At 45.1% G+C, this 72,089-nt stretch overlaps 1 protein-coding gene across 2 annotated transcripts; it reads right to left on the reverse strand.

Annotated features, from left to right (window-relative positions):
- Positions 1-9,392: 9,392 nt before the first annotated feature.
- LOC140387811 (histone-lysine N-methyltransferase SUV39H2-like) lies at positions 9,393-52,893 on the reverse strand. 2 transcript variants are annotated; one of them, XM_072470953.1, is made up of 7 exons: positions 52,774-52,893; positions 42,884-43,029; positions 37,329-37,997; positions 14,828-14,974; positions 13,224-13,353; positions 11,963-12,076; positions 11,606-11,720 (listed from the first exon to the last, which is right to left on the reverse strand). In XM_072470953.1, exons 1-6 carry the CDS (start codon positions 52,790-52,792, stop codon positions 11,997-11,999), a joined length of 1,191 nt encoding a protein of 396 aa, XP_072327054.1. In that variant the 5' UTR covers positions 52,793-52,893; the 3' UTR covers positions 11,606-11,720; positions 11,963-11,996. The 2 variants fall into 2 exon arrangements, with proteins under 2 accessions (XP_072327053.1, XP_072327054.1); XM_072470952.1 differs by lacking the exon at positions 11,963-12,076 and having other exon boundaries at positions 9,393-11,720.
- Between the last annotated feature and the right edge of the window lie 19,196 nt (positions 52,894-72,089).

Here is a 72,089-nt window from a genome sequence, read left to right on the forward strand (position 1 = left end):
TTTTAAAACATACAGTGAACATCTTAGCAACCATCAATTCAAATACAACTCCCAAAGAATACAACACTAAGTAATCCTTTAAGCATTTCTTTTATTATCCATACGACTGAAAAACAAAACCTTTAACAGAAGTACATCCGGTTAAAGTCACTGCTGAAAACATTTATAATTCTGAATTCACCAAATGATCAAGAGATAGTCTTTTCATGGCAGAGAGAACAACAGTACAGCTGCTGTGTCTGGCTTCAGCTCCAACACTGAAAACGAAACTAAAACACACCCTGCAGCAAACAGCCTAAAACGAAAATAAAAAGCTGACAGACAGCCCAGCTCCACCCACGCTCTGACATCACTGATAAACACCCATTTCTTAAAGGTACTCTCACATGACAATATCTTAAAACCTGTTTAAATGTAAAGTAAAAAGTGAGATTAACCGTCCATAAAATATGTGAAGACTTTGATAGTCTGAAGCAGTGTTTTTCAAACTTATTTTCCTAGGACATACTTTTACCAACCAGCTGGCCTCTCAACCCATGCCAGCCAACCTCTGGACAATGCCATGTTCGCTTAAACCTTTAATGTGAAAGGGGAGCTTGCTTGGTCCTCACGATCTCACTCCAATCAGATTCACACGAGGAGAGGGTAATGTGCATATCAGGTGCAGAATTCAGTCGGTTCCTTTGTGCCGTCTTCATCTTCGTGAGGACGGAAAATCCAACCTCTCACATGTAGGTCGTCGTGAAGAACAATAGCAACAAAATGCTTGTTTTCCTCAGCGGAATTCTGCTACTCCAGAATGCTGACAGCCTCATTGACTTGTGGCGTGTTTTTAATGTGCTGTCGCAGGTGAGGCGCAGAAGTTCAGTCTCCTCATTTCGAGTCAGATGTAAATAAATAATTGACTCTGGGTTGCAAACTCAAGAGATTTTTCTTTCAAAATCTGAAACTTCTCTGGGAAGTAGTGACAAAAACTGTTGATCAGCGCAGCCAGATGTGACTGAATAAGGCTTGCTAGACTTGCTAGTCCTTCACTAACATTAGGCAGGATTCTCCGTTTGGGAATCTATGTTCTCCCACCGGAGCTGAATTACATCTGATTTGCGCACTCCGTTCCTGAGCCATACAAATTTATGCACGGCAAGGATTGCGAGGGATTCCAGAGGGAATCCCACAATCGGGCCACCTGATAATGAGGTCCTGAGACTGGGCAGCCCCTCCCCACATCGCAATTCTGCACCCCCACCCCCTTGGATTTTCTGGGTCTCCTAAGTAAGGAGACCCCCCCCCCCCACAGCCTAAATAAAGTGAACCCCCTCTGCTGACCCCACAGAATAGAGATCCCTGTCTGGAAGCTAGAGAGCAGTCCAGACACAGGCAGTGAAAAAGAATCACTGCTTTAACACTCACCTGGGCAATATACCTGCTGGCTCAGGCAGAGGAAGCAGCACCTGTCAATTCCTGGAAAGAAAACCAGCCAGATAGGTTTACACCCCCTCACCTATTTGATCTACAAGCCTTTCATTCACTTCTCTGATGTTGATTTTACTGGCAGTGATTGACACCCAGCCCGCAGCATTGCTCCTTTCATCTCCCTTCACGGTGAGTAACTTAAGTGGTCAGCTGTGAAACTAACCACAATGTTTATAAATATCAAGCTTTTATCGAAAGCTCCTGGACCATTGTGTATTTTATGTTTGCCCTATTATGTATTTTCTTTTCATGTACGTAATGATCTGTTGAGCTGCTCGCAGAAAAATACTTTTCACTGTACCTCGGTACACGTGACAATAAACCAATCCAATCCGAACTGAGTTAAGTGCTGTTAGTTGCTAGCCGACTACTTCAAAGTCACTCAACCATGAATGGAGATGATTGGAAAGCAGTTAGTTCTGTTTGAGGCAGGGAATTCAGGCCACTGTTTTCTCCGATGTGTCGGAGCAGCGTGGGGGGATGTGTAGCAGTTTTATCTTTGTACTCACACTTGCCGTACATTCAATTACTTTTGGAAAGCATCTTTTCCTTCACTGTGCCGAAAACAATCATCATCCTTTCCTTGCAATTGGAGGGTCAGTTCATTTAGAATTGAAAATATGTCCGCAAGGTAAGACATGGTTAGCATCTAAGTTTTATTAGCAAACAAATCAGCCAGGGGGGACCATTTCTCAAGCACCAGGCCCCTTGACAGCCAACGTACCTGTGAAACAATAAATGTGTGTGCCCGGCCCCCATATTGGAACACCGAGCCTCAAAAGCCTGGTATTGATTGTGCTGCATTTAATGAAATTCACAACTTTCACAATTCCTTTGAGCATCACTTCAAGATCGGATGGAATTCCTTTCGAAACCAGTGCCTCACGGTGAATAAAACAACAATTCTAAACAATGTCCTGACCAGCTGCCTCCTCAATCCTTATCATAACTCCACTTTTTTTTCCCAATGTTGTTGGCTGCCCCATCGCTTGTGATTCCTCTGTAATGAACCCAGCTGAGCCCTCACTTTCCAACCACGTATGCTGCATATATCTATGCGACAGTCGTGCTGGTTGGTAGTGTCAGACAGCTCAACAAATTCATTTCTCGAGTGTAACAACCCATCAGCAATCGCTTTTTGGGGGGAGATGAAAGATGTTTTAATTGCTTTTCTAACCAGATTGTCAAGGGTTATTAGTGTGCTCTGAGGTGATTCAACTAAGTTTGGCTGATAGTAAAAACGGGGAATAAATTAGGTCATACAAATATATATTTTTTCAAATTTAGAGTGCCCAATTCATTTTTTCCAATTAAGGAGCAATTTAGCATGGCCAATGCACTTAACCTGCACATCTTTAGGTTGTGGGGCGAAACCTATGCAAACACAGGGACAGTGACCCAGAGCCAGGATTGAACCTGGGACCTCGGTGCCATGAGGCAGCAGTGTTAACCACACTGCAACTGCCCAGGTCATAAAAATATTTAAATATTGGGATGGCATTAAGTTATTTACCCATAGCCCTGTCCCCCCTGCTCTTCGCACTGGCGATTGAACCCCTGGCTATGGCACAGAGAGTCGAGGAACTGGAGGGGGTTGGTGCGGGGTGGGCAGGAGCATAGGGTGTCGCTTTATGCGGACGACCTGCTGCTGTATGTGGCGGACCCGTTGGGAGGAATGCCAGAGGTAATGAGGATCCTTAGGGAATTTGGGGACTTTTCGGGTTACAAGCTCAATATGGGGAAGAGCGAGCTGTTCGTAGTTCAGCTAGGGGACCAGGAGAGGGGGATTGGCGAGCTCCCACTAAAAAGGGCGGAGAGGAGCTTCAGATATTTGGGGGTCCAGGTGGCCAGGAGCTGGGGGGGCCCTGCATCGGCTTAACTTTACAAGGCTGGTGGAGCAAATGGAGGAGGAGTTCAAGAGGTGGGGCGCGTTGCCGCTGTCCTTGGCGGGTAGGTTGCAGTCAATGAAAATGATGGTGCTCCCAAGGTTTTTGTTCCTGTTCCAGTGCCTCCCCGTGTTTATCCCGAAGGCTTGTTTCAGGTGGGTTAACAGGAGTATAATGGGGTTTGTGTGGGCGCGGGGGACTCAGAGGGTGAGAAGGGTGTTCCTGGAGCGGAGTAGAGATAGATGGGGGCTGGCGCTGCCCAACCTCTGTGGGTACTACTAGGCCGCCAATGCGACAATGGTGCGCAAGTGGGTGATGGAGGGGGAGGGGCTGCATGGAAGAGGCTGGAGACGGCGTCCTGTGTGGGTACGGGTCTGGGGGCGCTGGCAACTGTGCCGCTGCCGCTCCCTCCAAGGAGGTACACCACGAGCCCGGTGGTGGTGGCGGCCCTCAAAATTTGGGGGCAGTGGAGGCGGCATAGGGGGGAAGTTAGGGCCTTGGCGTGGATCCCATTACGGGGGAACCCCAGGTTTTCGGGGTGGCACAGGGCAGGAATACGAAAGTTGGGGGACCTGTTTGTGGACGGGAAGTTCGCGAGCTTGGGTGAGCTGGAGGAGAAGTACGTGCTGCCCCCGGGGAACACCTTCAGGTACTTACAGGTAAGGGCGTTTGCCAGACGGCAGGTGGTGGAATTCCCACGGATACTGCCACACACAGTACAGGACAGGGTGCTCTCGGGGGGGGGGGGGGGGGGGGGTAGTGGGGAAGATCTCGGAAACTTACCAGGTGATGGAGGAGGAGGCCTCGGTGGTGGAGTTGAAAGGTAAGTGGGAGGAGGAGATCGAAGAGGGGACGTGGGCAGATGACCTAGGGAGGGTGAACTCTTCCTCTTCGTGCGCGAGGCTCAGCCTCATACAGTTTAAGGTGCTGCACAGGGCACACATGACCGGGACAAGGATGAGCATGTTCTTTGGGGGTGAGGTCAGGTGTGTTAGGTGCTCAGGGAGCCCAGCAAATCACACCCATATGTTCTGGGCATGCCCAGCGCTGGTGGAATTTTGGAAGGGTGTAGCGAGTACAGTGTCGAGGGTGGTAGGATCCAGGGTCAAACCGGGCTGGGGGCTCGCAATATTTGGGGTGGCAGAGGAGCCGGGAGTGCAGGAGGCGAAAGAGGCCGGAATTCTGGCCTTTGCATCCCTGGTAGCCCGGTGAAGGATTCTCCTTCAGTGGAAAGATGCGAGGGCCCCAAGCGTGGAATCCTGGATCAGCGATATTGGAGAGGGTGAAATTCGCCTTGAGAGGGTCGGTACAAGGGTTCTTTAGGCGGTGGCAACCGTTCTTAGACTTTCTGGCAGAACGATAGACATTGGTCAATGGCAGCAGCAGCTCCGGGGGGGGGGGGGGGGGGGGGGCTACTTTATTTTTGTTCATGTTATTTACACTGGAAGGGTCTGAGGGGGTGTATACACCTGTTGTCTTAAGTCGGGGTGTTAATGTTAATTTATTATTTAGGTACGGGGGGGGGTTTGGGGGGTTGCTTTTTTAGATTGTGTTTTGTACTTAACCCTGTTGGGTTCTTTTTTCTTTCTCATTTTGTTATTGATATTTTATGAAAACCTTTAATAAAAATTAGTTTTTAAAAAAAAAAGTTATTTACCCATAGTTGTAATTTATCTGTCAAATTTTCTCCAAATCATCAACCCAAGGTATTTTTCCCATGTTCCAGGTTCAATATGTTTAATGTTTTCTTGCAAAATTTTTCTAATATGTTCAAATTTCTTTGCATACCGATAAAGCAATCACTTAAGAGGACAATATCATCAGCAAAAGCCAAGGAAGTAACAAAACAGTTTACCATCATAAAACCATCCATACATCATCCAAAGAGCAAATCCAATACATCCCAAGGCTGCACAGAGGTTAGCACGGGTTCAATTCCGGCCATGGATGTCTGGAGTTTGACGTTCCTCCTCTCGTCAGCGTTAGTTTTTGCCGGGTGCTCCGGTTTCCTCCCACAGCACAAAGACGAGCAGGTTAGGTGGATTGGCCATGATAAAATTGCCCCCGAGTGCTCAAAAGATTAGGTGGTGTTACGGGGATAGGGTAGGGGCATGGGCCTAGGGAGGATCCTCTTGCAGACGGTCGGTGCAGACCTGATGGGTCGAATGGCCTTCTGCATTGTAGGGATTTTATAACATTCTATAATAATATCACCTTGTTTAACTCTATTAATTGGTATGGGATTAGTAGATATTTTACTAATTTCCACCTCCGTAGAGGTATCCACATATACATTCTCAACCCGCTGGAAACTTTTAATAAGCTTGTGACCAATTGCATCAAATGCTTTAGCTAAGTCTATAAACACAATTGTCAAATTCTTCCTATGCAATTTTGCAACTAACAATTTTTCAAAATCACAATATTAATAATAATCTTTACTATTGTCACAAGTAGGCTTACATTAACAGTACAATGAAGTTACTGTGAAAATCCCCTAGTCGCCACATTCTGGCACCTGCTTGGGTACACGGAGGGAGAATTCAGAATGTCCGATTCACCTAACAGTAAGTCTTTCAGAACTTGTGGGAGGAAACCCACGCAGACACGGGGAGAACGTGCAGACTCTGCACAGACAGTGGCCCAAGCCAGGAATCGAACCCAGGCCCTGGCGCTGTGAAGCCACAGTGCTAACCACTGTGCTACCGTGCATTATGAGACCCCAGCAATACATCTTTTGTCCTCGTTAAGTTTAACCACATTGCTCAATCGATTTTCCAATGTTTTTATAAATAACCTTAATATTACAGATCCTATAGTCAGTAGTCTTCAATAATTTAGGATTATCAGTTTTGAGAATCAGAATTGTTTCGCATATTTTAATTGTTTTTGGTCTCTCTCCAGACATTAACCAAATTGTGAATACTTTATTCAAAATTTGGGGACTTTTTCTTAGATTGATCAATTACAACTTCAACTTCTACAACCATAACACTAGTATTTCCCACCACCAACATCCCTAGCACTAATGGTCCACAATAACATTATCACTCACGGGTGTCTTCTATTAGCCTCTCCCCGCCCTGCTCAGGATGTAACGAGGCCGGTAAATCTCACGAGACATCTCTTGCAGTATTTACCGGCCTCGTCGCGCCTTGCAAAATCTAACAAGTTTCAGTGAGGCGCCACAATCCGGATCCCGCCCAATGCGGCAGGGACCCAGATTTGCATATTCAAGTGGACAGTTAGTCTCGGCCCTGCCCGCTACTGAATGGTCTCATCTCGAGATTCAGGGCAGGGGCAGTTTAGCACTGGTTTCCACACGTGGACCAGGTGTGCCGGTACTTGGGGGGGGGGGGGGGGGGGTCTCTCGGGTGATCGGGGGCTCCTGTGTGGTTGGGCTCTGCGTTGGGTGGTACCTGGCCACCCAAACACTGTGGCACTGCTAGCCTGACACCCTGGCAGTGCCACCCTTGCAGTGCCAGGGTGCTCAGTTAACATCATGCTTGTGTCAGGGATCGGGGATGCCCTGCCCTTGAGGTGGGGTACAGGGGGGGGGGGGGCTAGATGACCCCCTTATTGGTGAGTAGGGGGGGGGGGGTCTAGCCTGATCTCTTCCTGCACTGGAGACTGCTTTGTGCAGGAAATGGGCCGAAGTGCAGCCAAGGTGGGCTGTTCCTCAGAGGCCCAAAAGTGAAGCAGAATCCCGTTTAATAGCGGGTTTGTTTCCAACGCTGCCAGCACCGGGATACACGCGGCTAAACACACTTGACATAGCTTCCATATTATCAGATAAAGTTTAAGAATTTTCACTAATGTGGTGCAGTGGTCAGCACTGTTGCCTCACGCGCCAAGGACCCAAGTTCGATCCTGGCCCTGGGTCGGTGTCCGTGTGGAGTTTGCACATTCTCCCTGTGTCTGCGAGGGTCCTCACCCTCACAACCCAAAGATGTGAAGGGTAGGTGGATTGGCCACGCTAAATTGCCGCTTACTGGGGAAAAAAATTGGCTAAATTATAAAAGAAAATAAATTATGAGATAAATCTCTTCCCATTCCTATCTTCTAGGTGAGTGGGCACCTCGTGCTGATTAAGGTCCCTTTTGCTTTTAAATTCCTCTCCAATAGGGTTGCGGAAGCCACAGCTTCCCTTTGGGCTACTTTACAGCTGGGATAGTGACAAGCAATAGGGTGATGATGTTCACCACTCTTACCCCATTTCTCACATTTAGGTTTACTGCCCTTATGTGATTGTCTAACACGTTTCCTAAAATTAGCTGGAATTAGAGACAGTCGAACACAAAGGACATCTGAAATGAAAAAAATGAAAATCACTTATTGTCACAAGTAGGCTTCAAATGAAGTTAGTGAAAAGCCCCTAGTCGCCACATTCCGGCACCTGTTCGGGGAGGTTGGTACGGGAAATCACTACAGGAATAATTAAACAAATAATAATACTGGGCTTATTTATGTTGCACTCATTGCTTAATAGTAGAGCACCCAAGGGGATTGTCTCGTCCCTTCGATCCTGTACATTAACATTATTAAAACCCATGCAATTAAAATCGATGCTCTTATTATAAAATGTCAAGTTAGTAAAACCGATAAAATCTTTATTATCTATATTAAGCTTTTCATTATTTTCCTCTAATAATAATAACTTGTCACAAGTAGGCTTCAATGAAGTTACTGTGAAAAGCCCCTAGTCGCCACATTCCAGCACCTGTACAGGAAGGCCGGTACGGGAATTAAACCCGCTGCTGGCCTTGTTCTGCATTACAAGCCAGCTGTTTAGCCCACGTGCTAAACCAGCACCTGGTCATCATGATATTCAAGTGAACATCACAGCACATACATGATAGACAGAGCAACGGACCAATTAGCACACATAACACGACAGCCAATCACAGACAAGAGCATACACAGTACAAAACAAGAAACACGACACTTCCTGGGCAGTCCATCAGGAGGCGGCACAGGGCAAGGACCTCAAAGCCAGACACTCACACAGTCACCACGTGCTGAGTACCAAGTTTGTTATATAAATAGTTTAAAGGAATAAAACTGCATTGTACCAATCGCAACCGTGTTGGTTCGTCTGTATCTCAGAGCACCCAACACTTCATACCCCACTCCTGGTACCATGAAATGTTGGGTGCTCTGAGATACAGACGAACCAACACGGTTGCGATTGGTACAACGCAGTTTTATTCCTTTAAACTATTTATATAACAAACTTGGTACTCAGCACGTGGTGACTGTGTGAGTGTCTGGCTTTGAGGTCCTTGCCCTGTGCCGCCTCCTGATGGACTGCCCAGGAAGTGTCGTGTTTCTTGTTTTGTACCGTGTATGCTCTTGTCTGTGATTGGCTGTCGTGTTGTGTGCGCTAATTGGTCCGTTGCTCTGTCATTCTGTATGTGTGTATGTGCTGTGATGTTCACTTGAATATCATGACACTGGTATCATTAGATCCAAAGCCACGTCTGGTAATACTGACCTTGCCTAGAAGGGACTTTGCAAATTCAAGCACAAATGGAAATTTTATCTGTAAGCAGCACCTTCCTGGTAAGAGCGACCATCTACATTTGCCTTGCAAGACTGAAGGGTGAATGGAGAAGGCTCATTGTTCTACACGGGTGCAGTTATTGAAGCAGACAGGTGTATTTCAGTTCATTTAAAGGATGCTTTCATCACTGGCCAAACATATCCCTAATTGCTGCTTTTGAGAAGATTGTGGTTTGTGGGGCCATTTTCAAAGTATCGTCGAGAATAAAACCACATTAGGGTCATACAAAGGCCAGACCAGATAAGGGCAACGGATTTCCTTCTCTGAAGGGCATTAAGGAACCTGATGAGTTTTTAAGTGATAATCGTTCATAGTTGTGCGCTCACCATTACCGATACTAGCTTTTTTTTTGCTCCTGAAGTAAATTCTCTTGAGTGTTCTACTGGAATCTGAACTCCCGTCTCTGGATTACTCACCCAGTATCACTGCTGTTTCAAGAACTGGAAAATCAGCAGCAGGAATAGACCAACTTCAAACATTGACATTTATTAATTCCTTTGAGCAAACATATTCTACAGCACCAGTTTTCAATTCACAGCTCAGTATAAAGGAGGTATACAAGACTTGAAACAATTCTACAAAAAGTAAGAAAAATATAAGTCAATATTCAACTTTATTTTCTTGATATTTAATTCAGGCTCTGGCATTCCCAGACTGTAGAATTCCCAAGGCCAGTCCACCAGTTTACCCGTTGTCAGATACACGTCTCCACAGTTCTAAGACCTTCTTTGCATGTTGACTGAAGATTAATTTCAAAATGCTCTATCAACATGCCAAGACACTGCCACTCAAGTAGCTTCCAGTCCAAAGGTTAAAGGTGAAGGCAAATATTCATTTTGGGTGAAGCACAGTATCCTCTCCGTCCATTATGAAGGACTCCGGTTAAAGGGCTGCTCATTATCACCTCAAAACTACATTCAGTTCATTTCTGGTGGTCTGGCTATCTGCAGGAGTCCTCAGCACGTATGCAGGGCTGAATGGGAATCTGGGTAACGACTTCAACCGTCCCGTTGAGCGAGATGACCGATAAAAGCGGTCTCTGACGGCACAATTTTTAAAAAGTCAGGTAAACAAATGAACTGCATAATTGACGCCACCTTTAAACTTGCATTATCTCATGTCACACGCCTTCCTGAAATGGTAGCACTGTCACTTTGTACAGAAGGATAGACAACTTATCACATTCCATCTGATGTCGAACTCAGATCAAGAACAGGGAAGTTTACATTCCACCCCCGACAGATTCTCTGGCTGGAATTGTAACAATCATCACTTGGGCTGTTCATCAATGTTCCACATTTCATTCAAACTCAAGCTGCAAATTCAATCTTGCTACTGTTTTAAGGAGAGCACTCCGCTAAGCGCAATAGTTATGACTTTTTTAAAAAAGCATGTTAAAAAAAAAAAACAGGTATAAAAACATCCTCTTAACAATAATACCACCCAAAAATCTTTGGAGGAAAGCTCAATTAAACATTACCTTTCGTGATTTTGTCTAAACTGTATTCAAAACCCTAAACTTTACGGGCAGGAGCGTTGGAGGGAGGGTGGGAGAAAGAAAGAGAATTGCCCCAGCTGTGATTGCCCCTCTTTGTTGCTTCAAATGTTCCCAACTCCTGTTATAATGATGTGGAGATGCCGGCGTTGGACTGGGGTGAGCACAGTACGAAGTCTTACAACACCAGGTTAAAGTCCAACAGGTTTGTTTTGAAACACTAGCTTTCTGAGCACTGCTCCTTCCTCAGGTGAATGAGATTCACCTGAGGAAGGAGCAGCGCTCCGAAAGCTAGTGACATCGAAACAAACCTGTTGGACTTTAACCTGGTGTTGTAAGACTTCGTCCTGTTATAATAGTTATACCAAAAAAATTAACGAGAATTGTATTTCTGTTACACAGTCTGTAACGGAAGGCCAATAATGAGCTTACCTCAAAACAAACTTACTGAAAGATTACACAGGACACTGTCTTGCTTAGTTTTGGGCTCCAGACTAGATTAACAATTTGCTAAATGACCCGTAATTATTATGGGCCTTCTCCATCTGGGGAGTACGCACACTCTTTTGCCGAAAATATTACTTGGGTACAAACGGTGCCCAAAAACTTTGATGTTAGTATATTTGTCATTTACATAGTAGCATGGATATTACAGGGAAGCAACTGCTCGGAGGTGTGGTGTCCACCATATAGTAGCAGGGAAACACACCAAGTCTTTGGAATATAGAACGTTAGCAGTCTGTGCGAGATATTTGTTCAGTTTAGCAAATTTGGGTAGAAACTCAAAACAGCATACTACATCCACTAGAGAAAGGTGGGAGACTCTCCTGAATCAAAACTGTCATTTAAAATAAAAAGTGTAGAGAGAGAGAGAGTGCTCTGCTAAAACAGGGCGTGCTGCACTAAGAACATTGTCACAATGTTGGTTAGTGGGCACTTGTGCACGGGTTACAAATAATATCAATGGTTTGATGCAAGAGGGAACAATTATCTCTCCTATAAAAACCATCTCACAGATCTGCTTTCCAACAAGTGTAACTATTAACAAATTCACCGCATGGCTGCATATTTCAACTTTACCCAAATGTCAATACCCGAGTGTTCTGATAGAAGCAGAACACAAAAAAAAATAAAAGGTCAACACATTCCTATCTAAAAATACAAATACATTTTTCTTCTTTGCGGAGAGGTTAGTTCATGTATCCTCTACAGGATATAGATCCGCACTTGCATTCAATCCTGCGCTGTCTTTTGGGTGAGCTGTTGACTTCAGAGGTTTCAGTAATGGAGACATCACCTGAACCTGTCAAAACCAACGATACGATTACACTAAATTGATGAGCAGAACATTCAATTATAACACGATATCATGAAGTTGGGTTCGCACCTTAAAAGAAAAAGGTCCCTCTTGAAAGTTGTTGCGGTCTTAGTCCATTCCTACTGGGATTAATTTATGGGATGCGTCGCTAGCTCGACCAGCATTTATTACCCATCCCCCATTGCCCTCGAGTAGGAAGAAATGTTCAGAGGGAACAAGACGCTTACTTTCGATGGAACTTTCAGCAGTAGGTCTCGTCCTTTAGCTGTTGCATTCCATTCCGTGCCCGTCATTCACACTGTTAGTCTCCTCTTTAACCAGGCTAGAGATATCACTAATGTCTTGGGAGCAACAAGCAGCAAAGATCACAAATTCAAAAATCCCACCATTAAATTGTGGGGCTGAATTCATCTGGCAATTTGAGTCGTCACAAGAAAGCGACCGTGTTTATGACCATATAGTCGTAAAGACAAACAACTGGCGGACTGACAAAAAGGAGAAAATCGGTCATCCCCTTTTTCTCTGCAGCCTGTAAGTAATGTGGTTACCAACGCTCTTCTGTAACAAACACTCAGCTGTAGGAATGAATTGTCACTCAAGGTGGCTCACTGCCTCCTCAAGGCAACAGACAATACATGTGGGCAGATCAGTATCAAACATCTGATAACTTTGAAGGTGCTAAATCAGCGACGGTGAGGCGGGAAACACCAACACCCCGTTCAGGTAGATTGGCTGCCTGCTGTACAAAGAGGGGGGAAAGAAATTAGGGGAGTATTTTCTCCAATCAAGAATGACGATCATGATTCAAAATAGAGGTCTATGTTTACAAACTTGGAAGAATGTTCAGCAGGTGGACACAAGACCTGGTCATGTTTACCGAAAAACCAGGATGGCACAGTGGTTAGCACTGCTGCCTCTTCCCGTGTCTGCGTGGGTCTCACCCCCACAAACGAACGATATGCAGAGTAGGTGGGTTGACCACGCTCAATTGCCCCTTAATTGAAAAAAAAAGAATTGGGTACTCTAATTTTTTTTTTTTTTAAAAAAGCACTGCTGCCTCACGGTGCAGAGGTCCCAGGTTCGATCCCGGCCCCGGGTCACTGTCCGTGTGGAGTTCGAACATTCTCCCCGTGTCTGCGTGAGTCTCACCCCCTCAACACAAAGACGTACAGGCTAGGTGAACTGGCCACGTTAAATCGCCCCTTAACTGGAAAAACAATTGGGTACCCTAAATTCTTTTTCAAAAACGTTTACTGAAAAATCTAAAAAGGTTTGCGTAATTTACAAAAATGTATAAAATGAAGAATGGCCTTCTTAATTGATCAAAATCTCACCCCACTCAAAAACTTCTTGGGGTTAAAAAAAAGGCTGGAATTTTATAGGCAGTGGTTCTCCAGTTACTGACCAGAAAGTGGGAGTGCAATCCCACCTCAAAGCTTGCTCCATTTTGTTTCAAGTAAATACAATTTTGGAAAATATGAGACGCACCTTTCATTTGATAGTCAAAGGTAAGCTCCTCCCCAGGTTTTATAGAACGCGTGGAGAATAGTGCAATCCTCGGGAAACGGGTATCCAAACTATCGATGAAAACATTATAAACTTGCAGATTGGGATCACACTGTGGAAAAGGTCAGATTTGAATACAATCCATTAAAACCAGTTTGGCCAACAGGGAACATTTCCCCCAAATCAAAACTCAACATCAGACAGTTACATAATAATCCAATCCAAAAAAAATAAAGTATTTGGATTGTTACAGAACAGGGACAAGTCATCTGATCCATAAACTCAGTGCCACCATTTCTCTTCACATGATTACCGAATCCAAACGTATGCTCCTCACATACTTCAACTATTCCTTTAACTCAAAACAACTTATAGCCTTCTTAAAAATACCTGTGGATTCTATTCCAACAATGGTTTGTGGTATTAAAAATTCCACATTCCAACTAATGTCCTGCACAAAAGAAGTATTCTGACAATGTGTTTGCTCATTACTGTGGAAATAAACAGAAGTACGAGTGAAATTATATCACAAAGCAGGTCTCAGGTTTCCCCATACACTACGAGTCCCTCATCCCTGGTCACATTCCAGTCAAGCTAAGCTACATTGTTTGCACTGCGTTTATACCTCTCCAATAATGGGAGGCAAATCCCGTCACGGTCTTAGATTTCATTTTGATGACTAAGAAGCTTTTAATTAATTCTGTTACCGTCCCATTCCCCCCACCCCATCCATAGAATACAGACAGGGCACGAGGAGGTCATTCAGCCCAGTCCACACGTTTGTTCCATCTCTTAATCACACTTGACCAGCCAACTCCTATTTGGTTCAGGAGACATTTAGAAAAGTTAAGTCAATCTTCAGCTTCAAATCGAACCTTAAATACATTCCTCGTGCCTTATCCTGCACAAATGCAAACGCTAGCGGCGGTATCGAGGTTGCTGGCAAAAGTCTGCATCAAGAAAGTGAGTTGAGGGAACAGTAACATCTCAATCTAAACTCAAAAGTTTAGGTTCACTGGTTACTTCAAATTTCTGCAATCTCCCTCTTACTAATCCAAGTTACCATAATCGCTTATGTTGCCAAAGCTGATTGCTGGATATAATTAATTTAGAATTTCAGATTTAACCATTTCCACAAATCTGTTAAAATCCGATCATTTGCCTGGACAGCTGGCCCGTGATGTAGAGAGCCGGCAACAAGGTTCAATCGCAGTTTCTCTCCGTAAACGCTCGTGCGCTTCAACTCCTTCTGGGCTCCCCTTAAAACCACTTCTTTAGCCAAGTTTTTCCTCCCTTGATTCAGTTCCATTCCCACCTCAGAAGGTTTCTCCATGTTGAAAACTGTCAATTGTTGTTTGCTAACCGGTTTGTTGTATGTGCCAATCATCACGTGGTTAAATTTCCCCAATCTGGGCTTTTAGTGAATTTATTGATGCAGACTTTGGCGGAAGCGGGTGACCTCGGGGACCAAGGAAGATCTTGCTCATTGCTGACAATACAAAGTTTACATCATATCATCTTCAGGAGTGGGGAGGGGAAAGAGGATAAATGGACCCCGACTTCTTTACACCAAGCAAAATACTTACACTGTGATTCACAAAGTGTGAAATATTTCCAAATCTTGCAGCATCTACAGTGTACTCATCCTCCACATAATCTAGATCAAATAAGTAGGTGATTCCTTTACTGTCGTAAAATTTCCCTCTTCTTTCTGCTTCTTCACTCGTGATTACCTTCCAACAGACAAAAGTGTTAAGTGGACAGATGTGGATCAGCGGAGCAGAGACGAGTCAGATCTGATCAAGGCTGAATTCATGGCAACTTGAAATCAGTCACTGCTCGTATTCAGCAGTCAGATTACAGATTGTATTCAATTCTCAGTAAATTATCATTTAATCGCTGGTATCACAGTAAAAGTGCCGGCCGATGTGTAAATGGCCTTCCATCCATTTGAACTGGAAACCACAAACAGATTCAGCCCTCTTTTCTGGAGAGAATCCAGTGAGAGGGCGATAAATTGATTTGACACAGATGGTGCTCGGCGGGGAGAGCAACTCGAGGTGATCACTAAACATGGAAACAGAGGAGCTGAGGCAGGATATGCCCTAAATCTGCCTCATGACAATGCTGTACATTGGCACCATTGATAATGCAACAAGGAATAAAACAACTTGTAAATTAATACACTGTTCAAACTCGCTATCACTAGACACAATACACTGTTCAAACTCGCTATCACTAGACACAATACACTGTTCAAACTCGCTATCACTAGACACAATACACTGTTCAAACTCGCTATCACTAGACACAATACACTGTTCAAACTCGCTATCAATAGACACAATACACTGTTCAAACTCGCTATCTCTAGACACAATACACTGTTCAAACTCGCTATCACTAGACACAATACACTGTTCAAACTCGCTATCACTAGACACAATACACTGTTCAAACTCGCTATCACTAGACACAATACACTGTTCAAACTCGCTATCACTAGACACAATACACTGTTCAAACTCGCTATCACGAGACACAATACACTGTTCAAACTCGCTATCACGAGACACAATACACTGTTCAAACTCGCTATCACTAGACACAATACACTGTTCAAACTCGCTATCACTAGACACAATACACTGTTCAAACTCGCTATCACTAGACACAATACACTGTTCAAACTCGCTATCACTAGACACAATACACTGTTCAAACTCGCTATCACTAGACACAATACACTGTTCAAACTCGCTATCACTAGACACAATACACTGTTCAAACTCGCTATCACTAGACACAATACTGTTCAAACTCGCTATCACTAGACACAATACACTGTTCAAACTCGCTATCACGAGACACAATACACTGTTCAAACTCGCTATCACGAGACAAAATACACTGTTCAAACTCGCTATCACTAGACACAATACACTGTTCAAACTCGCTATCACTAGACACAATACACTGTTCAAACTCGCTATCACTAGACACAATACACTGTTCAAACTCGCTATCACTAGACACAATACACTGTTCAAACTCGCTATCACTAGACACAATACACTGTTCAAACTCGCTATCACTAGACACAATACACTGTTCAAACTCGCTATCACTAGACACAATACACTGTTCAAACTCGCTATCACGAGACACAAAACACTGTTCAAACTCGCTATCACGAGACACAATACACTGTTCAAACTCGCTATCACGAGACACAATACACTGTTCAAACTCGCTATCACTAGACACAATACACTGTTCAAACTCGCTATCACTAGACACAATACACTGTTCAAACTCGCTATCACTAGACACAATACACTGTTCAAACTCGCTATCACTAGACACAATACACTGTTCAAACTCGCTATCACTAGACACAATACACTGTTCAAACTCGCTATCACTAGACACAATACACTGTTCAAACTCGCTATCACTAGACACAATACACTGTTCAAACTCGCTATCACTAGACACAATACACTGTTCAAACTCGCTATCACGAGACACAATACACTGTTCAAACTCGCTATCACGAGACACAATACACTGTTCAAACTCGCTATCACTAGACACAATACACTGTTCAAACTCGCTATCACTAGACACAATACACTGTGCAAACTCGCTATCACTAGACACAATACACTGTTCAAACTCGCTATCACTAGACACAATACACTGTTCAAACTCGCTATCACTAGACACAATACACTGTTCAAACTCGCTATCACTAGACACAATACACTGTTCAAACTCGCTATCAATAGACACAATACACTGTTCAAACTCGCTATCTCTAGACACAATACACTGTTCAAACTCGCTATCTCTAGACACAATACACTGTTCAAACTCGCTATCACTAGACACAATACACTGTTCAAACTCACTATCTCTAGACACAATACACTGTTCAAACTCGCTATCACTAGACACAATACACTGTTCAAACTCGCTATCTCTAGACACAATACACTGTTCAAACTCGCTATCTCTAGACACAATACACTGTTCAAACTCACTATCACTAGACACATTACACTGTTCAAACTCGCTATCTCTAGACACAAATCACTGTTCAAACTCGCTATCACTAGACACAATACACTGTTCAAACTCGCTATCACTAGACACAATACACTGTTCAAACTCGCTATCACTAGACTCAATACACTGTTCAAACTCGCTATCACGAGACACAATACACTGTTCAAACTCGCTATCTCTAGACACAATACACTGTTCAAACTCGCTATCTCTAGACACAATACACTGTTCAAACTCGCTATCACTAGACACAATACACTGTTCAAACTCGCTATCACTAGACACAATACACTGTTCAAACTCGCTATCACTAGACACAATACACTGTTCAAACTCGCTATCACTAGACACAATACACTGTTTAAACTCGCTATCACTAGACACAATACACTGTTCAAACTCGCTATCACTAGACACAATACACTGTTCAAACTCGCTATCAATAGACACAATACACTGTTCAAACTCGCTATCTCTAGACACAATACACTGTTCAAACTCGCTATCACTAGACACAATACACTGTTCAAACTCGCTATCACTAGATACAATACACTGTTCAAACTCGCTATCACTAGACACAATACACTGTTCAAACTCGCTATCACTAGACACAATACACTGTTCAAACTCGCTATCACTAGACACAATACACTGTTCAAACTCGCTATCTCTAGACACAATACACTGTTCAAACTCGCTATCTCTAGACACAATACACTGTTCAAACTCGCTATCACTAGACACAATACACTGTTCAAACTCGCTATCTCTAGACACAATACACTGTTCAAACTCGCTATCTCTAGACACAATACACTGTTCAAACTCGCTATCTCTAGACACAATACACTGTTCAAACTCGCTATCACGAGACGCAATACACTGTTCAAACTCGCTATCTCTAGACACAATACACTGTTCAAACTCGCTATCACGAGACACAATACACTGTTCAAACTCGCTATCACGAGACACAATACACTGTTCAAACTCGCTATCTCTAGACACAATACACTGTTCAAACTCGCTATCACTAGACACAATACACTGTTCAAACTCGCTATCACTAGACACAATACACTGTTCAAACTCGCTATCAATAGACACAATACACTGTTCAAACTCGCTATCTCTAGACACAATACACTGTTCAAACTCGCTATCACTAGACACAATACACTGTTCAAACTCGCTATCACTAGATACAATACACTGTTCAAACTCGCTATCACTAGACACAATACACTGTTCAAACTCGCTATCACTAGACACAATACACTGTTCAAACTCGCTATCTCTAGACACAATACACTGTTCAAACTCGCTATCTCTAGACACAATACACTGTTCAAACTCGCTATCTCTAGACACAATACACTGTTCAAACTCGCTATCTCTAGACACAATACACTGTTCAAACTCGCTATCACGAGACACAATACACTGTTCAAACTCGCTATCTCTAGACACAATACACTGTTCAAACTCGCTATCACTAGACACAATACACTGTTCAAACTCGCTATCACTAGACACAATACACTGTTCAAACTCGCTATCACTAGACACAATACACTGTTCAAACTCGCTATCACTAGATACAATACACTGTTCAAACTCGCTATCACTAGACACAATACACTGTTCAAACTCGCTATCACTAGACACAATACACTGTTCAAACTCGCTATCTCTAGACACAATACACTGTTCAAACTCGCTATCTCTAGACACAATACACTGTTCAAACTCGCTATCTCTAGACACAATACACTGTTCAAACTCGCTATCTCTAGACACAATACACTGTTCAAACTCGCTATCACGAGACACAATACACTGTTCAAACTCGCTATCTCTAGACACAATACACTGTTCAAACTCGCTATCACTAGACACAATACACTGTTCAAACTCGCTATCACTAGACACAATACACTGTTCAAACTCGCTATCACTAGACACAATACACTGTTCAAACTCGCTATCACTAGACACAATACACTGTTCAAACTCGCTATCAATAGACACAATACACTGTTCAAACTCGCTATCACTAGACACAATACACTGTTCAAACTCGCTATCACTAGACACAATACACTGTGCAAACTCGCTATCACTAGACACAATACACTGTTCAAACTCGCTATCACTAGACACAATACACTGTTCAAACTCGCTATCTCTAGACACAATACACTGTTCAAACTCGCTATCTCTAGACACAATACACTGTTCAAACTCGCTATCACTAGACACAATACACTGTTCAAACTCGCTATCTCTAGACACAATACACTGTTCAAACTCGCTATCTCTAGACACAATACACTGTTCAAACTCGCTATCTCTAGACACAATACACTGTTCAAACTCGCTATCACGAGACGCAATACACTGTTCAAACTCGCTATCTCTAGACACAATACACTGTTCAAACTCGCTATCACGAGACACAATACACTGTTCAAACTCGCTATCACGAGACACAATACACTGTTCAAACTCGCTATCTCTAGACACAATACACTGTTCAAACTCGCTATCACTAGACACAATACACTGTTCAAACTCGCTATCACTAGACACAATACACTGTTCAAACTCGCTATCAATAGACACAATACACTGTTCAAACTCGCTATCTCTAGACACAATACACTGTTCAAACTCGCTATCACTAGACACAATACACTGTTCAAACTCGCTATCACTAGATACAATACACTGTTCAAACTCGCTATCACTAGACACAATACACTGTTCAAACTCGCTATCACTAGACACAATACACTGTTCAAACTCGCTATCTCTAGACACAATACACTGTTCAAACTCGCTATCTCTAGACACAATACACTGTTCAAACTCGCTATCTCTAGACACAATACACTGTTCAAACTCGCTATCTCTAGACACAATACACTGTTCAAACTCGCTATCACGAGACACAATACACTGTTCAAACTCGCTATCTCTAGACACAATACACTGTTCAAACTCGCTATCACTAGACACAATACACTGTTCAAACTCGCTATCACTAGACACAATACACTGTTCAAACTCGCTATCACTAGACACAATACACTGTTCAAACTCGCTATCACTAGACACAATACACTGTTCAAACTCGCTATCACTAGACACAATACACTGTTCAAACTCGCTATCAATAGACACAATACACTGTTCAAACTCGCTATCTCTAGACACAATACACTGTTCAAACTCGCTATCACTAGACACAATACACTGTTCAAACTCGCTATCACTAGACACAATACACTGTTCAAACTCGCTATCACTAGACACAATACACTGTTCAAACTCGCTATCACTAGACACAATACACTGTTCAAACTCGCTATCACGAGACACAATACACTGTTCAAACTCGCTATCACGAGACACAATACACTGTTCAAACTCGCTATCACTAGACACAATACACTGTTCAAACTCGCTATCACTAGACACAATACACTGTTCAAACTCGCTATCACTAGACACAATACACTGTTCAAACTCGCTATCACTAGACACAATACACTGTTCAAACTCGCTATCACTAGACACAATACACTGTTCAAACTCGCTATCACTAGACACAATACACTGTTCAAACTCGCTATCACTAGACACAATACTGTTCAAACTCGCTATCACTAGACACAATACACTGTTCAAACTCGCTATCACGAGACACAATACACTGTTCAAACTCGCTATCACGAGACAAAATACACTGTTCAAACTCGCTATCACTAGACACAATACACTGTTCAAACTCGCTATCACTAGACACAATACACTGTTCAAACTCGCTATCACTAGACACAATACACTGTTCAAACTCGCTATCACTAGACACAATACACTGTTCAAACTCGCTATCACTAGACACAATACACTGTTCAAACTCGCTATCACTAGACACAATACACTGTTCAAACTCGCTATCACTAGACACAATACACTGTTCAAACTCGCTATCACGAGACACAAAACACTGTTCAAACTCGCTATCACGAGACACAATACACTGTTCAAACTCGCTATCACGAGACACAATACACTGTTCAAACTCGCTATCACTAGACACAATACACTGTTCAAACTCGCTATCACTAGACACAATACACTGTTCAAACTCGCTATCACTAGACACAATACACTGTTCAAACTCGCTATCACTAGACACAATACACTGTTCAAACTCGCTATCACTAGACACAATACACTGTTCAAACTCGCTATCACTAGACACAATACACTGTTCAAACTCGCTATCACTAGACACAATACACTGTTCAAACTCGCTATCACTAGACACAATACACTGTTCAAACTCGCTATCACGAGACACAATACACTGTTCAAACTCGCTATCACGAGACACAATACACTGTTCAAACTCGCTATCACTAGACACAATACACTGTTCAAACTCGCTATCACTAGACACAATACACTGTGCAAACTCGCTATCACTAGACACAATACACTGTTCAAACTCGCTATCACTAGACACAATACACTGTTCAAACTCGCTATCACTAGACACAATACACTGTTCAAACTCGCTATCACTAGACACAATACACTGTTCAAACTCGCTATCAATAGACACAATACACTGTTCAAACTCGCTATCTCTAGACACAATACACTGTTCAAACTCGCTATCTCTAGACACAATACACTGTTCAAACTCGCTATCACTAGACACAATACACTGTTCAAACTCACTATCTCTAGACACAATACACTGTTCAAACTCGCTATCACTAGACACAATACACTGTTCAAACTCGCTATCTCTAGACACAATACACTGTTCAAACTCGCTATCTCTAGACACAATACACTGTTCAAACTCACTATCACTAGACACATTACACTGTTCAAACTCGCTATCTCTAGACACAAATCACTGTTCAAACTCGCTATCACTAGACACAATACACTGTTCAAACTCGCTATCACTAGACACAATACACTGTTCAAACTCGCTATCACTAGACTCAATACACTGTTCAAACTCGCTATCACGAGACACAATACACTGTTCAAACTCGCTATCTCTAGACACAATACACTGTTCAAACTCGCTATCTCTAGACACAATACACTGTTCAAACTCGCTATCACTAGACACAATACACTGTTCAAACTCGCTATCACTAGACACAATACACTGTTCAAACTCGCTATCACTAGACACAATACACTGTTCAAACTCGCTATCACTAGACACAATACACTGTTTAAACTCGCTATCACTAGACACAATACACTGTTCAAACTCGCTATCACTAGACACAATACACTGTTCAAACTCGCTATCAATAGACACAATACACTGTTCAAACTCGCTATCTCTAGACACAATACACTGTTCAAACTCGCTATCACTAGACACAATACACTGTTCAAACTCGCTATCACTAGATACAATACACTGTTCAAACTCGCTATCACTAGACACAATACACTGTTCAAACTCGCTATCACTAGACACAATACACTGTTCAAACTCGCTATCACTAGACACAATACACTGTTCAAACTCGCTATCTCTAGACACAATACACTGTTCAAACTCGCTATCTCTAGACACAATACACTGTTCAAACTCGCTATCACTAGACACAATACACTGTTCAAACTCGCTATCTCTAGACACAATACACTGTTCAAACTCGCTATCTCTAGACACAATACACTGTTCAAACTCGCTATCTCTAGACACAATACACTGTTCAAACTCGCTATCACGAGACGCAATACACTGTTCAAACTCGCTATCTCTAGACACAATACACTGTTCAAACTCGCTATCACGAGACACAATACACTGTTCAAACTCGCTATCACGAGACACAATACACTGTTCAAACTCGCTATCTCTAGACACAATACACTGTTCAAACTCGCTATCACTAGACACAATACACTGTTCAAACTCGCTATCACTAGACACAATACACTGTTCAAACTCGCTATCAATAGACACAATACACTGTTCAAACTCGCTATCTCTAGACACAATACACTGTTCAAACTCGCTATCACTAGACACAATACACTGTTCAAACTCGCTATCACTAGATACAATACACTGTTCAAACTCGCTATCACTAGACACAATACACTGTTCAAACTCGCTATCACTAGACACAATACACTGTTCAAACTCGCTATCTCTAGACACAATACACTGTTCAAACTCGCTATCACTAGACACAATACACTGTTCAAACTCGCTATCAATAGACACAATACACTGTTCAAACTCGCTATCTCTAGACACAATACACTGTTCAAACTCGCTATCACTAGACACAATACACTGTTCAAACTCGCTATCACTAGACACAATACACTGTTCAAACTCGCTATCACTAGACACAATACACTGTTCAAACTCGCTATCACTAGACACAATACACTGTTCAAACTCGCTATCACTAGACACAATACACTGTTCAAACTCGCTATCAATAGACACAATACACTGTTCAAACTCGCTATCTCTAGACACAATACACTGTTCAAACTCGCTATCACTAGACACAATACACTGTTCAAACTCGCTATCACTAGACACAATACACTGTTCAAACTCGCTATCACTAGACACAATACACTGTTCAAACTCGCTATCACTAGACACAATACACTGTTCAAACTCGCTATCACGAGACACAATACACTGTTCAAACTCGCTATCACGAGACACAATACACTGTTCAAACTCGCTATCACTAGACACAATACACTGTTCAAACTCGCTATCACTAGACACAATACACTGTTCAAACTCGCTATCACTAGACACAATACACTGTTCAAACTCGCTATCACTAGACACAATACACTGTTCAAACTCGCTATCACTAGACACAATACACTGTTCAAACTCGCTATCACTAGACACAATACACTGTTCAAACTCGCTATCACTAGACACAATACTGTTCAAACTCGCTATCACTAGACACAATACACTGTTCAAACTCGCTATCACGAGACACAATACACTGTTCAAACTCGCTATCACGAGACAAAATACACTGTTCAAACTCGCTATCACTAGACACAATACACTGTTCAAACTCGCTATCACTAGACACAATACACTGTTCAAACTCGCTATCACTAGACACAATACACTGTTCAAACTCGCTATCACTAGACACAATACACTGTTCAAACTCGCTATCACTAGACACAATACACTGTTCAAACTCGCTATCACTAGACACAATACACTGTTCAAACTCGCTATCACTAGACACAATACACTGTTCAAACTCGCTATCACGAGACACAAAACACTGTTCAAACTCGCTATCACGAGACACAATACACTGTTCAAACTCGCTATCACGAGACACAATACACTGTTCAAACTCGCTATCACTAGACACAATACACTGTTCAAACTCGCTATCACTAGACACAATACACTGTTCAAACTCGCTATCACTAGACACAATACACTGTTCAAACTCGCTATCACTAGACACAATACACTGTTCAAACTCGCTATCACTAGACACAATACACTGTTCAAACTCGCTATCACTAGACACAATACACTGTTCAAACTCGCTATCACTAGACACAATACACTGTTCAAACTCGCTATCACTAGACACAATACACTGTTCAAACTCGCTATCACGAGACACAATACACTGTTCAAACTCGCTATCACGAGACACAATACACTGTTCAAACTCGCTATCACTAGACACAATACACTGTTCAAACTCGCTATCACTAGACACAATACACTGTGCAAACTCGCTATCACTAGACACAATACACTGTTCAAACTCGCTATCACTAGACACAATACACTGTTCAAACTCGCTATCACTAGACACAATACACTGTTCAAACTCGCTATCACTAGACACAATACACTGTTCAAACTCGCTATCAATAGACACAATACACTGTTCAAACTCGCTATCTCTAGACACAATACACTGTTCAAACTCGCTATCTCTAGACACAATACACTGTTCAAACTCGCTATCACTAGACACAATACACTGTTCAAACTCACTATCTCTAGACACAATACACTGTTCAAACTCGCTATCACTAGACACAATACACTGTTCAAACTCGCTATCTCTAGACACAATACACTGTTCAAACTCGCTATCTCTAGACACAATACACTGTTCAAACTCACTATCACTAGACACATTACACTGTTCAAACTCGCTATCTCTAGACACAAATCACTGTTCAAACTCGCTATCACTAGACACAATACACTGTTCAAACTCGCTATCACTAGACACAATACACTGTTCAAACTCGCTATCACTAGACTCAATACACTGTTCAAACTCGCTATCACGAGACACAATACACTGTTCAAACTCGCTATCTCTAGACACAATACACTGTTCAAACTCGCTATCTCTAGACACAATACACTGTTCAAACTCGCTATCACTAGACACAATACACTGTTCAAACTCGCTATCACTAGACACAATACACTGTTCAAACTCGCTATCACTAGACACAATACACTGTTCAAACTCGCTATCACTAGACACAATACACTGTTTAAACTCGCTATCACTAGACACAATACACTGTTCAAACTCGCTATCACTAGACACAATACACTGTTCAAACTCGCTATCAATAGACACAATACACTGTTCAAACTCGCTATCTCTAGACACAATACACTGTTCAAACTCGCTATCACTAGACACAATACACTGTTCAAACTCGCTATCACTAGATACAATACACTGTTCAAACTCGCTATCACTAGACACAATACACTGTTCAAACTCGCTATCACTAGACACAATACACTGTTCAAACTCGCTATCACTAGACACAATACACTGTTCAAACTCGCTATCTCTAGACACAATACACTGTTCAAACTCGCTATCTCTAGACACAATACACTGTTCAAACTCGCTATCACTAGACACAATACACTGTTCAAACTCGCTATCTCTAGACACAATACACTGTTCAAACTCGCTATCTCTAGACACAATACACTGTTCAAACTCGCTATCTCTAGACACAATACACTGTTCAAACTCGCTATCACGAGACGCAATACACTGTTCAAACTCGCTATCTCTAGACACAATACACTGTTCAAACTCGCTATCACGAGACACAATACACTGTTCAAACTCGCTATCACGAGACACAATACACTGTTCAAACTCGCTATCTCTAGACACAATACACTGTTCAAACTCGCTATCACTAGACACAATACACTGTTCAAACTCGCTATCACTAGACACAATACACTGTTCAAACTCGCTATCAATAGACACAATACACTGTTCAAACTCGCTATCTCTAGACACAATACACTGTTCAAACTCGCTATCACTAGACACAATACACTGTTCAAACTCGCTATCACTAGATACAATACACTGTTCAAACTCGCTATCACTAGACACAATACACTGTTCAAACTCGCTATCACTAGACACAATACACTGTTCAAACTCGCTATCTCTAGACACAATACACTGTTCAAACTCGCTATCTCTAGACACAATACACTGTTCAAACTCGCTATCTCTAGACACAATACACTGTTCAAACTCGCTATCTCTAGACACAATACACTGTTCAAACTCGCTATCACGAGACACAATACACTGTTCAAACTCGCTATCTCTAGACACAATACACTGTTCAAACTCGCTATCACTAGACACAATACACTGTTCAAACTCGCTATCACTAGACACAATACACTGTTCAAACTCGCTATCACTAGACACAATACACTGTTCAAACTCGCTATCACTAGATACAATACACTGTTCAAACTCGCTATCACTAGACACAATACACTGTTCAAACTCGCTATCACTAGACACAATACACTGTTCAAACTCGCTATCTCTAGACACAATACACTGTTCAAACTCGCTATCTCTAGACACAATACACTGTTCAAACTCGCTATCTCTAGACACAATACACTGTTCAAACTCGCTATCTCTAGACACAATACACTGTTCAAACTCGCTATCACGAGACACAATACACTGTTCAAACTCGCTATCTCTAGACACAATACACTGTTCAAACTCGCTATCACTAGACACAATACACTGTTCAAACTCGCTATCACTAGACACAATACACTGTTCAAACTCGCTATCACTAGACACAATACACTGTTCAAACTCGCTATCACTAGACACAATACACTGTTCAAACTCGCTATCAATAGACACAATACACTGTTCAAACTCGCTATCACTAGACACAATACACTGTTCAAACTCGCTATCACTAGACACAATACACTGTGCAAACTCGCTATCACTAGACACAATACACTGTTCAAACTCGCTATCACTAGACACAATACACTGTTCAAACTCGCTATCTCTAGACACAATACACTGTTCAAACTCGCTATCTCTAGACACAATACACTGTTCAAACTCGCTATCACTAGACACAATACACTGTTCAAACTCGCTATCTCTAGACACAATACACTGTTCAAACTCGCTATCTCTAGACACAATACACTGTTCAAACTCGCTATCTCTAGACACAATACACTGTTCAAACTCGCTATCACGAGACGCAATACACTGTTCAAACTCGCTATCTCTAGACACAATACACTGTTCAAACTCGCTATCACGAGACACAATACACTGTTCAAACTCGCTATCACGAGACACAATACACTGTTCAAACTCGCTATCTCTAGACACAATACACTGTTCAAACTCGCTATCACTAGACACAATACACTGTTCAAACTCGCTATCACTAGACACAATACACTGTTCAAACTCGCTATCAATAGACACAATACACTGTTCAAACTCGCTATCTCTAGACACAATACACTGTTCAAACTCGCTATCACTAGACACAATACACTGTTCAAACTCGCTATCACTAGATACAATACACTGTTCAAACTCGCTATCACTAGACACAATACACTGTTCAAACTCGCTATCACTAGACACAATACACTGTTCAAACTCGCTATCTCTAGACACAATACACTGTTCAAACTCGCTATCTCTAGACACAATACACTGTTCAAACTCGCTATCTCTAGACACAATACACTGTTCAAACTCGCTATCTCTAGACACAATACACTGTTCAAACTCGCTATCACGAGACACAATACACTGTTCAAACTCGCTATCTCTAGACACAATACACTGTTCAAACTCGCTATCACTAGACACAATACACTGTTCAAACTCGCTATCACTAGACACAATACACTGTTCAAACTCGCTATCACTAGACACAATACACTGTTCAAACTCGCTATCACTAGATACAATACACTGTTCAAACTCGCTATCACTAGACACAATACACTGTTCAAACTCGCTATCACTAGACACAATACACTGTTCAAACTCGCTATCTCTAGACACAATACACTGTTCAAACTCGCTATCTCTAGACACAATACACTGTTCAAACTCGCTATCTCTAGACACAATACACTGTTCAAACTCGCTATCTCTAGACACAATACACTGTTCAAACTCGCTATCACGAGACACAATACACTGTTCAAACTCGCTATCTCTAGACACAATACACTGTTCAAACTCGCTATCACTAGACACAATACACTGTTCAAACTCGCTATCACTAGACACAATACACTGTTCAAACTCGCTATCACTAGACACAATACACTGTTCAAACTCGCTATCACTAGACACAATACACTGTTCAAACTCGCTATCAATAGACACAATACACTGTTCAAACTCGCTATCACTAGACACAATACACTGTTCAAACTCGCTATCACTAGACACAATACACTGTGCAAACTCGCTATCACTAGACACAATACACTGTTCAAACTCGCTATCACTAGACACAATACACTGTTCAAACTCGCTATCTCTAGACACAATACACTGTTCAAACTCGCTATCACTAGACACAATACACTGTTCAAACTCGCTATCACTAGACACAATACACTGTTCAAACTCGCTATCACTAGACACAATACACTGTTCAAACTCGCTATCTCTAGACACAATACACTGTTCAAACTCGCTATCTCTAGACATACAAAACGACGGGTTATTTGTTTCCTTCTGCTTCGCCCCCTTAACCATTTTCAGATTCTCTCACCTCACTTCCCTTGCTCTCTCGCTCTGCCCTCTCACTCCCAAGATACACTCAGAGGAGTGAGAGACATGAAATTCATGGCGTTATAGTCTCTCCCACTCCACTGATTGGAGCGTTTGGAAGGTTTTATAGGTTGACACACACAACCTGTTTGACCGTATTGTGAACGCACCGTCCTTGGCTATCGAGTCCTGGGGTGGGACCTGAACTCAGAGCTCCTGGCTCAGGGGCAGGACGCTACCCACCTGTGCCACTGGGGGAAAGAAAGATCTCTTTTATTGGGACATCTGCAGTGATAACGGAAAAGGAAGGGGCTGTAGCAATTAGATGGCTTCCAGTGGGACTAGCGTCCAAATGCGAAAGGCAAAGAGGGTGGCTAACACTTCAGTTAGTAAGACGAGGGGATCACAAGAACTAAAAGACGGTGAAATATGAATTCATCAGGAGTGGACCAACACTGAATGGACTAAACAAGGAAGGGACATAAATGTTCAGGAAATAAAGAGTTACAGAAGAAGAGTGTAAAAGGATGGTTGAAAATAGAGAGAAAGGAACGACTACCATGACCTTAACTGTCTGTACAGTAATTTACAGTGACAAAAAAATGAAATCTGAATTGAAACATATTGGCCCCAAGCTTCTGAGTCGCTACAACACACCAGATGAAGTAAGGATCACTGATGCACGAATTCAGAAAGATCAGGACTGGAATCAAGGCTTATGGGTCAAGTGCTGGGAAGTGGAATTAGTGCAGATTAGCTTTTATTGATCGGTGTAGGTTTGGTGGGCCAAAGGGCCTCTTCTGTACGGTATGAGTCTAAAACAGCAAGATCTTTTCTTTAAAAAAAGTAACAATCTTGGGTTCTACATCTGTCTCCCGACTAAAATCAAAAGCATTAAAATATGACGGGGAAGAGGCCAGCTTTAGTCATTTAAAAATATTTCCCTTTTAATGATCAGCGATTCATCAAACAGGCAGATTAGTCAACAAAACAAAAGCAAAATACTGTGGATGCTGGAAAATCGAAATATCAGAACGTGCTGGATATACTCAGCAGGTCTGGCAGCATCTGTGGAGAGAGACAGAGTTAAGGCGTCAGGTCGATGACCTTTCACGGGAACTGAGAAGAGTTTAACCAGCGTTTAAAGTAAATTCCCTGTCTCTGTCTTTGCTTGAAACCTGTTACTTCTCATACTTTTCCCAGTGAAACCTTGATCTGATGTGTGTACGCGCTCTCTCTCTGCAGATGGCAGCAGACCCAAGATTAGAGACTAGCTTTAAAATATGCAAACAGCATTAGATATTTAGAAAGAGATTTAGGGTTTCCCCACCTCAAAGGGGTAGGGCTGAAGTGCAGTCTGAATGGAGAGCTCTGGGGAGATGGGGAGGGTGCTGCGTTTTTCTTTTTCCAGCGTTTTTACTCTGTAGAAACTGGTTCTTGCTCTACTACAGGGAGGACGGTTGCTGTTTGGCAAGTAGTAAGTATCTGGTGAGTAGTTAAGGCCCATTCTATTCTTAAGATTTAAAGTAGCAGAGGAATGTGTGGCAAGATTCATAAAAGAAAATAGATAATTGAATTAAATAATTTAGCTAATTAAAGCACAAGGATGCAGGACATGTGATGTGACATGGCTACAACATGTGGGAGATCCCGGACTCCAGTGTTATCCACAGCAAACACGTCTGCAATGTCCGTGTCCTGAGGAGCTTCGCTCGGAGTTAATGAGCTGGAGGCTGAGCTGCTGACACTGCAACACATCAGGGAGGGAAAAAGTTACCTGGACGCTTTGTACCAGGAGGCAGTCACACCCCTGAGGATAGGGTCTTCTGATTTGGAAGGTGTTCAGGGACCGGAGGGTGTTCCGGGACAGGAGGGTGGGACTGCAGCTGAGGCAGGTAAGGCATCCAGAGGGGGAGGGTACTACAGTGTCAACCTCTGCAATGGGTTTGAGATTCTTTCAGCTTGTTTGGATGAGAGTGTGGGCTGCAGGGTGGATGAACTGATTGACCAGGGCGCCCATGGTACAGGAAGTCATTCAAGTGGGGGGGGGGAGCAAAAGGGCAGTGGTAGTAAGGGACAGTATAGTGAGGGGGATCGACACCGTTCTCTGTAGCAAAGAGCGAGAGTCCAGGCGGCTGTGTTGCTTGCCCAGTGTCAGGGCTTGGGACATCTACTCTGGGCTGGAGAAGAACTTGCAGTGGGAGGGGGAGCATCCTGTCGCCGTGGTCCAGGTAGGTAACAATGACATCGGCAGATGAACGTTCTGCAGAGTCAGTATGAGGAGCTAGGCTCCAAATTAAGAAGCAACACCTCCAAAAGGCAATAATTTCAGGATTATCACGCGAGCCATGTGCAAATTGGCACATCAGATTAGAGAAATGAGTGCATGGCTCAAAAAACGGTGTGGGAGAAATGGGTTACGGTTTGTGGGACATCGGCATCAGTACTGGGAAAAGTTGAGATGGTCTACACCGGAACTGTGGTGGGATCAGTGTTCTAGCGAGTTGTATAAGTAAGGAAATAAAGAGAGGGCTTCAAACTAAGCAAAGTGGGCGGGGGTCAAGCTTTGATTGCCGGAAGACATTCAATAAGGTGCCACATGAAAGGTTATTGTGGAAAATGAAAACTTATACCGTAGGAATTAACATATTTGCATGGACGGAAGATTAGTTTGCTGGTAGAAAAGAGATTATGCATAAATGAGCCTTTTTCTAATTGGCAGGATGTGACGTGCAAGGACTCAACATTTTATAATTTACATCAATGGCTTTAAAGAGAGGAGCAATAGGATGGTAGCTAAATTTGCAGATGACAAAGATAGGTTGGAAAGTATGTTGTGAAGAGGACATAAGGGTGTTGCATCAGATAAAGATTGAGTGGGCAAACATCTGGCAGGTGAAGTGTAATGTGGGAAATGTAAAGTTGTTCACTTTGGCAAGTAGGATAGAAAAAGCAGAGTATTACTTAAAAGGGAAACGGCTGCAGTGTTCCGAGGTACAGAGTGATCCAGATATTCCAGTGCACGAGTTACAAAACGTTAGTCTGCAGGTACAGCAAGTAAGTACGGTGGTGAATGGAATGCTATCCTTGGTTACGAGAGGAATTGAACATAAAAGTAAGAATGTCACGCTTCAGTTACACGGGGCATTGGGCGAGACCACATCTCAAATATTGCGTGCAGTTTAGACCTCCTTATTTAAGGAAATATGGGTTGGAGGCGTTTCAGAGGAGATTTACTAGATTGATGCCTGGAATGAGCAGGTTGTCTAATGAGGAAAGGTTGGATAAATTGGGCTCGTGTCCCCTGGAGTTTCGAAGAGCGAGGGGGCGACTCGATTGAAGTAAATAAAGATCCTGAATGGTAATGACAAGGCGGACTTGGAAAAGATGTTTCCTCGTGTGGGCGAGTCCAGGGCTAGGGGCACGGTTTAGGAGCAGCCCTTTTATGGGTTGTGCATCTTTAGAACGCTGCCTCGGAAGGCGGTGGAAGTGGGTAATTTAAGGTGAAGGAAGATTCTCGTTAGACAAGGGAATCAAAGATTATTGGGGGTAGATGGAAATGCGGAATTCGAAACACAAACGGATCAGCCATGATCTTATTGAATGGCGGAGCAGGCTCGAGGGGCTGAATGGCCGACTCCTGCTGCTATTTTGCACGTTCATAGGTTTGCAATTTGGTGGAGTTGACACCAGTTAGTTGTAGCAAAGGAGTGGAAACCACAAAGCAAGGTGGTGGGCGGGGGAGCGGAGCAGTAAATGCACTAGCCAGAATAACCAATTAGCCCTCAGCAGTAACCCAACAAGATTTTTTTTTTAACTCTTAAAAGATTTGCACAAAAAAAATGCAATTTCTACACAGATCTGAGACACCCAACAAAGATCTCGCTCAATTTCAAAAATCAGGTTTCAGGCCTTCACAGAGATTAAGGTCTTTCAGTCTACGTGGGACCAAGTTAACCAAAAACAATACTTTTTTAAAAATCAGAAATTAGAAAAAAATAAAAGCCTTCAATACACTTCAGCATTCCACAACAGTATTTACCATTCCACCATTCCTTGGAGCACAGGAGACTGAGCAGGGGTGGGGGACATGATTGTGATGTATAAAATTATGAGGGGCATAGTCAGGAACAAACTTTTCCCCTTGGTGGAGGGATCAATGACCAGGGGGCATAGATTTAATAATAATCTTTATTGTCACAAGTAGGCTTACATTAACACTGCAATGAAGTTACTGTGAAAATCCCCGAGTTGCCACACTCTAGCGCCTGTTCAGGTACACGGAGAATTCAGAATGTCCAATTCACCTAACAGCACGTCTTTCGGGACTTGTGGGAGGAATCCAGAGCACCCGGAGGAAACCTACGCAGACACGGGGAGAACGTGCAAACTCCGCACAGACAGTGACCCAAGCCGGGAATCGAACCTGGGTCCGTGAACCTCCAAAGCAACAGTGCTAACCACTGTGCTACCGTGCCAAACATAAGGTAAGGGGCAGGAGGTTTAGAGGAGACGTGAGGACAAACATTTTTACACAGAGGGTGGCGGGAGTCTGGAACTCGCTGCCTGAAAGGGTGGTGGAGACAGAGACCCTCAGAACAAGTGCACAAGACTATGGGCCAAGTGCTGGGAAATGGGATTGGAACAGTTAGGTGGTTGGTTTGGACCGGAGCAGACTCAATGGACGGAAGGGCCTTTCCACATTGTATGATTCTCCGACTCGATGACAAGCAAAATTTGGCTCATCCAAGCAAATAAAGGCAGAATTCACCAGAGTATTAAAAAGACCAATATGCAATGGTGTTGCCAATCACTGCCATGGTCACACTGATAACCCCTTCGATCTACAAACTATCCTTCGGTAAGATTGTCCACAGTCGTGGATTTAGCTTCAATATGTGAAAAAAAACAAGTTGCATTTCTATAGCGACATTTGCGACCACAGGATATCCTAAAGCACTTTACAGCCAATGAAACACAGTCACTGCCGTAATGTAACAAACGCAGCAGTCAATCTGTGCACAGTCAGATCCCACTAATAATAATAATAAATGATAAACGATAAAGACCAGATCATCTGTTTGTGATGCAGATTGAGGGATAAATATTGGCCGGGACACCAGGGAGAACTCCCCTGCTGCTTTTAGAAATAACCAAATTGGATCTTTTCCACCCACCAGAAGACAAGGATTCGGTTCAATATCAGAAAGACAGCGCCTCTGGCAGTGCAGCACTCCCTCTGCACTGCACTCGAGTGTCAGCCTAGATTTCTGTGCTCAAGGCTCTGGATTGGAAGTTGAACCCTCAGCTTACTGAGGTGAGGGCTTGCTACCCACCGAACCAACCTAACAATACCCAACTCCAGACAACGTAGTGCCACAGGAGAAAATAATGGGGCTTGCAGGCTCGCACCCTCCTGACCAGCACAGCCAGTGTTACTCCTCGGCAGGAGCACTGAATTGGGGAATGAGTCCGAGTTTACAGGCATCACTTGGGATCTCGGAATGCTCAGGCCTGAACTCTGACCTTAAAATCAAAGAATTTAGACATGTCTTCAATTTTATTTTCAGTTAAAACCGCTATTAAATATAACACCTTAATGTGGTGATGCAGCGGCACCAAACCACATGGAGATATCAGGACAGGCGATCAAAAGATAAACCAAAGCAGTATAAAAAAAAGTAGAGTTCAGTAAGGAAATCCCAGAATTAGGACCAAAAGGTGGATGATGTGTACGAGGTCAAATTGGATGAATGCCCACAGGGATCCATGCCCACAGCGATCCCGCGCCCACAGCGATCCCGCGCCCACAGGGAGGTGACACAACGATAGGTGGGAAAGTAAGCTGTGAAGGGGACATAAGGAGGCTACAAAGTGCCAGAGATTGGTTAAGTGAATGGGCAAAGATTTGGCAAGTGGAGTATAATGTGGGGGAAAAAAGTGAGAAATTGTCCATATTGGCAGGAAGGCTGAAAGAGCAGCAAATTACTTAAAGGGTGAGAAATTGCAGAGCTCTTGAGATGCAGGGGGATCCAGGGTTTTAGTTCACGAACTGCAAAAGGTCAGTACGCAGGTGTAGCAAGTAATTAGGAAAGCTAATACCAAATGTCATTGCTTATTGCGAGCGGAATTGAATACAAAAGGTAGAGAGATTATGCTTCAGTTCTTCAAGATATTGGTGGGACCACACATTGCGTACCGTATTGGTACCGTATTGGTCACTATTTTTTTAATTAAATTTAGAATACCCAATTTTTTTCCCAATTAAGGGGCAATTTAGCGCGGCCAATCCACCTACCCTGCACACCTTTGGATTGTGGGGGCGAAACCCATGCAGACACAGGGAGAATGTGCAAACTCCACACGGACAGTGACCCAGAGCCGGGATCGAACCTGGGACCTCGGTGCCGTGAGGCAGCAGTGCTAACCACTGCGCCACCGTGCTGCCCTATTGGTCACTTTACTGAAGGAAAAATGTAATTGCGTTGGAAGCAGTCGAGAATACCAGGAATGAGCCGGTTGTCTTTTCAGGAAAGGTTGGACAGGCTAGGCTTGTACCAATTGGAGTCTGGAAGAGTAAGAGGCGACTTGATTGAAACATACAAGGTTCCGAGGATGGTGACAGGGTGGGTGTGGAGAGGATGTTTCTTCTTGTTGGAGAATCTGGAACTGGGGGTTCCTGCGCCTTTTCAGGAAGAGGAGTCTTTGATATTTTTAAGGCAGAGATGGATCGAGTTTTGGTGAGCAAGGGGGTGATAGGTTATATGGGGTAGGGGCAGATGCAGACAATGTTACTATCAAATCAGTCATGACCTTAATAAATGGCAGAGCAGGTTGAGGGCCTGAATGGCCTCGTCGTGCTCTTTGTTCAGATGTTCACGTGCCAAGATCTCGGAAGATTGTGGGAGATCTTATCATTTAATTTCACCGAGATCATCTTCTCGATCGTTTAGCCCGTTTCCCCTCTTTGAGAGTGTTTCAAGCCATTTAACACAAGATACTTCAGCCACTGTCTCTCTTCATCCCCTTCCCTCACCTTACAACAGGCGTTGCTCACTTCCCGGTTTACATTTTAATCCCGTTCAACTACCAAAGTTGTTACAAGTAAAATATACTAAACTAACCAGTGATTCAAACTAACCAGGAATTAACATCTGTGCTGCTCAAGCTGACTAAACATCGGTGCCCGAGCTAAAAGTGAACAAAAAACAGAGAACAGATGATAAAGAGGAGCTGATAAAGTCACTCTTTGTAAACACTGTTTGTAAACTGCTCGATCGCTTCAAGGAAAACAGAAACTCAGGCAAAATAAAAACACACTTGTGCACAAGTGAAAAAGCGACTTCACCTAAACAGGTACCGCTAAATTCAATTTAAGGAGATCCAGTCACAATGATTAGCACCTGTATTAGTGGATTGATGTGTCGCAGGAGAGATTTGAGGTTCTAGTTCACAAAATAGCAAAAGAACAAGCTTTGCCGGTTAAATCCAGGTGAGCTGCTTTCTAACAAAGATGGGTTTGGGTAAAGGACGGAGTAATGATAGTCAATCTGGTCCCACCTTTCAACATTATGGGAGGAGAGTGTGTTCAAAAAGGAAGCAATATTTCTAATGGGGCTTCAAACAGGGGGTGTTTACCTGGCCGGCACGCACTCGGTCTTTACAAGTAAACACAGGAGGGCAAGAGGATTCATTGAGCTGCAATCTACTAGTGAGCACAATTATCCCCAGTAACAGATCATTTCATTTGGCCAGAGAGAGCCAGTGATTTAATTTTACCGCAACACGTTACTCAAAGGAAAAGCCACCATAAATTAAAACCTACCTCTCCAACATATTCCATTACAAAACAATTCTTCTTGATTTTCTGGAGGGTTTTTATGCCCCAACCTCTTCCATTTGAAGTTCTGAAGATGCAGAGGTCGTACTGCGTCCCTTTCTGAACCACTCGGTTTGGACACTGAGGACCACAACTGCAGCAAGAATTGCATTCAAAAATGGGTTTGCCTGGGGCAATCCGGAGCTGCCTTTGTGCATTGTAAGCAAACTGTGCCCCCGCCTCCTCCGGACAACATTTCCCCTCCAGGCAGTTCAAACACTCACAGCCCACCAAAGCGTCACTGTTCAAATTGATTCCGAGAGAAGGTTTGTACTGATTAATGTAATGGAAGTCCATGGGGGGAGGTTCAAAGTCTACTTCATTTTCCACCAGAATTTTACCTTGATGATTCTTCTTCCTGTTAAGTTCCTCTTCCCATCTTTTAAGCGCTAATCTTTGTTTAGATTTCATTACAATATACTCTGCAACTGTGGATTTGTAATCTGCACAGTTGTTCAATTTTAACCTTTTTGCTGCCTTCACCTTTGCCAAGAATTTGCTATGATCATCTCGAAACTGCTTTACAAGTCCAATACATCGAAGATTTCTCCTCGGCTCCCAGGTATTTGTAGATTCAGGCCATCCTTTCCACTTTACCAGATAATACTCTTGACCCTTAAGAAAGGATGAAAAGAAATTTAGAGATAGTAACAAAGCATTATTTTGTTATTTTCTTCACTTTTACAAGACCCAAGTGGCGAGTGAGATCACAGTTTCAAACTTTTACAGGCTTCCTCCACTGAGCAGCAAGACTGTGCACCTGCTCATTTGTGATAGCAAAAGTGACTTCTATTTATAAAGCACCTTTATGTTGCAAAACCTCCCAAAGCTCTTATCCGCAAACACAATTTGACACCAAGCCACATTTAGTGTCACTAGGCCAGACAACCAAATGTTTGATCAAGAAACAAAAGGTAGGTTTTATGGAGCCTCTTAAAAGAGAAAGAGAAGGGCTGAGGGGTTTAGGGAGGAAATTCCAGAGCTTAGGACCCAGGCAGCTGGAGATCACAGCCGCCAATGGTGGAGCGATGAAAATCCAGGGATGCTCAAGAAGTCAGAATTGGAAGAGCGCAGACGTGAAGGACTGCAGGACTAGAAAGGATTACAGGAAAGAGAGGGGCTGAGGTTAGGGAGGGATCGGAAAACTAGAATGACAATATTAACATTGATGCATTGCTCAAACTGAGAAGCCAATGCAGGCCAGTGAACACAGAATGACAAGGGAACAGGACATAGGACACACATGTTTATGAAGGGTCGAATGTGGGAGGGAAGCCGGGAATGCTTTGGAATTTGGGCAGCACGTTGGCACAGTGGTTAGCACTGCTGCCTCGCGGCGCCGAGGTCCCAGGTTCGATTCCGGCTCTGGGTCACTGTCCGTGTGGAGTTTGCACATTCGCCACGTGTTTGCGTAGGTTTCAAATGAATTGGGTAATCTAAATTTTGGGAAAAAAGGAATGCTTTGGAATTTGTCAGAGGTAACAAAGACAAGATTGAGGGGTTCAGCAGCAGGTGAGCGGCAGCGGAGTGAAGTTGAGTGATATGGAGGTAGCAACAGGCAATCCTAGTGATGGTCCGGCTGAGGTCAGAAGCTCACGTTGGGTGAAATTTGACATCGAGTTTGTAAACTACATCATGCTTCCAATTTGTAATGGGATTATACATTACTTGTGGATTTCCTGCGACCTCGATGATGGTTAGTCATTCAAAGCTAGTTTTATCAGACAGGCTGAAAAGCCAACTTTACAGCAAGAATAGATATTCTTGACATTTTTCTGGAGGCTTTCCTCTACTTCTGTAGGTAGATTGGACACATGGAGCTGTCAGAAACATAGTAGAAGTTGGAAATTTAGAGAGCGGGTGGAATTCAATGCAGAAGGGAAAGGAGGTTCTACTTTTTCAATATTTGTGGCTATGTTACAGAAAAATACTTAATTCAATCTGCCTATCAACTTAAACTAGATCAATAATGTTAAATGATTGAAAATTAAGTTGATTAAATACAAAAGAAAGTCAAGGTTATAAAGGAACAGCAAAGCAAGTGCTGGGAATGTGGCAATAAGGACAGTAGTGAGGAAGGATCTCGGCTCAGAAGAGCAGGAACAGAATGGTTGGAAATATGAAATAACGCTGGTCAGAGTAATTAATAGATCCCTTATCTGCAACAACACTGTTGGACAAAGCATTGAATTAAGAAATAATCAAAACATCTGTCAAAGCTAAGCAGTAATCGTGAGGTTGATCTTCACATACACTGGTCAACTCAAACCAGCAAAAGTAGTTTAGAGGACAGGTTCAACAACTTATTCAAGTCAGTCTCCTAGAACAATAAGTCATAGAAGTGATCAGAGAAGTGGCTATTTCAGATGTTGTTGTGTGCAATGAGAAAGAGTGATCATAATATGTATTGAATGACACATACGATCTTAAGCTTTAAAGCCAATTAACATTTCTACGAGGGGTGAATTGGTAAAGCAGATTTGGAAATTAGTTTACAAAGGGTTTACAGTAGATAAGCAATGGCAAACAGTTAAAGATATGTTTCATAATTCTCAACAAATACACATTCTACCAAAAAATAAAAACTCTGGAAGAATAATGATCTACCTAAATCTAAAGAACAAAGAAAGGTACAGCACAGGAACAGGCCCTTCGGCCCTCCAAGCCTGCGCCGACCATGCTACCCATCTACACTTCCGGGGTCCATATCACTCTATTCCCATCCTATTCATGTATTTGTCAAGATGCCCCTTAAATGTCACTATCGTCCCTGCTTCCACCACCTCCTCCGGCAGCGAGTTCCAGGCACCCACTACCCTCGATGTAAAAAACTTGCCTTGTACAGCTCCTCTAAACCTTGCCCTTTGCACTTTAAACCTATGCCCCCTAGTAATTGACCCCTCTACCCTGGGAAAAAGTCTCTGACTATCCACTCTGTTTATGCCCCTCATAATTTTGTAGACCTCAATCAGGTCGCCCCTCAACTTCCTTTGTTTCAGTGAGAACAAACCGAGTTTATTCAACCAAATAATGAGGATAAGGAGGCTTATAATATTACCAATAGCAGGAAGCCTGTGAACTGTGGGAGTTTTTGATACCAGCAAGGGATGACAAAAAAATTATACAGTGGGTGAAAATACAAAAAGAGAGTAAACTAGCCAGGAATATAAAAGCAGATAAGACCTGTCACAAGTTATACAAAAAGAGAGAGAGAGGAAAAACAAAAAAAATGGTCCCTCAGAGGCTTGTGCAGATGGGAGAAACTACAATGCAGAACAAGTACAAAATATTAGTCTGAATGTTTCTTAGGGCGGGATTCGCCAGTGTCATCCGTAGCGGGTCCTTTTGCGAGCGAGAATGGAAAATTTGGCTTTCACTCCATTCACTCTGAGCAGCACCGGAAAATCCCAGCTGCGGAGAAAGGAATTCAGTCCATATCTGCTTTTACAGTAGAAGACACAACAAAACTATCAGAAATAGTGGAAAACCAAGGGTCTAATGAGATAGAGGAAGTCATCAATGCAAAGTATTGGAGAAACTCAAGGGACTAGAAGCTGACAAATCTCCTAATGGCCTATATTCTAGGGTTCTAAAATAATAATCTTTATTGTCACAAGTAAGCTTACATTAACACTGCAATGAAGTTACTGTGAAAAGCCCCTAGTCGCCACACTCCGGCGCCTACAGAGGTGCCGACAAAGGTGGCGGCTGCAATTCAACACATTTCCATAGATTCTGCAACCATTTCAGTGGATTGGAAGGTAGAATATTACATCACTATTTTGGGAATGGGGAAGGCTGGTACGCACCACCTCCAGGATTAGATGGTGACAGAGGGTGCGTTCATAGAATTAACAGTGCAGAAGGAGGCCATTCGGCCCATTGAGTCTGCACCGGCTCTTGGAAAGAGCACCCTACCAAGGTCCACACCTCCATCCTATCCCCATAACACAGTAGCCCCACCCAACACTAAGGGAAATTTTGGACACGAAGGGCAATTTATCATGGCCAATCCACCTACCCTGCACATCTTTGGACTGTGGGAGGAAACCGGAGCACCCGGAGGAAACCCACGCACACACGGGGAGGATGTGCAGACTCCACACAGACAGTGACCCAATCCGGGAATCAAACCTGGGACCCTAGGGCTGTGAAGCAATTGTGCTATCCACAATGCTACCGTGCTGCCCTCATAACACGGTCAAGCAGGTTGAATATCAACTTGTAAAGCTTTCCAAATCACCGATGGCAGGCGGTAAGAAAGTCACCCGGTCAGCCATACTTGATGCCAAGTGATGCCCATCGAGCTATAAGTAGACTCTAGCAACAGGCCAGTTCCAGGAAAAACTAGCTACAGAAACAGACTGGACGAATGCTCATCATCTGCCTCATGCGCCACTAGAGATGGGAACAGGAAAAATGAGAGAGAAAACAGCAAACAAGGCCAGTTAGCCTGGCATTGGGTCAATCATTAGGAAAAATCTTGGAATTGATATAACTCACTTGGAAAATTATAGTAATGATTAAGCAGAGTCTGTGAGAGGGAAAGGGGGAAACCATTTTTGACAAATCTGTGGTGTTGTTGGGGAGTTAACCAGTGGGGAGGACAAACGGGACTGTGAATGAAGTAGATTTGGATTTTTAAGAAGGCATTCGAAAGTACCAGGATGACAGAATTCAGATATGTGCGGACACCCGAAGCGGTCAGGTCATTCTCATTAAGAGTAGAGAAGGTTAAAATCATGCGAGGTTTTGGCGAGAGTTTCTATTAGCAGAAGGGTCAGTAACCAGTGGACACAAAGATAATTGACAAAGTATCAGAGGTGGGATGATTTTCTTTCTGAAGTTGTGGTGATCTCGAACATGCTGCCTGAAAGGACGGTGGAAGCAGATTCAAATGGTAACAATTGGATAAACATTTGAAAAGGGGAACAATTTTGCAGGACTACAGGGAAAGAGCAGGAGAACGGGAATAACCGGATGGGCCTTTCAAAGAGTCAACAGAGAGGAAAATTAAAGCCGGGGTTATGGCGGGATGCAGATAAACTAAGGGTATGCGAGCAAACAAGATGTTGAAACGTTCAGTGGCATGAATGTTTGAACGAGAGTCAGTAAACATTTGGTCACATTTTTGAAAATTAACCCACAACTAATGAGGATTTTTTTTTTTTTAATTAAATAGACTGGAAAGGCAGAAAAAAAATTACAATTCTAAAAGGATTATCCCGGTGACTATTTTCTCAGACGCAGAAGCAAGCTGGGTGCTCTTTATCACGCTTTGTAAATTAAAAATATGAGGCTTAAACTTCACGTTATCCCTTGACGAACGGCGTTTAAGACATTTTTCAAGTGAGTTACACCAGGTGACAAAGTCCAAAATTCCAAAACATTAGCTTCAGCTGGAACAAGTACCAGATAAACGAATTGAGCCATTTTCACAGGAGGGGGAGACGGAACAGAACCTGTCACTTTAGAGGAACGATTGTGCGTATTGAACCTACCTTTTCTTTCTTGTACCCACAGAGGTACTCCACTTCATACTCTTGCAGATTTATTTTGTCGATTCCAAGCACAGCACAGGTAAGTTTTTCTTCCCGACACAGTTCCTGGAGAATTTCTAGCGATGCTAAACACGGCACACACCATCCTGATACAACATAAAGAGGACGGGAAGTTAAGTTGGGTGGGTGAGTGAGAGGGGACTGGCCAGAGGAAGAGTTACAGAAATTGAAGATCTGGCAATTATGTAATTACTTGCAAAAGAACAAAATCAAGTACATCTCTAATCCACACCCTAAAATGATGGCCAACACATTAGAGCAGGTACATTCTCTGCATGGTGTTCAAAATTCTTCCTGGAGATACAATCTAATCCAGTTTGGAAAACAAATCACTGACTTAAATTGTGTCACTGGTGCCTCTTCAGGATAAATGATTCCATGAATGGGCGTTGTTTTACTGGCTTTTGAATTTACTTATTCCTGCTGAAGCACCAAAGATTCTGCTCCAGTACATCGAAGAATTCTATAAACTCGTTACAGCCTTCAGGAAGCAGAGCTGCTTATTCAATTGCTCGTGCTGTTACCTCGATTGTTGAAACTAGCTTTTCAGAAGAGTATTACGCTCAAAAACCACAAGTTCTGCAGAGGCTTTGATAAAAGAAAATGGCTCTGCATTATCTCCGCCCCCCCCCCCCCTATCAAATACAGCGCTAATACAGAACACATGTTGAAATTTGCTAGCTGATCAAATACACTCTTTATCTTTACAATCCAGCATGGTACTCAAGATGCAAATTTCAACCGCAACACTCCAACTAGTTGTAACAGACGAGCACTTGTGTGGCCACCACCCTCTCAGACAGTGATCATAACGCAAGATGGTGAAAGCATGGTTCAAAATTTCTAAAAGTTGCACAGTAGATCGCAGATTACTTCAGGCACGTGTTTCATCTTGCACTTTCTGCGGATTGCAGCAGGGGGAAGGAAGGAGAGTCATTGTGGTAACCAGCTTTTTAAATAGTTTTGAATTTGGCATTCAAATCAACGTTATGGTTAGATCAAGTGACAGCTTCCATTTTTGCAGGAGCATTAATGTGGATGTGTGCCCCTCCCTTCCCCGCCCCAAGGAGTTTCACAGAAGTACAAAGGAGGTTTCAGGAAGGGTGACAAAGAATCTGTTTGAAGAGGTCAATTTAAGGAAGGTCATAAAGGAGGGGGTGGGAATTCCAGATCAAATAGACCAAGGTGGGAAAACACACACTTACTGCGTCAAAGTGATTTAGCAAGAGATCAGAGTGGGGGGGACAAAATTAAGGCTGGATATGGATAAGCAAGGTCATGATTGCAATTTTGACAAAGTGTTTCCGGGGGGGGGGTGGGGGGGGGGGGGGATAACAGCACAGGTGTGCAAGCAAGCACAAAGCTAAAGGAATACAGGATAGTCCACGGACAGTTTTGGATATAATTGATGGCAAGGCTACAGGGGAGGCAATCAGAGCTGTCAACAGAATAGGAGGCAGTGGAGGTGACGAGAGAGGTGGCGACAGAGGTGGCAAATACATTGAGCTGAATGGATCTGTGGAACATGAACCTTCATTTTCATGCCACGTTGCAGCTGGTCAGCATGTAGACAATGACACAGTAATGGGAGAACACACAAGTAAACAAAGAAGTTTTGTTTCCCTTGGCCATTCATTGGTCACCATTTTTCCAGACTTACAGCGAGTAAAATAAAATGACGAAACCAGGACAATGTTATCCTCACTTTTGTTGCTCCCCCTCCATAGAAAAGTATATTCTTTAATGAGAATATTACTGACCAGACCGGCACTTGTTGCCCATCCCTAATTGCCCTCAGGAAGGTGGTGAGCACCACCTTGAACTGCAGTCCATGTGGTGTAGGCACACCCACAGTGCTGTTAGGGAGGGAGTTCCAGGATGTTGTCCCAGCGACAGTGAAGGAATGGCCGATATATTTCCAAGTCAGGGTGGTGAGTGACTTGGAGGGGAACCTCCAGGTGGTGGTAGTGGCTGTGGGTTTGGAAGGTGCTACCGAAGGAGCCTTGGTGAGTTGCTGCAGTGCATCTTGTAGATGGTACACACGGCTGCCACTGTTCATCAGTGATGGAGGGAGTGAATGTTTAGGTGGTGGATGGGATACCAATCAAGTGGGCTCCTACATACAAGGGGCAGCACGGTAGCATTGTGGATAGCACAATTGCTTCACAGCTCCAGGGTCCCAGGTTCGATTCCGGCTTGGGCCACTGTCTGTGCGGAGTCTGCACATCCTCCCCGTGTCTGCGTGGGTTTCCTCCGGGTGCTCCGGTTTCCTCCCGCAGTCCGGGGATGTGCAGGTTAGGTGGATTGGCCATGATAAATTGCCCTTAGTGTCCAAAATTGCCCTTAGTGTTGGGTGGGGTTACTGGGTTATGGAGATAGAATGGAGGTGTTGACCTTGGGTAGGGTGCTCTTTCCAAGAGCCGGTGCAGACTCGATGGGCTGAATGGCCTCCTTCTGCACTGTAAATTCTATGATACAGTAACTCGCTGTAAAGAGTTGTTGGTGCAAATTCAAGTTGTGCCACAGTGGAGCAACACCTTGCATCAAATTTTATAAATAATATAACTACTAAACCCAATTTTCAAAATATATCACATCAGTATACAGTCACCAGGACATCAGACAATCTTTGATTTAAGTAGGTCAAAGATTAACAGCAAAGGGGTATAATATTCTCAGAATATTTCATTTTTAAAAAAGACACTTTGTAATTTTCTGTTTCACAATTACTTGAGGCAGCATTCACCTCTCTTCAGCCAACCAGCACAAAATACATTTGTCTGCGTGGGTTTCCTCCGGGTGCTCCGGTTTCCTCCCACAAATCCCGAAAGACGTGCTTGTTCGGTGAATTGGACGTTCTGAATTCTCCCTCTGTGTACCTGAACAGGCGCCGGAACGTGGCGACTAGGGGCTTTTCACAGTAATTTCATTGCAGTGTTAATGTAAGCCTACTTGTGACAATAAATATTATTATTATTGGGTAGAATTCTCCCACTTTGAGACCAAGTTGGTGCCGACAGAATGGTGAGCGAGACATCAGGAGCAGTGCAGCACCCAGGCAGGAACGTGTTATGCTCACTCAGAAGTCTCTGGCAAACCGAGTGGCCTTTGCAATGCCACTCTCTATCAATCATGTTGGTGACCGACGTAATTACCCGCTGGTGCGACACCAGATTGGAAAGCCTGAGGGATGCCAGTGGGCAGCTGTTTCAATCATAGAATAGAATCCCTACAGTGCAGAAGCAGGCCATTCAGCCCATCATGTCTACACCGACCCATCGAAATATCCATCATGTCCACTCTGCCCTATCACCATAACCTAACTTTCACATCCCTGGACACCAAGGGCAATTTATCACGGCCAATCCACCTAACCCACACATCTTTGTAATGTGGGAGGAAACCGGAGCACCCGGAGGAAACCCACGCAGACACGGGGAGAACGTGCAGACTCCGCGCAGACTGCCACCCGAGGCTGGAATTGAACCAGGGTCCCTGGCACTGTGATGCAGCAGTGCTAACCACTGTGCCACCTTAAATGGGCATTCATGACGTGGAAATTAATGCAGATGCCATTTGCGCCAACTGCCAGTAGGAATAGTGACCCCGCCATTGGGAGAATTGCAAAGGAATTTTATGTTGGTGGGTGTCTGACATTTTGCCTCTCGCCAGATCCTCTGTGGCCGTGTGCTGGAGAGAAGAGTGTACCATCAAATAATAAAAGTGAAATCTTTCCTAAACTGATTTTACAATCAGTGTTGAAGGTTCAAGTCCCACCTCAGCACTTAATAGTTAAGGGAGGTGCATCCATTATGTAACCAAACAGGTTTTAGCCTCTTAAGATAAATGCAAATTACTGCGGATGCAAAAACAAAAACAGAAAATGCTGGACAGCATCTGTGGAGAGAGAGAGAGAGAGAACTGAGCTAATGTTTCGAGTCTGGATGACTCTTTGTCAAGGAGGTTTTAGCCTCCCGGTCCGCCTCCCCATGCTGGAGGTTGCAGCATTGTGGATTGCACCGGTCTTCAACAAGAGATCTCAAAGAGGAAGACGGAAAGGGTGGCACGGTGGTTAGCACTGCTGCTCACAGTGCTGAGGACCCGGGTTTGATCCCAGCCCAGTGTCTGCGTGGAGTTTATACATTCTCCCCGTGGCTGCGTGGGTCTCATCTCACCCCGACAACCCAAAACAAGATGTAAATAAAAGCAAATTACTGCGGATGCTGGAATCTGAAACCAAAGAGAAAATGCCGGAAAATCTCTGTAGGTCTGGCAGCATCTGTAGGGAGAGAAAAGCCAACGTTTCGAGTCCGATGACTCTTTGTCAATGAATCGGACTCGAAACGTTCGCTCTTTTCCCTCGGTATAGATGCTGCCAGACCTGCTGAGATTTTCAAGCATTTTCCCAAAACACGATACACAGGGTAGGTGGATTGGCCACGCTAAATTTTCCCTTTGGAAAAAAAGCGAATTGGATACACTAAATTTTTTAAAAACGACTGAAGTCATGTACATATTGAAAAAGATAATCAATGTTTCTAGAGTCAAGGGTGTTCTCAGCAAATTGCTGGTATCATGTTTGGACGCAGAGGATTGGATTGGTTGGACGAACAGGCAATGACAGCCAGAATAAATTTAGCGTCGAAGGAAACCATTCAGTCAAAGCTGCCTGCACAGTATCTACCATTACATCCGTGCAATCATCTTTGTCTTAAAAATATCAATCATCGACGAACATCTCCACTTCTGACCTCATGATGGAAGGCAGATCATTGATGAAGCAGCTGACGATAGTTGGGCCTGGGACACTAACTCTTAGAGCAGAGTTAAGGCAAATCTTCAGAAACTTGTTCAAAGTTATGAGGGAGTTTGGTAGTCAGGGAAAAAAAAACTTTCCATTGACAACCAGGGTGTACAATTAATGAATTAATGCAATTAGCAAAAAAAACTTGGGAAAGGTTAAATGTTTCCAGACAGTGGCCGATAGGGAATTCACTGCCTGTAGTAATAGTAAGAGATTCAATAGCAGCTTTTAAATGTTAATTCAATACATAGTTGAAAAGGAAAAATCTACAGGGAGAGAGAAAGGCCATGGGAGTGGGATTCATTTGTGAGTTCTTTCAGAAAGGATCATCGACCAAATGTCCTGCAAGACTCCAACCGGTTCTGGCAATATATTCTACATCTTAAACCAATTTTAAGACAAAGTACATCTCGCCTTCCTTTTTATGCTCCCAGTATGAAGCCTAAAATTGAATTTCCTGGTTAGCAATTCACTAGCCAGTGAAAATAATCTTTCACTATCAATCCACTGAAAATTACATCTCACTCTCTAACACTCTGTCAACTGGAGCAATAAAACAATTGACAGTACAAAGAACAAAGAAATGTACAGCACAGGAACAGGCCCTTCGGCCCTCCAAGCCCGTGCCGACCATGCTGCCCGACTAAACTTCAATCCTCTACACTTCCTGGGTCCGTATCCCTCTATTCCCATCCTATTCATGTATTTGTCAAGATGTCCCTTAAATGTCACTATCGTCCCTGCTTCCACCACCTCCTCCGGCAGCGAGTTCCAGGCACCCACTACCCTCTGTGTAAAAAAACTTGCCTCGTACATCTACTCTAAACCTTGCCCCTCATACCTTAAACCTATGCCCCCTAGTAATTGACCCCTCTACCCTGGGGAAAAGCCTCTGACTATCCACTCTGTCTATGCCCCTCATAATTTTGTAGACCTCTATCAGGTCGCCCCTCAACCTCCGTCGTTACAGTGAGAACAAACCGAGTTTATTCAACCGCTCCACATAGTTAATGCCCCCCATACCAGGCAACATTCTGGTAAATCTCTTCTGCACCCTCACCAAAGCCTCCACATCCTTCTTGTAGTGTGGCGACCAGAATTGAACACTATACTCCAAGTGTGGCCTAACTAAGGTTCTATACAGCTGCAACATGACTTGCCAATTCTTATGCTCAATGCCCCGACCAATGAAGGCAAGCATGCCGTATGCCTTCTTGACTACCTTCTCCACCTGTGTTGCCCCTTTCAGTGACCTGTGGACCTGTACACATAGATCTCTCTGACTTTCAATACTCTTGAGGGTTCTACCATTCACTGTATATTCCCTACCTGCATTAGACCTTCCAAAATGCATTACCTCACCTAAACACCGAAATCATGTGCCGGCACGGTGGCGCAGTGGTTAGCACTGCTGCCTCAAGCACCGAGGACCTGGGTTTGATCCCAGCCCTGGGTCACTGTTTACATATTCTCCCTGTGTCTGTGTGGGTTTCACCCCCACAACCCAAAGATGTGCAGGGTAGGTGGACTGGCCACGCTAAATTGCCCCTTAATTGGAAAAAAAAGAATTGGGCACTTTAAATTTCTAAAAATAAATAAATAAATATCTGAATCAGGATGGTCCATTGGTGGATCCTGATGGGCGCCAAAAGAGCATTAAACTCATATTCCCAAGTCTTTGTCCATATTGTTGCTGATGCAAACACCAATCGGAGCATAAGACAATGGCACAAAAAACACATCTTTCAAAAACTCCAGGTGCCTATAATTCGAACAAATTTCATATTCAATTAGCAGAGCAATCAGGCTTCAAGGGCTGGATTTCCAGGGCTCCGAGATTGAACAGGTCTCCAACAGTGCAAGATGGACATTCAATACCATCCCGTATCCTTACCCAGCCACACAACTCTCCCAGAGCTCTGCACTCAGCAAACTTTGACCCCACGTGCATCCTAATCCTTTAATCATTGTAGGACGTGCCACCAGCCGTCTGGGCCTCAGGCTCTGGAATTCCCTTCCTATACCGCTCCACCTCACCGTCTCGCTCCACCTCCTTTAGGATGAATCGAGGTTCTGGTTCAGCCTGAGACACTGGTTGGGGAGGGAGAGTGTGTCAGTGTTCAGGTTATCGAGTTTGTTATCACAGTGGATTCAATCTCCCCAGTGGAGGAGCTTTAAAACCTGTGTTTTAAAAATGGAAAGTGATCAAACATGAATCCTTTCTCTGCTGGAGGTAACAAAATAGAAAATAAACTATTTGAAAGCTCAAGATAAACTGCACTGTGCCCTGTAATTTAACAGTGGAAACACCCTTTTTGGATAAGATATTAAACCACCATCCTATTTAACAGTTCAGGTCAATGTTAAAGATTCCATGGCATTATTTGAGGAAGTGTAGGCAGTTTACTGTTGTCCAGGCATTATTTGTTGTAGCTCGCTACTTGTATATTATATCCTGAAACATGCCTCTTTGACCCAGCTTTTGATCATCTGACCTCATAATTCCTTATGTGGCTCAGTGTCAAATCTTATTTCATGATGTTCCTGCGAACATCTTGGGACATTTTACGACATTAAAGGTGCTAGATAAATGCACATTCTTGGGGTGAGGGATGTTAAGCTTTCACTGTGTTGGAGGCCGCCTCCACCACCTAGTTAACAATCTCCCCTCTTGTAAACAAAATGAAAATGAGAAGCTCGTTCTCTTTCCCTTCATTCAAATATTTTGTTAAAATGCTGACGCTGTTCTAAGCTCCAACGGTTACTGAAGATGACAGTTAGGCACCCAAAACGTCATCAGCAGTCATAAATCCAGAGATGAGTCAGCATGAACTGTAGTGGCTAAAATTAGCCCCTCTAGTGTCAGGGGCAATCATTTCCGAAATGAGGCAGGAGATGGTTATCTATAATCCTAAATGGTTTCAAACTCCCCATCTTCATTCAGCTTTGCAGAGCCTAACGTCAACAGCATAAAATCTCTCCAATAAAACTTAGCACAGAATCATAGAACCTTACTGTGCAGAAGGAGGCCATTTGGCCCATTGAGCTTGCAGTGACACTACAAAAGCACACCCTACCTAGACAGACATCCCCACCCCACCCCGACCCATAACCCCACCTAACCGTTGGAACACTCGGGGGCAATTTAGCACGGCCAATCCACTTAATCTGCACATTTTTGGACTGTGGGAGGAAATCGGACCACCTGGAGGAAATCCACACAGACATGGAGGGAAAGTACAAACTCCACACAGTCACCCAAGGGAACCTGGGTCCCTGGTACTGTGAGACAATAGTGCTAACCACTGTCCACCGTACAAACCTTAAAATAAAATAGCTACAATATACAAGTAGCCAGCTACAATAAATAATGGCCTGGACAACAGTAAACTGCCGGCACTTCATCAAATAATGCCATGGAAACTTTAACATTGACCTGAACTAATATCTCATCCAAAAAGGGTGGTTCCACCTTCAAATCACAGCAGATTTTAAAAATATTTCTTTCTTCTTTTCACTCGATCAGAGAAAAGCTACATGTTTACTCACGTTTTATCACTTTGCATTTTTAAAGTTCCAGGTTCCAAAGCTCCTCCACTGGGGAGATTAAATCCACCGTGATCACAAACTCCATAACCTGAACACTGACACAATCTCCCTCCCCAAACAATGGCTCAGGCTGAAGCAGACTATTTACAACTCGAGAGCCTCGATTCATCCTGCACTTCCAAACCCACATCCCAGCCGTCAAGATTCTTTCGACAGCACCTTCCAAACCCATGACCTCTGCACTCTCGAATGACAAGGGCAGCAGGTAGCTGGGAGCTCCACCACCTGGAGGATCTCCTCCGACCCACTCACCGTCCTGACTTGGAAATATGTCACCGTTCCTTTACTGTCACTGGGTTAAATCCTGGAATCCCCTCCCTAACAGCACAGTGGATATACCTACACCTCAGGGACTGCAGCGGTTCAAGGCGGTGGTCACCACCAGCACCTTCTCAAGGGGAATTAAGGTTGGACAATTAACACTAGCCCAGCCAGCAAAACCCACAGCCCATGACAGAATAAATAATAAAAGTTCCCCCAGCATTCCAGCACATGTGGATGTGCCTTCAGCCACCTCAAGAGGCACAGCTGGAATTCCCTCCTCAGCACTTGCTGCCTCTTCTCTGAGACCTACAACTTTGACCAAGTCCCTCCCAGTATCTCCTCTGACCTGACATCCACTTTCCTGTAAAGCGCCCTTTCATCATTACAAATGTGCTGTGTGTGTGTGATAGCCTTTGAAAGGTACAAACACAGACAGACACGCACACTTCAGAGGCCTACTGGAAACCTAACCACATTGAAATCGAATCATTAAAGTGTGAATTTGAACTTTCCTTTTGGAGTACACGAGTTTGCATGATCATTCTTGTCCGCAAGGCCCTCCCTGCCCAGAGGGCAACATTCGCCAGAAATTTACGACTAAGGCTGTGCCTCGGATAGCCAAAGCTGCTTGTGCAGCGGGCACGTCCTCTGCAAAGCAGCTCTCCCAACTCGGAACAATGCGACCAGGAGAAGAATCTGCCAATGGCTGAGAACCGAAAGTATAAAAGTTAGTTCTCGTCCTGCAAAACCCACGTCTGTACTAAAGGAGGATTTGCAGAGAGGTCTCAATTCCTAAATTTCTGGTCACTTTTTAAAAGGGAGGGAATGCAGCAGATGGAGAGGGCAGGTTGAAAGAGGAACCAGCCCCAGCCCGCTCCAGCCCAGCGCAGCCCCAGCTCCAGCCCAGCGCAGCCCCAGCCCCAGCCCCAGCTCCAGCCCAGCGCAGCCCTGCTCCCAGGTTGATACATTGCTGCGAATGTATCAATTGCCGCTAAGGCTGTTTTTTGTGAATGAGATCGCGGAGCCCGGGCGGGGGCTTCCTGCAGCTACACACACAAACCACCCCCACCCCCCAAAAAAAATAAAATAAAATAACACTAACCCCCTCCCTCAACCCGTCCCAAAATAGCACCAAAACTGAGCAGATACTCACTGCCTCTGGGTTCAGCCATCTTGCAATTTCCATTCAAACATGGTGGCGCGTAAAGAACGTTGCATTAAAACGCTCAACAACTCCTCCCCTTCTTAAAGAGGCTCTGAAATCTTGACCGAGAGACTGGGAGAGGCAGAGAGACACTGGGAAAGGCAGAGAGACAGAGAGAGAGAGAGAGAGTGAGAAAGGCAGAGACAGTGAAAGACAGAGAGACTGAAAGAGGCAGAGAGAGAGACTGAGAGACGCTGAGAAAAGTAAAGAGACAGAGAGAGAGGCAGAGATAGAAAGAGAGACCGAGAAAGACAGAGGCAAAATCAGAGAGACTGAGAAAAAAAAAGAGGGAGACAGAGAAAGCGAGACAATGAGAAAAGGAAAGACGGAAAGAAACTGAGAGAAAAAGAAACACAGACAGGGACAGAGGTTCAGACAGAGGGAGACAAAGGGAGAGAGCCAGAGAGTGAGAGAAACAGATAATGCTACCCAGAGTGTGACAGGGAGGGATAGTGCATACAAGCATTAAACACGTAGCAAATAGGATCAAGGGGAACTGGTAGGAGAGAATGGTAAAAAGGCAAATTAATGTCTCTTCACTTAAATGCACATACCATTCAGCACAAAAAAAATGAATTAACAGCACAAATTGAGGCGAATGGGTATGACCTTATAGCCATTACAGAGACATGGTTACAAGGAGACTGTGGGAGACAAAGGAACTAAATATTATGGGGTATGTGACTTTTCGTAAGGACAGGCAGCAGGGAAAGGGTGGTGGGGTAGCTTCGCTAGTCTGAGATAGAATAAGTAAGGCAAGAAATTATCTTGGATCGGAAGGTGTAGAATCCATTTGGGTGGAGGTAATAAATAACATGGGAAAGAAGACACCGGTGGGAGTAATGTATAGGCCTCCTGACAGTAGCTGTACTGTAGGACAGAGAATAAAACAGGAGATAATAGGTACGGTAAAGTCACCATAGTAGCCCCAGATTCTGCTTTCCCCTTTGAGGGGGAGAGCTGACTGGTGGTGATTTAACCTGAGGATCACCACACCTCAGGTGAGGGACATGGTTAAGCCTTTATGGGTAACCTCAGCTAGTACAGGAGTTGAACCCATACTCTTGTCTTGCTCTGCATCACAAACCAGCTGTCTAGTCAAGTGAGCTAAACCAGTTCAGTTTGAGAGTGAGAAACTTGGGTCAGAAACAACTGTGCTAAACTTAAATGAGGGTAATTCTATAGGAATGAGGGCAGAGTTGGCTGGAGTGGACTGGGAAAGAAGTTTAGCAGAAAAACCGGCTGATGTGGCAGGCATTTCTGAAAATACTTCACGTCTCACAACAAGGATATATCCCAGTGAGGAAGTAGGATTCTAGGATGGAGCAAAAAAGAAAACGTGGTTAATCAAGGAAGTTAAGGAGAGTATGAAAGAAACAAACATACAATGTGGCAAAGATTAGTGGTAAGCCAGAGGATTGGACAAGTTTTAAACACCAACAAACGATGACCAAAAAAAAGAGGGAGACTATGAGAGGGGATCTCACTGAAACTTACAGGATACTGCGAGACCTGGATAGAGTGCACGTGGAGAGAATGTTTCCACTTGTAGGAAAAACTAGAAGCAGAGGACACAATCTCAGACTAAAGGGGCGATCCTTTAAAACAGAGATGAGGAGGAATTTCTTCAGCCAGAGGGTGGTGAATCTGTGGAACTCTTTGCCACAGAAGGGTGTGGAGGCCAATTCACTGATTGTCTTAAGACAGAGAGAGATAGGTTCTTGATTAATCAGGGGTTACGGGAAGAAGGCAGGAGAATGAGGATGAGAAAAATATCAGCCATGATTGAATGGCGGAGCAGACTCGATGGGCCGAGTGGCCTAATTCTGCTCCTATGTCTTATGGTAAACTAGCAAGTAATATTAAAAGTGACAGTAAAAGCTTCTTTAAACATAGAAACAAGGGGGAGAGAGACCAAAGTGAACATTGGCTCCTTAGAGAATGAGACTGGGGAATTAATAATGGCGCGGAGGAGTTTAATAGATATTTTGCAAGAGTCTTCATGGTGGAAGACACTAATTACATTCCAAAAATGGTAGCCGTGTATTAGAACGGATAGAAGATTGGCTAACTAACAGAAGACAGCGAGTTGGGATTAGAGGGGAATTTTCAGGATGGCAACCTGTAACTAATGAGAGGGGCAAGATTTTGAGTAGATGTATGAGGCAAGTTTTTTACACAGAGGGTAGTGGGTGCCTGGAACTCGCTACCGGAGGAGGTGGTGGAAGCAGGAACGATAGTGACATTTAAGGGGCATCTTGACAAATACATGAATAGGATGGGAATAGAGGGATACGGACCCAGGAAGTGTAGAAGATTGTAGTTTAGTCGGGCAGCATGGTCGGCACGGGCTTGGAGGGCCTGTTCCTGTGCTGTACATTTCTTTGTTCTTTGTTCTAAATGGAGAGAGACTGCAGAAATCAGCAGCACAGAGGGATGTGGGGGTCCTCGTGCATAAATCACAAAAAGCTAACATGCAAGTTCAGCGGGTAATAGGGGAGGCAAACGGAATGTTGGCCTTTATTTCAAAGGGAATGGAGAATAAAAATAGGGAAGTCTTGCTAAAACTATACAAGGCATGAGTTAGACCCCACCTGGAATACTGTGAACAGTTCTGGTCCCCTTATCCAAGGAAAGATAGTCCGGCATTGGAGGCAGTCCAGAGAAGGTTCACTGGGTTGATCCTGGGTACATAGAACATAGAACATAGAAAATACAGCACAGAACAGGCCCTTCGGCCCACGATGTTGTGCCAAATCTTTGTCCTAGATTAATCATAGATTATCATTGAATTTACAGTGCAGAAGGAGGCCATTCGGCCCTCTGAGTCTGCACCGGCTCCTGGAAAGAGCACCCTACCCAAACTCAACACCTCCACCCAACACCAAGGGCAATTTTGGACATTAAGGGCAATTTATCATTGGCCAATTCACCTAACCTGCACATCTTTGGACCGTGGGAGGAAACCGGAGCACCCGGAGGAAACCCACGCAGACACGGGGAGGATGTGCAGACTCCGCACAGACAGCGACCCAAGCCGGAATCGAACCTGGGACCCTGGAGCTGTGAAGCATTGTGCTATCCACAATGCTACCGTGCTGCCCTTAAGAACAAATAAATCGGACTTCCGGGTGCGGCGATGACCAGCTGAGTCGCACGTTTCGGCAGCTCCCGGTGAAACGGACTTTTGGGCTCTTGATAAGAGCCCCAACGGCAATTTTAACGGCTAAAAGCACTGTGCGGTAAACCAGAAGGGAATCCCCCCCTGGATACGGATGAAAAAAGGAGAGGAAGGTGGCCGGATTGCGGTGGATCCGTTAGAGCAGCGGCAAGGAAGGCAAGCAAAAACCAAGATGGCGTCGGAAGGTGGCAGTTTAATATGGGGCCCTGAACAACACGAGTTTTTGAAACGCTGCGTGGAAGAACTCAAAAAGGAATTGAAGAAAGAGCTGTTGGCCCCGATATTACAGGTGATCGAAGGGCTAAAGGAGGAGCAAAAGACCCAGAAGCGGGAGCTTCGGGTCGTGAAGGCAAAGGCTGCCGAGAATGAGGACGACATACAGGGCCTGGTGGTGAAGACGGAGATGCACGAGGCTCACCATAAACGATGTGTGGAAAGGCTGGAGGCGCTGGAGAACAACGCGAGGAGGAACAACCTGAGGATTCTTGGTCTTCCTGAAGGTGCGGAGGGAGCGGACGTCGGGGCATATGTGAGCACGATGCTGCACTCGTTTAATGGGAGCGGAGGCCCCGGCGGGTCCGCTGGAGGTGGAGGGAGCATACCGAGTGATGGCGCGAGGACCAAGAGCAGGAGAAACTCCCAGAGCCATAGTGGTGAGATTCCTCCGTTTTAAGGACAGAGAGGTGGTCCTTAGATGGGCAAAGAAAACTCGGAGCAGTAAGTGGGAGAACGCGGTGATCCGCGTATACCAAGACTGGGGTGCGGAGGTGGCGAGAAGGAGGGCGAGCTTTAATCGGGCCAAGGCGGTGCTTCACAAAAAGAAGATAAAATTCGGAATGCTGCAGCCGGCAAGACTGTGGGTCACATGTCAAGGGAGGCACCACTACTTTGAGACGGCGGATGAGGCGTGGACTTTTATCGTGGAAGAAAAATTGGAATGAGCGGGTTATTAAAAAAAGAACGTTTGAAACAAAGTGGTGGGGCGAGTATGGGGGGCGAAGAGGGGGGTAAAAAGGGGGGAAAGAGGAGTTTTATGTTATTAATCCTGCAATGTGGTAACTTTTCTCTCTTCCACAGGAGGTGGTGGGGGGAGGAAAGGAGGTGGAAGAGATGGGGCGTTGGCCATTGGGGGCGGGGCCAAGGGGGAAGCGCGGGCTCGGTTCCCGCGCTATGATAATCATGGCGGGAATAGGGAAGCAGGAAGGAGGGGGCGTCGCACGGTGCGAGCCGAGGTCACGGGGGGAAGCCGAGGTCGGCCAGAGTTTGCTGACTTCTGGGAGCAACATGGGGGGTGTAACTACGCTAGTGGGGGATCTAGTGGGGGATCTAGCGGGGGGCGGGGGGGGAGGGGGGGATTATTGGGCTGCTGCTGCTGGGGAGAGGGGGGAGCTGGTATGGGGTGGGATGGGCGGGGGGGCACCGCCTGGGGGGGGGCACAGCTGCGTGGGAACCGGGTGAGGAGCTGGAAAAAGGGGTTGGCTAATCGACAAGGGGGGGGGTAAAAAGCCCCCCAACCCGGCTGATCACGTGGAACGTGAGAGGGCTGAACGGGCCGATAAAGAGGGCACGGGTACTTGCACACCTTTAGAAACTTAAGGCAGACGTGGTTATGTTACAGGAAACTCACTTGAAACTGATAGACCAGGTGAGACTACGCAAAGGTTGGGTGGGGCAGGTGTTCCATTCGGGGCTAGATGCGAAAAACAGGGGGGTGGCTATATTAGTGGGGAAGCGGGTAATGTTTGAGGCAAAGACTATAGTGGCGGATAGCGGGGGCAGATACGTGATGGTGAGTGGCAAACTACAGGGGGAGACGGTGGTTTTGGTAAACGTATATGCCCCGAACTGGGATGATGCCAATTTTATGAGGCGTATGCTAGGACGCATCCCGGACCTAGAGGTGGGAAAGTTGGTAATGGGGGGAGATTTCAATACGGTGTTGGAACCAGGGCTGGACAGGTCGAGGTCCAGGACTGGAAGGAGGCCAGCAGCAGCCAAGGTGCTTAAAGATTTTATGGAGCAGATGGGAGGAGTAGACCCGAGGAGATTTAGCAGACCTAGGAGTAAGGAGTTTTCGTTTTTCTCCTATGTCCACAAAGTCTATTCGCGAATAGACTTTTTTGTTTTGGGAAGGGCGTTGATCCCGAAGGTGAGGGGAACGGAGTATACGGCTATAGCCATTTCGGATCACGCTCCACATTGGGTGGACTTGGAGATAGGAGAGGAAACAGAAGGGCGCCCACCCTGGAGAATGGACATGGGACTAATGGCAGATGAGGGGGTGTGTCTAAGGGTGAGGGGGTGCATTGAAAAGTACTTGGAACTCAATGATAATGGGGAGGTCCAGGTGGGAGTGGTCTGGGAGGCGCTGAAGGCAGTGGTTAGAGGGGAGCTGATATCAATAAGGGCACATAAAGGAAAGCAGGAGAGTAGGGAACGGGAGCGGTTGCTGCAAGAACTTCTGAGGGTGGACAGGCAATATGCGGAGGCACCGGAGGAGGGACTGTACAGGGAAAGGCAAAGGCTACACGTAGAATTTGACTTGCTGACAACGGGTACTGCAGAGGCACAGTGGAGGAAGGCACAGGGTGTACAGTACGAATATGGGGAGAAGGCGAGCAGGTTGCTGGCCCACCAATTGAGGAAAAGGGGAGCAGCGAGGGAAATAGGGGGAGTGAGGGATGAGGAAGGAGAGATGGAGCGGGGAGCGGAGAGAGTGAATGGAGTGTTCAAGGCATTTTATAAAAAATTATACGAAGCTCAACCCCCGGATGGGAGGGACAGAATGATGGGCTTTATGGACCGGCTGGAATTTCCCAAAGTGGAGGAGCAGGAAAGGGTGGGACTGGGAGCACAGATTGAAATAGAGGAAGTAGTGAAAGGAATTAGGAGCATGCAGGCGGGGAAGGCTCCGGGACCGGATGGATTCCCAGTTGAATTTTACAGGAAATATGTGGACTTGCTCGCCCCGCTACTGATGAGGACCTTTAATGAGGCAAAGGAAAGGGGACAGCTGCCCCCGACTATGTCTGAGGCAACGATATCGCTTCTCCTAAAGAAGGAAAAGGACCCGCTGCAATGCGGGTCCTATAGACCTATTTCCCTCCTAAATGTAGACGCTAAGATTCTGGCCAAGGTAATGGCAATGAGGATAGAGGATTGTGTCCCGACGGTGGTCCATGAGGACCAAACTGGGTTTGTGAAGGGGAGACAGCTGAATACGAATATACGGAGGCTGCTAGGGGTAATGATGATGCCCCCACCAGAGGGGGAAGCGGAGATAGTGGTGGCGATGGATGCCGAGAAAGCATTTGATAGAGTGGAGTGGGATTATTTGTGGGAGGTGTTGAGGAGATTTGGTTTTGGAGATGAGTATGTTGGATGGGTGCAGCTCTTGTATAGGGCCCCAGTGGAGAGTGTGGTCACGAATGGACGGGGATCTGCATACTTTCGGCTCCATAGAGGGACAAGGCTGGGATTCCCTCTGTCCCCATTGCTGTTTGCACTGGCGATTGAGCCCCTGGCAATAGCATTGAGGGGTTCCAAGAAGTGGAGGGGAGTACTTAGAGGAGGAGAAGAACACCGGGTATCTCTGTATGCGGATGATTTGTTGTTATAAGTAGCGGACCCGGCGGAGGGGATGCCAGAGATAATGCGGACACTTCGGGAGTTTGGTGAATTCTCAGGATATAAACTGAACATGGGGAAAAGTGAGTTGTTTGTGGTGCATCCAGGGGAGCAGAGCAGAGAAATAGAGGACTTTCCGCTGAGGAAGGTAACAAGGGACTTTCGTTACTTGGGGATCCAGATAGCCAAGAATTGGGGTACATTGCATAGGTTAAATTTAACGCGATTGGTGGAACAAATGGAGGAGGACTTCAAGAGATGGGACATGGTATCCCTGTCACTGGCAGGGAGGGTGCTGGCGGTTAAAATGGTAGTCCTACCGAGATTCCTCTTTGTGTTTCAGTGCCTCCCGGTGGTGATCACGAAGGCTTTTTTCAAAAGGATCGAAAAGAGTATCATGAGTTTTGTGTGGGCCGGGAAGACCCCGAGAGTGAGGAAGGGATTCTTACAGCGTAGTAGGGATAGGGGGGGGCTGGCACTACCGAGCCTAAGTGAGTACTACTGGGCCGCCAATATCTCAATGGTGAGTAAGTGGATGGGAGAAGAGGAGGGAGCGGCGTGGAAGAGATTGGAGAGGGCGTCCTGTAGGGGGACTAGCCTACAAGCTATGGTGACGGCCCCATTGCCGTTCTCACCGAAGAAATACACCACAAGCCCGGTGGTGGTGGCGACTTTGAAAATTTGGGGACAGTGGAGACGGCATAGGGGAAAGACGGGAGCCTTGGTGGGGTCCCCGATAAGAAATAACCATAGGTTTGCCCCGGGGAGAATGGATGGGGGATTTGAAATATGGCAAAGAGCAGGAGTAACGCAACTGAAAGATCTGTTTGTAGATGGGAAGTTCGCAAGTCTGGGAGCGCTGACCGAGAAATATGGGTTGCCCCAAGGGAATGCATTCCGGTATATGCAACTGAGTGCTTTTGCGAGGCAGCAGATGAGGGAATTCCCGCAGCTCCCGACGCATGAGGTGCAGGACAGAGTAATCTCAAAGACATGGGTGGGGGACGGTAAGGTGTCAGATATATATAGGGAAATGAGGGACGAAGGGGAGATTATGGTAGATGAGCTGAAAGGGAAATGGGAAGAAGAGCTGGGGGAGGAGATTGAGGAGGGGCTGTGGGCGGATGCCCTAAGTAGGGTAAACTCATCGTTCTCGTGTGCCAGGCTAAGCCTGATTCAATTTAAGGTGTTACACAGGGCGCATATGACTGGAGCACGGCTCAGTAAATTTTTTGGGGTGGAGGATAGGTGTGCGAGATGCTCGAGAAGCCCAGCGAATCACACCCACATGTTCTGGTCATGTCCGGCACTACAGGGTTTCTGGGTGGGGGTGACAAAGGTGCTTTCGAAAGTAGTGGGGGTCCAGGTCGAACCAAGCTGGGGGTTGGCTATATTCGGGGTTGCAGAAGAGCCGGGAGTCCAGGAGGCGAAAGAGGCCGATGTTTTGGTCTTTGCGTCCCTAGTAGCCCGGCGCAGGATACTGTTGATGTGGAAGGAAGCCAAGCCCCCGGGGGTGGAGACCTGGATAAATGACATGGCAGGGTTTATAAAGCTGGAACGGATTAAGTTTGTCCTAAGGGGATCGGCTCAAGGGTTCACCAGGCGGTGGCAACCATTCGTCGAATACCTCACAGAAAGATAGAGGGAATGGAAAAGAAGAAGGCAGCAGCAGCAGCCCGGGGGGGGGGGGGGGGGGGGGGAGGGGGGGGAGGAACCAGAAGGAGTCTCAGGGTTATTAACATATATGTATAATATGTATAGGTCGTTGCTATAAATAATTGTATATTGGACTGTTAAATCATATTTTTGGAGAGTGTTTATCTGAGACAAGACAGTTGCCATTTAGTTTTAGTTTTCGTTTTTGTTATATATTATTTATTCTTTGTTTATAAAACAGGTCATTGTTATTTATACTGTTATATTATTGTGTAAAGGATACACAATGTACTGTGATGGTTGACCAAAAATTTTCAATAAAATATTTTTTTTAAAAAAGAACAAATAAATCTACACTATATCATTTTACCGTAATCCATGTACCTATCCAATAGCTGGTATGGAGGGATTTTCTTATGAGGAGAGGTTGAGTAGGTTGGGCATGTACTCAATAGAGTTTAGAAGAATGAGAGGCGACCTTATTGAGACATATCGGATTCTAAGGGGGATTGACAGGATATATCTGGACTCGATTACCCTCCCATTTGCAGACTCGCTTCATTCTGGCCCAGCTCAGAATCTTCTCCTTGTCCGCGAACTTGTGCAACCGCACGACCACCGCCCGTGGCGGCTCCCCCTGCTCCCGTCTTCTGCCTCAAGGACCTGTGGGCTGAGTGGTTGTTCCCCCTTGTGGACAAGTCTAGGACCAGAGGGCATAATCTCAGAATAAGGGGTCAGCCTTTTAAAACAGAGATGAGGAGGAATTTCCTCCCTCAGAAGGCAGTGAATCTGTACAATTCTTTGCTGCAGAGAGCTGTAGAGGCTGGGATGTTAAGTTTGCTCAAGGCTGAAAGTGACAGATTTTTAGTCAGTCAGGGAATCAAGGATTATGGGGATAAGGTGGGGAAGTGGAGTTGAGAATTATCACAACAGATCAGCCATGATCCTACTGAATGGCGGGGCAGACTCGATGGGCTGAATGGCCTACTTCTGCTCCTGTGTCTTTTGGACAGACAGACAGAGAAAGAAAGAGACAGAGCGAGAGAGAAAGAGACAGAGCGAGAGAGAAAGAGACAGAGCGAGAGAGAAAGAGACAGAGCGAGAGAAAAAGAGACAGAGCGAGAGAAAAAGAGACAGAGCGAGAGAGAAAGTCATCTCACTCCCTTGGTCACAGGTTGTTTACAGTCTAACTTCTTTCAGTGGGAATTGCTGCATTGGGAGTCGACTGCAGATTTCTGAAATGCCATTGGGTGTTTATGCTAAGCTTGGACTATTTTCCTTAATAAATTTCAATTTGCAAACAATTTGTCAGTTATACTTGGGCAGCCTCCAGTCCAGTTTGTGATGGTTTTGGGTTTTGATGGTTTGCGGGGTGGTGGTCAACTTTGTGTTACCTATTAGAAAACGGTGCCGGTTGCACATTCTCTCCGTGTCTGCGTGGGTTTCGCCCCCACGACCCACAGATGTGCAGGGTAGGTGGATTGGCCACGCTAAATTGCCCCTTAATTGGAAATAATGAATTGGGTACTCTAAATTTAAAAAAAAAGAAAACAGCGCCGGACCTGGCTAAGGAGTTGGAGGAGACCCGTGGCGCAGCACCAATTTCGAGAATGGCGGAGGGGGAAGAGTCACCAGCGGTGGGGGAGTCCCAGGTGGAGCAGTTGATGAGCTTCATCCAGGAGGAATTTCACCAGGAAAGGAAGGAGGTGAACGACGACTAGGAAATTGAGGAGCAGTGGCACCTCTGCGAGGGTCAAATTGGACCGGGTGGGGAAGTGCCTCGAGGCGCAAGGGGCGACGAAATGTGAAGTGGAAAAGGTTGGATTGTGTCCTTGGAGGTGGAGGTGGAGGTGGGGGTCCTGGGGGATTTATGCAAGTCACTGCGAGTGAAGGTGGAGGAGCAGGAGAACAGGTCCAGCCGGCCAAACCTGCGAATCGTGGACCTGCCAGAGGGCGTGGAGGAACGAGCACCTCGTGTGGATCCAGCTGCAGGCGATCTGGTTCAATCCGGAGGTCCATCTTCTGAATCAGAGACTAATAAATTGAGGCACGATCAATTTGACTGGAGACGAAGTTGAATCCAAATTGAGGCTTTATTAGTATCAGATGTAATTTAAATTAAGCTAGTATTGTGCAGTGTAGGTTAACAAGGGCTGCCCCACCCACTCACATAACTGGTTGGCAGTTAAGTGTCAGTCACATAAATGTCCCTTGATCTAAAAGCAGGTGGGGGAGGGGAGTCAATTCAGGACAGTTTAAAAAGAGCAACTTGTAAACTCACTCCCAGTGAGTTCTCCCAGTGAGCCAGCGAAGACACAGCCAGAGTGAGACAGCAAAGAGTGAGTTTGGGAATTTGAATCTAGGTGGGAATTCGAAGCTGGGTGGGGAGGAAGTGCTTTTTTGTGCTTTTTATCCCTGGTAAGTGACTGGTAAGTAGTGTTCTGTTTTTCTGTTTCTTTTCATTGGTATATTTATTTATTTTTTCTTTGTTGTTTTTTGTTGTTGAAATTGTAGTTGTTGAAGTTAACCGAAGATTTAAGACATGGCAGGAGATCTCAGACCCGTGTCATGCTCCTCGTGTGCAATGTGGGAGCTCAGGGACACGTCCACTGTCCCTGGCTCCTTCACGTGCAAGAAGTGTGTCCAGTTGCAGCTCCTGTTAGACCGCTTGACGGCTCTGGAGCTGCGGATGGACTCACTTTGGAGCATCTGCGATGCTGAGGACGTCGTGGATAGCACGTTTAGCGAGTTGGTCACACCGCAGGTGAAAGGTACTGAGGGAGATAGATAATGGGTGACCGAAAGACAGAGCAAGAGTAGGAAGGCAGTGCAGGTGTCCTCTGCGGTCATCTCCCTGCAAAACAGATATACCGCTTTGGATACTGTTGAGGGAGGTGGCTCGCCAGGGGAAGACAACAGCAGCCAGGTTCATGGCACCGTGGCTGGCTCTGCTGCGCAGCTGGGCAGGAAGAAGAATGGCAGGGCTATAGTGATAGGGGACTCAATTGTAAGGGGAATAGACAGGCAGTTCTGCGGATGCAATCGAGACTCCAGGATGGTATGTTGCCTCCCTGGTGCAAGGGTCAAGGATGTCTCGGAGCGGCTGCAGGACATTCTGGGGGGGGGGGGGGGGGTGAACAGCCAGCTGTCGTGGTGCACATAGGCACCAACGATATAGGTAAAAAACGGTACAATGTCCTACAAGCTGAATTTAGGGAGCTAGGAGTTAAACTAAAAAGTAGGACCTCAAGGGTAGTAATCTCAGGATTGCTACCAGTTCCACGAGTTAGTCAGAGTAGGAATGTCAGGATAGAGAGGATGAATACGTGGCTCGAGAGATGGTGCAAGAGGGAGGGATTCAAATTCCTGGGACATTGGAACCGGTTCTGGGGGAGGTGGGACCAGTACAAACCGGACGGTCTGCACCTGGGCAGGACTGGAACCGATGTCCTAGGGGGGGTGTTTGCTAGAGCTGTTGGGGAGAGTTTAAACTAACGTGGCAGGGGGATGGGAACCGATGCAGGAAGTTGGAAGGTAGTAAAACAGGGACAGAAATAAAAGGCAGTAAGGGGGAAAGTGTAAGGCAGAGAAGCCATAGTCAAAAATCAAAAAGGGCGACAGTACAAGGTACAGTGACTGAGGGAAGCTCAGTGAATAGGACCAGGAATACTAAAAGAAATAAAACGGGAAGTGAAAACATTAATGGTAAGCGACCGGCAGGTTGTTACATGAAGATATGGGTTCGACGACAAGGAAAATTAGGAGAATGGTTAAGAGGAAATATAACTCAGGAGAGGTTACTGATCGTGGTGTTAAGATTCAGAACAGAGGTAAAAAAGCCAACATAAGGGTACTTTACCTGAATGCTCGTAGTATTCGGAATAAGGTAAATGAGTTGATGGCGCAAACCATCGTGAATGACTATGATTTAGTGGCCATTACTGAAACATGGTTAAAGGATGGTCACGACTGGGAGTTAAATATACAAGGGTATCAAACTTTTCGGAAGGACAGAGTGGATGGTAAGGGAGGTGGTGTAGCGCTGTTATTTAAGGATGACATCCGGGCAACAGTAAGGGATGACATTGGTGCTATGGAGGATAAGGTTGAATCCATTTGGGTGGAAATCAGGAATAGTAAGGCGAAAAAGTCACTGATAGGAGTAATCTATAGGCCACCAAATAGTAACATTATGGTGGGGCAGGCAATAAACAAAGAAATAACAGATGCATGTAGAAATGGTACAGCAGTTATCATGGGGGATTTTAATCTACATGTTGATTGGTTTAACCAGGTCGGTCAAGGCAGTCTTGAGGAGGGGTTTATAGAATGTATCCGCGATAGTTTCCTGGAACAGTATGTAATGGAACCTACGAGGGAACAAGCGGTCCTAGATCTGGTCCTGTGTAATGAGACAGGATTGATTCAGGATCTCATAGTTAGGGATCCTCTCGGAAGGAGCGATCACAATATGGTGGAATTTAAAATACAGATAGAGGGTGAGAAGGTAAAATCAAGCACTAGTGTTTTGTGCTTAAACAAAGGAGATTACAATGGGATGAGAGAAGAACTAGCTAAGGTCGACTGGGAGCAAAGACTTTATAGTGAAACAGTTGAGGAACAGTGGAGAACCTTCCAAGTGATTTTTCACAGTGCTCAGCAAAGGTTTATACCAACAAAAAGGAAGGACGGTAAAAAGAGGGAAAATCGACTGTGGATATCTAAGGAAATAAGGGAGAGTGTCAAATTGAAGGAAAAAACATACAAAGTGGCAAAGATCAGTGGGAGACTAGAGGACTGGGAAATCTTTATGGGGCAACAGAAAGCTACTAAAAAAGCTATAAAGAAGAGTAAGATAGATTATGAGAGTAAACTTGCTCAGAATATAAAAACAGATAGTAAAAGTTTCTACAAATACATAAAACAAAAAAGAGTGGCTAAGGTAAATATTGGTCCTTTAGAGGATGAGAAGGGAGATTTAATAGTGGGAGATGAGGAAATGGCTGAGGAACTGAACAGGTTTTTTGGGTCGGTCTTCACAGTGGAAGACACAAATAACATGCCAGTGACTGATGGAAACGAGGCTATGACAGGTGAGGACCTTGAGAGGATTGTTATCACCAAGGAGGTAGTGATGGGCAAGCTAATGGGGCTGAAAGTAGACAAGTCTCCTGGACCTGATGGAATGCATCCCACAGTGCAAAAAGAGATGGCTAGGGAAATTGCAAATGCACTAGTGATAATTTACCAAAATTCACTAGACTCTGGGGTGGTCCCGGCGGATTGGAAATTAGCAAACGTGACACCACTGTTTAAAAAAGGAGGTAGGCAGAAAGCGGGTAATTATAGGCCAGTGAGCTTAACTTCGGTAGTAGGGAAGATGCTGGAATCTATCATCAAGGAAGAAATAGCGAGGCATCTGGATGGAAATTGTCCCATTGGGCAGACGCAGCATGGGTTCATAAAGGGCAGGTTGTGCCTAACTAATTTAGTGGAATTTTCTGAGGACATTAACAGTGCGGTAGATAACGGGGAGCCAATGGCTGTGGTATATCTGGATTTCCAGAAAGCCTTTGACAAGGTGCCACACAAAAGGTTGTTGCATAAGATAAAGATGCATGGCATTAAGGGGAAAGTAGTAGCATGGATAGAGGATTGGTTAATTAATAGAAAGCAAAGAGTGAGGATTAATGGGTGTTTCTCTGGTTGGCAATCAGTAACTAGTGGTGTCCCTCAGGGATCAGTGTTGGGCCCACAACTGTTCACATTTTACATAGATGATTTGGAGTTGGGGACCAAGGGCAATGTGTCCAAGTTTGCAGACGACACTAAGATAAGTGGTAAAGCAAAAAGTGCAGAGGATACTGGAAGTCTGCAGAGGGATTTGGATAGGCTAAGTGAATGGGCTAGGGTATGGCAGATGGAATACAATGTTGACAAATGTGAGGTTATCCATTTTGGTAGGAATAACAGCAAAAGGGATTATTATTTAAATGATAAAATATTAAAACATGCTGCTGTGCAGAGAGACCTGGGTGTGCTAGTGCATGAGTCGCAAAAAGTTGGTTTTCAGGTGCAACAGGTGATTAAGAAGGCAAATGGAATTTTGTCCTTCATTGCTAGAGGGATGGCGTTTAAGACTAGGGAGGTTCTGCTGCAATTGTATAAGGTGTTAGTGAGGCCACACCTGGAGTATTGTGTTCAGTTTTGGTCTCCTTACTTGAGAAAGGACGTACTGGCACTGGAGGGTGTGCAGAGGAGATTCACCAGGTTAATCCCAGAGCTGAAGGGGTTGGATTACGAGGAGAGGTTGAGTAGACTGGGACTGTACTCGTTGGAATTTAGAAGGATGAGGGGGGATCTTATAGAAACATATAAGATTATGAAGGGAATAGATAGGATAGATGCAGGCAGGTTGTTTCCACTGGCAGGTGAAAGCAGAACTAGAGGGCACAGCCTCAAAATAAGGGGAAGTAGATTTAGGACTGAGTTTAGGAGGAACTTCTTCACCCAAAGGGTTGTGAATCTATGGAATTCCTTGCCCAGTGAAGCAGTAGAGGCTCCTTCATTAAATGTTTTTAAGATAAAGATAGATAGTTTTTTGAAGAATAAAGGGATTAAGGGTTATGGTGTTCGGGCCGGAAAGTGGAGCTGAGTCCACAAAAGATCAGCCATGATCTCATCAAATGGTGGAGCAGGCTCGAGGGGCCAGATGGCCTACTCCTGCTCCTATCTCTTATGTTCTTATGTTCTTATGTGTGGCCTCCCACAGCAGCTGAGTATGTTTCGAGGATGTTGGCCGGGCTGGTGGAGGAAAAGGTGCTGGAAAAGGCCCCAGAGGAGGATCGAGCCCACAGGGTCCTTGAGGCTGAAGCCAAGAGTGGGGGAGCCGCTGCGGGCGGTGATTGTACAGTTGCACAAGTTCGTGGACAAGGACAGGATTCTGAGGGGGACCAGGGTGTGGTAAACCATTGTGTTCTGATATTAGGGGTTGTACGGTAGAACCTGCACTACAGGTTCACCTGGGCCCCTGCATGCTAGCTCCGCCCAGGAGCCGGGTTATAAACATGCGTGGCCTTCAGCTCGCAGCCATTTTGCCAGCTGCTGTAGGAGGCCACACATCTGATACTAATAAAGCCTCAGTTTGGATTCAACTTCGTCTCCAGTCAAATTGATCGTGCCTCACAGGGTGAAGCGAATGGGAGAGTAATCAAGTCCAGATTTAGCAGGACATTGGCACAGAGATGGGGAAGAGGCGCAGGATTCAACAGAGCCAAGGCTCTGTTGTATTAATGGGAGATTTGTTTTGGGGTTCTCTACCCGGTGAGACTTTGGGTTACATTCAATGGCGGGGAGTATTATTTTGAGATGCCAGAGGAGGTGACGTAGCAGAGTTGGAAGTTGAGAGTGGTCATGGGTAGAGAGGAGAGCCATCTTGGGTGGAGAGGGGGCCATCTTGGATGGGCCCAGTTCAGGGCGGGATTAAGTGAGGCAGAACTGGTGGTGGACGATGGTGGACGGTGGAGGGGAATGGAGGCGTAAGCCTCCAGTGGGAGCCGTGATGTGGGACGTCCGGGGGGTAAATAGACTGGTCAAGAGCTCCTGGACTTTTGCGCACCGGAGAGGTTTGACAGTGGGGGTGATTTTTCTACAGGAGACGCATCTCCGGGTGAAGGATCAGGTTAGATTGAGGAAGGGATGGGTGGGACAAGCATTTCACTCGGGGCTTGATTCAAAGTCGAGGGGGTTTGTGGGGGCCGGGGAAGTGAGGGACCCGGGTGTGGGGGGGGTGGGGAGGAGGTATGTGATAGTGAGTGAGGTGCTGGAGGGGCACCGGTGGTGCCGGTCAATGTCTATGCACCTGACTGGGACAATGCTGGGTTTGGAAAGGGGTTATTGGGAGCGATCCCGGACTTGGATACGCACCAAGTGATTATGGGCGGAGATTTTAACTGTGTGATGAAGCCAAAGATGGATAGGTCGAGCCGCGGATCGATGGGAAGGTCGAGGATGGCGATGGAGCTGGGAGAGTTTATGGAGCGTATGGGGATGGTGGATCTGTGGAGATTTAGAAACCCGGGAGCGAGGGAGTTCTCCTTCTTCTCTCACGTGTATAAGCTGTACTCTAGAATTGAATTCTGTGTGATGAGTTCGGCGGTGCTGCTGGGGGTGGTGGGGGCGGAGTCTGCGGGAATTGTAATTTCAAATCCTGCGCCACATTGGCTGGAGGTGAGGTTTAGCTCGGGGCAGGTGCAGAGGCCGGCTGGAGGTTAGATTTGGGTATCTTGGCGGATAAGGCGTTTTAGGAAAAGGTGAGGCTAGCAATGCATGTCGAGCTGAATCGGAACAGGGAGGTGTCGGCGCCCACGTTTTGGGAGGGGTTGAAGGTGGTGGTTCAAGGGGAGATTATCTTGTTTAAGGCACACAGGGATAGGAGGAGGAGGGAAGAACATGGACGGTTGCTGGACGGGATAGTTGAGGTGGATAGGAGATACTCCGGGGCCCCCACAAAGGAGTTGTGGGTAGAGAGGAAGAGATTGCAGGGGCAGTTTGATCGGTTGATGCGGGGCAAAGCAGTGGGGCAGCTACGGAGGGCGAGGGGGGTGCAGTATGACTATGGAGAGAAGGTGAGCCGCATACTAGCCCACCAGCTGTGGCGGTAGGCAGCCTCCAGGGAAATTCTCAGGGTTCAGGCAGAGAATGGGAAGGAGGTGTTGGGGAGGATAGACGAGGTGTTCGGGGGTATTATGAGAAGTTGTATAGGGCTGACCCGGGTGGAGAGAAGGGGGACAGGGGAAGGTTTTTCGATGAGTTGGAGGTCCCAGAGTTGGAGGAAGAGAAGAGGCAGGCATTGAAAGAGCCACTGGAGCTAAGGGAGGTGATAGACATTATCAGGAATATAGTGGGGGACGGCCCCGGGGTTGAACGGCTTTCCGACAGCGTTTAAGGTGTTTGCGACAGAGTTGGCGCCTCACTTGCTGGGGATGTTTAGTGAGGTGGTGGAGAGGGGGGAGTTGCCAGAGAAATTGGCATGGCCATTGATTACATTGATTCTGAAGAAGGGGAAGGATCCACTGGAGTGTGGATCATACAGATCCATCTCGTTGTTGAATACAGATGTGAAAGTATGGTGAGGATGTTGGCGGGGAGAATGAAGGGGTGCGTGCCAGGGGTGGTTTTTGAGGATCAAACGGGTTTTGTAAAGGGCCGACAGCTCTCTAGCAACATCAGGAGGATGTTAAATGTAGTTATTGTCATGATATACACCAGTATATCATGGTGCAGACACACACACTGATGGACACACAGCAAGACCTCAACACACACAACACCGCAGCCAATCACCAGTTAGAGCACACGCACTATAAACACAGGGGGCATCAGAGTTCCCGCTCATTCGGGATGCAGCCTCTTACAAGGACAGAGCTTACAGCTTACAGAACAGATCCTCACCATGTGCTGAGTGCATAGACTGGTTCGGACAGGCATAGGTCTTTAGTTTAATCTAACATCGTGTTACCCCACAGTGAAAGTATGTTCAACAGTTTCTAACTTAATAAAATAGTGTTGCACTATTTTAAGTGTTGGTGGCCTGTATGTGTTTCACAGATCCAGAACACCCAACACATCAGTTATGATTCCATCAGGGGAAGGGCGCCGGAGGTTATTGTATCTATGAATCTGGATCCAGTGGAGTGGAGGGATTTGTTTGAAATTCTGGGAAGGTTTGAGTTTGGGCCGAGGTTTGTGGCTTGGATGCGTCTGTTGTACGTGTCACGGGTGGCAAGTGTGCGCACAAATGAGATGAGTTCACCAGGTTTTTGATTGCACAGAGGAATGAGGCAGGGATGTCCGCTGTTATTCACATTGGCGATTGAAACCTTGGCGATGGCCCTTCAGGGGCCTGCTGACTGGCGAGGGATGGTGAGGGGGCCGGGAGCATCGGGTGTCGTTATACGTGGGCGACCTGTTGTTGTTTGTGTCGGACCCGCTGGAGAGTATGGGCAGGATCATGGAAAAATTGGAGAGGTTTGGGGCCTTCTCCGGGTATAAGCAGAATGCTGGGAAGAGCGAGGTGTTTCCGGTGAATGTGGCGAGGCGGGGGGGGGGGCTAGTTTGGGGGAATGCTGTTCAAGGTAGTTAGAGAGAGGTTTAGGTATTTGGGAATCAGGTGACGTGAGAGTGGGTCACGATGGACAGGTGGAATTTGACAGTTAGTGGAGGAGGTTAAAGGGGATTTGAAGAGGTGGGACACTTTGCATTTGACGCTGCCAGGGAGGGTGCAGGTGGGGAAGATGAATGTGCTGCCTAGGTTCCTGTTTGTCTTTCCAACCCTCCCAGTCTTTCACCCTGAGGCCTTCATCCGGAGGCAGCAATCTCGGAGTTCATATGGGCGGGGAAGGTGGTGAGGGTAAAGAAGGCTCCGTTACAAAGGCAGCGACAGAAAGGGGGAATTGATGTTCCCGAACCTGCTGCATTATTATTGGGAGGCAACTGTGGAGAAGGTGAGGCGATGGTGGTGGTGGTGGGCGGTGGGGGGTGGGGGGGATGTGGTCAGGTTGGAAAGGAGTCCTGCAGGGGATCTGAGGGCCGTGATGCCGGCTCCACTGCCATTAGCTCCGGGGAAGTATACGGGGAGCTCGACGGTGTGGCCAACGGTCAGGGTGTGGAATCAGCTGAGACATTTTATGTTGGAAAGAATGTAGGTGCTAACGCCACTGTGTGGGCCCCACAGGTTCAAGCTGGAGGACATGGTGGGGTGTATGGGAAATGGGTGGAGGCCAGGCTGGAGTGGGTTAGG

The sequence above is a fragment of the Scyliorhinus torazame genome, chromosome 13 (genome assembly GCF_047496885.1).
Source record: "Scyliorhinus torazame isolate Kashiwa2021f chromosome 13, sScyTor2.1, whole genome shotgun sequence".
In the NCBI taxonomy this organism is placed as follows: Eukaryota; Metazoa; Chordata; class Chondrichthyes; order Carcharhiniformes; family Scyliorhinidae; genus Scyliorhinus; species Scyliorhinus torazame.

Bases quoted from the DNA above. Each gene is read 5' to 3' on its own strand.
- LOC140387811 (XM_072470952.1), bottom strand. The intron at 37,998-42,883 runs GTAGGTTCAATA...TCCTTTCTTAAG, and splicing joins GTGGGTACAAGAAAGAAAAG to GGTCAAGAGTATTATCTGGT. The intron at 13,354-14,827 runs GTAAGTATTTTG...CCTTTTCCACAG, and splicing joins CACACTTTGTGAATCACAGT to TGTGATCCCAATCTGCAAGT.